This window comes from Ceratotherium simum, chromosome 15 (assembly GCF_057802395.1).
Source record: "Ceratotherium simum simum isolate JZ-2026a chromosome 15, ASM5780239v1, whole genome shotgun sequence".
Lineage (NCBI taxonomy): Eukaryota > Metazoa > Chordata > Mammalia > Perissodactyla > Rhinocerotidae > Ceratotherium > Ceratotherium simum.
In genome coordinates, this window is record NC_141914.1 from 20,222,689 (window position 1) to 20,294,777 (window position 72,089).

At 36.9% G+C, this 72,089-nt stretch overlaps 1 long non-coding RNA gene across 1 annotated transcript; it reads left to right on the forward strand.

Moving 5' to 3' along the window:
- The first annotated feature begins 37,159 nt into the window (after nucleotides 1-37,159).
- LOC147915129 (uncharacterized) lies at nucleotides 37,160-48,497 on the forward strand. Its single transcript, XR_015554383.1, has 3 exons — nucleotides 37,160-37,336; nucleotides 42,253-42,396; nucleotides 48,378-48,497. It is a non-coding gene; the product is annotated as an uncharacterized LOC147915129 (long non-coding RNA).
- The last annotated feature ends 23,592 nt before the right edge of the window (nucleotides 48,498-72,089 follow it).

The following is a 72,089-nucleotide window of genomic DNA, read 5'->3' on the forward strand; positions in this document are numbered from 1 at the left end:
GGCTTTTAGGATTCTCTCTTTATCTTTAATTCTGGACATTTTGATTATGATGTGTCTTGGTGTGGGCTTCTTTGGGTTTATCTTGTTTGGGGCTCTCTGTGCTTCCTGTACCTGGATGTCTGTTTCCTTCCTTAGTTTGGGAAGTTTTCATCTATTATTTCTTGAAATAGATTCTCTGCCCCCTTGTCTCACTCTTCTCCTTCCGGGACACCTGTAACACGGATGTGAGTGCGCTTGATGTTGTCCCAGATGTCCCTTAGACTGTCCTCACTCTTTTTAATTCTTTTCTCTTTTACCTGTTCACCTTGGGTAATTTCTTCTAGTCTTTCATCCAGCTCACAGATCCATTCTTCTGTATCATCTACTCTGCTTTTGAGTCCCTCTAATGAATTTTTCATTTCCAGTATTGTATTCTTCATTTCTGATTGGTTCTTTTTTATATCTTCCATTTCTTTGTTGCATTCTCACTGAGTTCATCTATTCTTCTCCCCAGATCAGTGAGCATCCTTAACACTCTTAGTTTGAACTCTCTGTCGGGTAAGTTGCTCATTTCTGTTTCACTTAGTTCCTTTTCTGGGGTTTTGTCCTGTTCCCTTACTTGGAATGTATTCTTTTGCCTCCTCATTTTGCCTCTTTCCCTGTGCTGTGTCTACGTATTAGGTAGGTCAGCTACGTCTCCTGCTCTTGGATAGGTGACCTTATGTAAGTGATGCCTTAGGAGGCTTCCAGTGTGCTTCTCTCAGTTCTCAATGTTCCAGGGGTGACCCCTATGTGGGCTATGTGTGTCCTTCTGTTGTGGCCTGTTTGCTCTCCCTGTAGGCACGCAGGGTGGCCGAATTATGCTCCAGGCCATCTGTTGTAATGCTCAGCTGTTTGTAGTTGTTGTGGGCCCTTCAGTCTCTTTATCAGGTCTGGGGAGCCCCAGCACAGTTGGCTGCAAGTTATAATACCACATTTGTGTTGCAGTATCTCTTTTAAGTGTGTAGTCCCCCAGCGTGGCAGGTTGTTAGGCTCAGGGCCTTACAATTGCTGTAAGCCTCTAGCCTATTAGGTCTCTTGTCAGCTCTCTGAGGATTGCAGCTGGGTGGGGCTGGCCTCAGGCACAGGAGCACCCAATTGTTTCAGGCTTTGGAAGGTGGGGCAAACCCCCTATGTGGGTCTTTGAGAAGCACAAGTCTTCTGCAGCTGACAAGCCCTGCCGCCCACAGGTCCACACACACAGTCAACACAGTCCTGACCTGTGTGCGTGCCCCGACCTCCACAAGCAGACCCAGTCTCTCCACGGCGGGACCCCCACACACTCCGCCACCGCCCCACACTCCTTACCCGCTCCTTGTGCACGCCCTGCTCCCCTAAATTCGGCTCAGTTGCCAGGCTGCAGAGAATCCTGTCACCAATCTATGCAGGCCCACACGTTGCCTGAGGGCTTGTTGTTGGGTGGGGCCAGTCTCTAGGGTGGGCTGCCTGCCCTGGCTGAGCTGGATTAAATCCGTGCTCTAACGGGTGGGGCAGACCCTGGGCTAGCAGGCCTCAGGGAGAACTCCAATGGCGTCTGTCTCAGCATTCCCACACCAGGCCACAACAATGGCCGCCGCCAATGTCCCAGTCCCTGGAGAGGTCTCACCCCTCACCGAGATGCACTCAGGGCCTATCAGGTGAGTCTCTTTTCACCACAGCACCGTGCACCTTTCTTTCTGGTGATTTTAGGTTGCTTTCTGAAACAGGTGAGTTTGCGCGTGGGCCCTTTAAGAGCCAGTTTTAGTTTCTTTGTGAACCGGGTTTTCTGGGGGTGCTCCCCAATGCTTTAGTAGCAGGCAAAGTCAGATATTATGCCGCTGGTCTCGATTGTGCTGGGTCCACAAAATGCCCACAGCGGGGGCGCTCCCCAGCTCAGGACCCCGTGCCTCCAGGGAGGCTGCGGACCTGTGAGCTGCTCCCCGCGGCCGTGAAGCTGGCGGCTTGTGAAGGCGGCGTTTTTCCTCTCCAGAAGGGAGTCTCTGCCTCTTCCACCTCAGTTAGGATTGTCCGTTGTTGCAGGAGTTCCTCTCATCCAGTTTTCAGTTCTGTCTCAGGGGTAATTTTTCCACGAGTAGTTGTAAATTGGCTGTGTCCACGGGAGGAGGTGAGTTCCGAGTCTGCTTACGCCGCCATCTTGACTCGAGATCTGATATATTCTCTTTATCAAGTTAAGAATCTTTTCTTCTATTCCACATTTACTATGAGATTGTTTTTTTCTTTGTTTTGAAAACAGGAATGAGTATTGAATTTTATATAATATTTTCTGATATAGTCAAAACGATGGCAGATTTTTCTCCTTAATCCATTCATGTAGTGAATTTCATTAATAGTTTTTCTAAAGGTGAACCATCTTTATGTTTCTGTGTATTCTATTTTTATGATGCCTCCTATCTGCCCTTTCATGCTACACTTGCTGCCCCTGCGTTAGCCTGTATCTTCATTATCTTTCACCTGTGCTGCTGCAATAGCCTCCTAAATGGTTTTTCTGTCATAAATGTTTGGCTTCTGCAACACATTCTTCACAGTTAAACCAGAATTATCTTCTTCATTGGATACTCTCACTCTGATCTTCAAAACACTTTAGGTGCCTCTGTGTAATCAAGGGAGGAAGAATCAAATTAGGTCTTTTACTATGTTTCAACCTATAATTACATGAATACTTTTAAAATTATCATAACCACAGAAGTTTACTATAAATTGGTCATCATAAGCTATCAGAGAGTCCACAAAACATCCCACACATGTTCATGTCTCTGAATCCTTCAGCTGATTCATTTCCCAAAGTGTGTTCTTGGGGGAATACTAGTCCCAGGAGATACTTTGGGAAATGATAGTTTCAAAATCAAATAAATTATGAAAATGCTTTCTCTATGCTTGTCTTAAAGATTCATATTACTTATCATAATAAATACTGTGTGAAATCTTACAATAAATATGATAAGAACTCTCTTTTAGGGGCCGGCCTTGTGGCGTAGGCAGTTAAGTGTGCCCGCTCTGCTGCGGCAGCCCGGGGTTCGCCAGTTCGGATCCCGGGCGCGCACTGACACGCCGCTTGGCAAGCCATGCTGTGGCGGCGTCCCATATAAAGTGGAGGAAGACGGGCATGGATGTTAGCCCAGGGCCAGTCTTCCTCAGCAAAAAGAGGAGCATCGGCAGATGTTAGCTCAGGGCGGATCTTCCTCACAGAAAAAAAAAAAAAAAAAAAAGAACTCTCTTTTAGCTCAGCACTCTCTAGATATATTTACATGCAAATTCCTTTCATAGTGATTAATAATATTCAATAAAACTAAAGTTCTATTGAAAACAATTTGTAGAAAAAAAAGGGTAGAAATATTTCCTCAGCATAGAATGTGCCTCCTCTCTTTCCCACCAGTCAAAACCTACCCATCTTTCAAGGCCTCCTCTGTCAGTCTCTCTAGATAACACCCATCGCTAAGTTGGAACTCATTCTCTAAATCCCCATGGCACATTTTTGTACCTTTAAACTGTGTTGTATCTTTCCCCAAATAAATTTCAGTTCTTTAAGGGCAGGGTTTTCACTGCATTCTGGAAAAATACTCAGCATATAATAGGTGCTTAATAAACATATATTTTTTTCAACCAGTTTAAGTCCTTTTCCATTCTATTGATTTGGGCATTTTATATTTGTATTTAAAATTGATCAGATACTGTTAGAGGCACAAAATACATTTGAGACATAACCCTAACTATGAAGGATGTGTTATTTTGGAGGGAGCACATTCTATCTGAAGAGACTAGAAAAATATATATTAATAAAAATTCAAAAATATAAACTGTAACTTAAGTTGCATAGTCTTTAATCCTTTAGGAGATCAGAGAAGGGAGACTTCAAACTGGAATAAGCAGAACAGGTTGTATGAAAGGGTGGGACTTGAGAGCACGGACCAGAGGGCATGGGCCCAAGGCAAACACATTCTCAGTGCCATGAAAGAAAGCCAGACACACTGTCGCTCCCTGCCATCCGATCCTGCTCAGTCCTCATTAGCATCCACACAGCTTCATCCAAGAACTGTAGCCAATGCACACTCTTCCCTTGGCTCCACCTTCCTCACTGGCTATTCAACAAGTTAACAGAAATATGGTTTAACAAGGAAACTAAGCACGCTGGAGAACAAGTGGAGATATAAGGACCTGACTTGATTATAGAAACCAAGGCAAGGAGAACTCAATTACATGGCTGGATATAAAATAAATGCATCCTAAGCCTTTGGTGAAGATAGTACACAAAGAAAACCTAAAAACAAGGGAATACCTTTCTTAAACCTTGATGTTTTTAAAATGAGACTGGAGATGACTTGAAGAAAACAAGAGTTATTTATAATAATATACAGATGCCCCATACACTGCTTAGCCATGTTCAAATCCAGAGAGCAATATATTGAGGTAGGAGGGGGGAGAAGGGTTCAGAAGTGGGCATGACAAATTAATACCTAGGGTAGTGTTGCCCATAGGATTTAAATAAAGGGCCAAAGCAAAATCTACCAAGAAAAATGCCATATATGTTGGTACATAGCAATACGATGAAAACTGAAAGAACGTTAGGAGTTATCGCAAAGGGTCCAGCAAGTCCTGGTATGTATAACATCTTCCAGATATTTTGGTCTCTTCCTTTCACCCCTTAGCCATTGCTGCAATTCTTCTGATCCCTCAGTCCTCCTTCCCACATCCCTCCCTTCATCATCTTCTGCAGCCCTGGTCTCCGCTACTCAAGAAGCAATGCCGGAAGGATAGGGCAGAATGTGGGTCCTCTCATCACCAAACACTGTCCTTATCGCTCATTCATTCTTACACTCATTCATTTGTTCATCATTCCAACCAGTATTTGATGATATTTTACTATGTATCAGGCACTGTGACGTGAAAGAAACAACATCTAAATTGAACCATCTAGGACAGTGAGGAAAGTGTGTTCCAGAAGGAGGAAATTGCATGTACAAATGCCAGCCCGTGAGACAAAGCACAATATGTTTGGAAAAGTAAAAGTCTGTTCGTTTGATGGGAGTAAAGAGTTCAAAAGTGCTGATGGTCAGATCAGAAAGCAGTGGCCAAATGATGCTGGGCTTTGCAAACCGTGATCAAGAGTGTAGACGTGATCTTAAAAGCAGTAGGATATATTTCAAGAGTTTATACGCTAGCTTCCTTCATCTTCTTTGCCATTTCTTTTGCATATAGGAAAAAGCATATGTTTATTTGCTTTAGAATGTTGAGATAGGAACTAGTATCCCATAGGAGTAGAGATTTAATTTAGAAAGATTTTGCAGCCACCAAAACTCTTTCCATTTTTTGCTATTGTAGTTAAAATGAAGATATTTCAAGGAAGATAGAAACAAATGCAGTGTTTACTTTTTAGCATCTCTTGTATATCTCAAGCAGTTTTGTTAATTTAGAAGCATAAAAATGTATTAGGCCTAATTGGTTTGTTCATAAAATGTTCATGTTTTATATATTAAATTTTAAAGTGTAGTTTACTCAGACAATTACAAATTTACTAGGAGAATTCCTTAAAATGTGGTAAATTAAACTACAAGCTGCTTAACTGTAAGAAATATATTCTCATTCCTGCCAGTTTATAAGAACTAGGCAAAATGTTGAGAACAGAAGAAACATCAATATTATAATATGACAAAGAAAGTTATTATATTTTCTTGAATTAGTGCCTTCCAGTACACTGTCAAGCACATACAGAAAGCTCTCATTTGCAGAACAACTTTGGAATAAAAGAAAGAAAAATATTCACTGAATATTTTCACCATCTGAGACTTTGTCTAATTATTATCAATCTCTGAGCCACCTCTCTCAACAGTTTTTGCTTCATCTGATGCTCTATTTTGAAAACTGAAGAAATTCCTGTTGTAGAAAAACAAATGATCTTAGAGCCAGATATCCGAGTTCTAGAACAGTGCGACCTGGGGCAAGTCATTTCATTTCTCTGGGACTACAAGAAGATTTCTGAGGTTCTTTCCAGCATGACGAGATAATGTGGAGTGGGAACACAAAGGGGCTTGACCCAACATGTGCCTGTGTGGGAAGGGCGGGAGTGGGGAGCAGAAATTCCTAGATGAGGTGGATTAGAGAGAAAATACCTCCCATGAAGCTGGAATAAACACTTGTGAGAAATGAAGTTAGAGCAGTAGGAGAATGAGTAAAAGAAAGGTGGTAATCACAGGAGAGAACAAACGTTCTTTTCTGCTCAGGAAACCCGTAGGCATTCTGTTTCTTATCTTTCTGTCTCAGAGTTGGGAGAGCTCTGAACACAGGGGAGAGTTTCCATGGGTTCCGAATTTCAGTGTTAGAACAGTGTGATGTGAGAATGAGAATGCCTAAGTCAAAAAAATGAAGAAATCAGGGCCTGGCCGTGCGGCACAGCGGTTAAGTGTGCGCGCTCTGCTTTGGCAGCCCGGGGTTCACGGGTTCGTATCCCGGACACACCGACGCCCCGCTTGTCAAGCCATGCTGTGGGGGCGTCCCATATATAATAGAAGAAGATGGGCACGGATGTTAGGCCAAGGCCAATCTTCCTTGGCAAAAAAGAAGAGGATTGGCGTCGGATGTTAGCTCAGGGCTGATCTTCCTCACAAAAAAAAAAAAAAAGAAGAAGAAGAAATCAGTGGTTTAAAAGTGGGCTTTGACATCTTCATATATCAAGATGTAAATCAACATTGATATAATTTTTATGTATTTTAAAGATTCGTTAATATTATTCTTCAAAGTGTTTGAAGAATACACAGTTTAATACACAGTTTAAAACACTGCCACCTATTTTGGTGTGATGGCAGCAATTTCAAAGATAACATAAATCAAATAAACCTGGCCAATCACAGGGGTCTTGATCTGATCTCTCTGTGATAGCTACGAGCAGCACCAGGATCACACACCATTACAAACTCCTCTTTATCCTTGTTTAATGAGTGCATCTCTATGAGAGAACGGTTTCCTTCACTGAGGACAGAAGATGAGAGGGTAGAGCAGAGACTCCAATGGAGTTAAGTCTTGCCAATGTGACACAAAAAGAATTCCTGCATAGTAAAAAACTTATCTTGCCCAAAAACAGGTCTGGCCTTTGTCCTCTGCTTCTGAGGTAATCTCTAAAATGTCATGCCTGGAATTTGCCTGGAGACCTGGGCCAGGATGGATAGTATAGTAATGTGATTTAGGGTGGAGGCTTTGGGTTACATCCAGAAGGGCTGGTCGATCTATCAATCGTGCCTATGTAATAGATCCTCAACAAAACTCTGAACACCAAGATCCAGGTGAACTTCCATGGTTGGCGATACTGCACATGTATACATCAACGCCAGGAGAACTTCTCCCAGACTCCACCCTATGTGCTTCTTCCCTTGGCTAATTTTAATCTGTATCCTTCTTCTGCAGTAAACTGTAACCACAGGTATAACACCTTTCAGTGAATTCTGTGAGTCCTTCTAGTGAATTATTGAACGTGAAGGTAGTTTTCAGCATCCCCAGAACTTGTAGTTGGTGTTAGAAGTGAGAGTGGTCTTGTGCGGACTGTGTTCTGTCTGTCTTCTCAGTTGACAAAACTCTTCACAATGACCATAGCAAAACCCAGGCTTTCTTTTTTGTTGTTGTTCTTCCTTTCTTTTAGCATCTTTATTAACATATAATTCACATGCCATAAAATTCACCCATTTACAGTATACAATTCAATGTATATGCAGAATTGTGCAACCGTCACTACAATATAAGTTTAGAACATTTTCATCCCCCTCCAAAAAAAATCATTCATATTAGCCATCACTCCCCAACCCCCACCTCAGACCCAGGCAACCACCAATCTAGTTTCTGTGTCTATAGATTTGCCTACTCTGGTTATTCCATATAAATGGAATTATACAATATATTGTCTTTTGGGACTGGCTTCTTTCACTTAGTATAATGTTTTCAAGGTTCATCTATGTTGTACCATGATCACTACTTCATTCCTTTCTATTACTGAATAATATTCCATTGCACAATTATACCACATTCTGTTTATCCATTCATCAGTTGACAGACATTTGGGTTGTTTCCAGTTCACGGCTATTATAAATACTGCTGCTAGGAAGATTTGTGCATATGTTTCTGTGTGGGCATATGTTTTCATTCCTCTTGGTTATATACCTAAGACTGGAATTGCTGAGACATATGGTAACTTTATGTTTAACACCTTGAGGATTTTCCAAAATGGCTGCACAATTTTACATTCCTAACAGCAACATATAAGGTTCTAATTTCTCTATATTCTCACCGACAATTGTTATTGGCTGACTTTTTGAGACTAGCTAGCCTAGTGGGAGTGAAGTGCTATCTCATTGTGACTTAGATTTGCATTTCCCTGGGGGTTAATGATTTTGCTACATATATTTTCATGTGTTTAGGCCAATTGTCTATTTTTTTTTGAGAAATATCTATTCAAATCCTCTGTTCATTTTTAAATTGAGTCGTTTGTCTTTTTATTATTCAGTTCTAATAGTTCTTTATATATTCTGAATATAAGTCCTTTATCAGATAAATGATTTGCAAATGTTTTCTCCTGTTCTATGAGTTATCTTTTCACTTTCTTGATGGCATCATTTGCATCACAAAAGTTTTTAATTTTGATGTATTTCAATTTAGCTATTTTCTCCTTTGTCACTTGCATATTTGATATCATATCAATGTCATGATGGTTTTCTCCTATTTTTCTTCTAAGTGTTTTATAGTTTTAGTTCTTGTATTTAAGTGTATGAGTCATTTTGAGTTAATTTCTGCGTATGGTTTATGATAGGGATCCAAATTCATTTTTATTTGTGCATATCCAGTTGTCCCAGAATCATTTTTTTAAAAAACGATTGGTTTCCCATTTTATTCTTTCCACCTTGTCAAAAATTAAATGGCTATAAATATATGGATTTCTAGACTCTAAATTTGATTCCATTGATCTATATCTCTATTGGTAGCAAATATCACATTGTCTTGAATGCTGTAGCTTTGTAGTGAGTTTTGAATTTGAGAAGTTATGCAACTTTGTTCTTTTTCAAAATCGTTTTAGCTATTCTGTTTCCCTTGCATTTCCAAATGAATTTTAGGATCAGCTTGTCAATTTTGGCAAAAGAGCCAGCAAGAACTTTGTTAGGGATTGCATCAAATCTATAGATCAGTTTGGGTAGTATTGCCATCTTAACACTAAATCTTCAGATCCATGAACAATGGATGCATGTCCCTTCATTTACTTAGACCTCTTTAATTTCATTCAGCAATGCTTTGTGGTTTTCAGTGGACAAGTCTTGCACCAGTTTGTTACATTTATTCCTAAATATTATATTCTTTTTGGTGTCCTTGAAAATAAATTGTTTTCTTAATTTCATTTTCAAATTTTTCATTACTAGTGTACAGAAATACAATCAATTTTTGTGTATCCATCTTGTACCCTGCAACTTTGCTGAATTTATTAGTTCTGGCATTTTTTAGCATATTTCTTAGGATTTTCTATATACATATAGGACTATGTTACCATCAAGTAGAGACAGTTTACTTCTTCCTTTTCACTCTTGATCCCTTTTATTTCTTTCTCTGGCCTAATTGCTCTGGCTAGAACCAAGTGCAGTATTCAATAGAGATGGCAAGAGTGGATATCCTTGTTTTGTTCCTGATCTTAAGGAGGAGGCATTCAGTCTTTATCCATTAGGCGTGATCTTAGCTGTGTGTTTTTTATAGATGTCTTACATCAGGTTGAGGAAGCTTTTTTCTGTTCCTATTTTGGTAAGTGTTTTTATCATGAAAAAGTATTGTTTTTAGTCAAATGCTTTTTCTATGTCTATTGGTATGATCGTGTATTTTTTTGTCCTTTATTCTGTTAATATAGTATACTAGTCAGAATTTTTAGAGGTTAAATAGCTTTGTATTATTGAGATAAATCCCACTTGGTCATGGTGTGTAATCCTTTTTACATGTACCTGGATTTGGTTTACTTTTATTTTTGAGGATTTTTGTGTCAATATTCATGAGAATATTTAATTTTAATTTTCTTGTCTTGTAATGTCTTTGCCTAGTTTTGGTATCTGGGTAATACTGGCCTCATGGAATGAACTGTGAAATATCACCTCTTTTCTATTTATTAAAGAGTTTGTGAAGAATTGGCATTCTTTAAATATTTGGTAAAATTCACTAGTGAAGGTATCTAGGTCTGGGCTTTTCTTGGTGGGAAGTTAAATACCAGTTCATTCTCTTTACTTGCTATAAGTCTTTTGGATTTTATATTTCTTTTTGAAATTTTTAAAATTTCTTATTGCTTTGTGTCTTTATAAGAATTTGTCCATTTTATCTAAGTTATATAATTTGTTGGCATACAGTTGGTCATAGTATTCTCTTATAATTCTTTCAATTTTTATAAGGCTGGTAGTTATATCCCATTTAATTATTGAATTTAGTAATTTAAGTTTTTTCACTTTTTTACTTGGTCAGTCTGGCTAAAGTTTTGTCAGTTTTCTTGATCTTTTCAATAAACTGACTTTTGGTTTTTTTGGTTTTCTCTATTGGTTTTTTAATCTTTCTACTATTTATTTCTGCTATAATCTTTATTATTTCCTTTTATCTGCTTGCTTTTGGTTTAATTTACTCGTCTTTTTCTAGTTTCTTAAGGTGGAAAGTTAGGAAATTGATGTGAGCTAATTCTTTTTTTCATGTAAGAGTTTATAGCTATAAATTTCCCTCTGAGTGCTTGGTTACCTGCATTCTATAAGTTTGGGTATGTCATGTCTTTCTTTTAGCCATTGATTACTTAGGGGTGTGTTGTTTAATTTCCACATATTTATAAATTTACAAAATTTCCTTTCGTTATTGGTTTCTTATTTAATTCCATATTGATCAAAGAACGTACTCCGAATGATTTTGATTCTTTAAAATTTATTGTTCCTTTTTTTATGGCCTAACATATGGTTTATCCTGTAAATGTTTCATGTGTACTTGAAAAGAACGTTTATTCTGCTAAGTGGAGTGTTAAGATGTCCATTAGGTCTACTTGGTTTATATATTTGTTCAAGTCTTTTATTTTCTTGTTAATCTTCTGCCCAGTTGTTCTATCCATTATTGAAAGTAGAGTATTGAAGTCTTCCAATTTAATTGTTGAATTGCCTATTTCTCCCTTCAATTCTGTCAGTTTTTGCTTCATATATTTTGGGGCTCTATTGTTAGATGCATTTATATTTATAATTGCTGTATCTTCTTCGTGGATTGACCCTTGCATCATTTGTAAATGCCCTTCTTTTTCTCTAGTAATAATTTTTGTGGTAAAAGCTGTTTTTCTGATATTATAGACACTCCAGCTTTCTTATGGTTACTCTTTCCACTATTTTTTCCATCCTTTTACTTTTTAAACTACCTGCATATTTGAATCTAAAATGTGTCTCCTCTCAACAGGATACAGTTGGAGCTTGTTTTTTTTTTTAATCTCATATGCTCTGTCTTTTACTTGTATTGCTTAGTCTATTCATATTTGTTATTATTATTGATATAATTGGATTTACATCGGCCATTTTCCTTTTTGTTTTCTATATGACTCATTTATTTTTATTCCTCTGTTATTCCTTATGGCCTTCTTTCTTCTTCTTTGTCGAGATTGTCTGGTATAATGTTTTAATTTCATGAATAATATTTAATCATATTTTTGGAATTTTTAGTGGTTGCCCTAGAGCCTACAATATACATCTTAAATTACCAAAATATAGTACATATTTATGTTAACTCAATTACCATGAAATATAGAAATTTTACTCCTACATAGCTATATTCACTTCTTTGTTACTTGTGCTACTATTGTGATACATCACCTCTATATATGTTACAAACCCAACAACACATTCTTAAAGCTAGCTTATATAATCATATGTCTTTTCCAGAAGCTTAGAGAAGAAAGGAAAGCAAGCATGTGTTTATAGAGTTTGTTATATTAACTTATTTGCCATTTCTGATTCTCTTCATTTATGATATATATGGAAATAAAGAGATTTCTGTTTATTTATGAGATTCTTATGGATTTGAGTTACCATCTCATATCATTTTCTTACTCCACTACAGTTTCGTTTCATCTTCATTCTTTGTGCTATTATTGTCAAATATATTATATCTCTATGTTCTAAGCCCAGCAATACAATTACATACAGTTTTATGCAACTGCTTTTTAAATCAATTAAGAGAAAAATAATTATTCTGTCATATTGTCTTTTGTAATTATCTACATAATTACCCTTATTAACACTCTTAATTTACTCATGTGGATTCAAATTACTGTCTGATCTTGCTTGCTTTCAGTTTGAAGAACATACTTAAGTACTATAAGGCAGATCTGATAACAAATTCTCTCATCCTTTATTTACCTGGGAATGTCTTTATTTCATCTTCATGTTTGAAAGATAATTTTGCTGAATATAAGATACTTGGTCAATAGTTTTTTACTTTCAGCACTTTGAATATGTCATTCCACTGCCTTCTGGTCCTATTGCTTCTGGTAACAAGTCTGCTGTTAATTTATTGGGGTTCCCTTGTACATGATGAGCCATGTTTCTCTTAGTGTTTCCAAGATTTTCTCTTTATCTTTGACTTCAAAAATTCTGATTATGTTGTACCTGGATGTAGATCTGTTTGCTAAAGTACTTTGTGTCAGTGAGGCTTCCACCCTTTGTTGATGAATCTGTGTGCAAATTGGGAATTGTTTCAGGTCTGCTCCACATTCTTTTCTGATTGTTCCTGAGTGTTTACAAACTAGTGAATGTGCTCAGACTTCTCAATACTCAGGATTGACTCTAATCCTGGGAGGCACTTTTTGGCTGTCTCTTTCCCTGGTTCTCTCTGTTAAACTTCTAACTGCTCTGCCATTCTGCTTGTTTCTACTAGTAGCATGGGGCTATGTGCATCGTCTTAATTGATCTCCACTAAGATTTCCACTGTTTGCAATCATTCCCACAAGCCATGGAATTCTCCGTGCTCTGATCCAAATAAGTCAGTCTCCACAGACAAAGCTATGGGGATCTTCATCCTTATAAGCTGCCTCTCTCCCAGGCAGAACCTCTTTGCCACTACATAGAAATGAGGGACAGGAACAGTGATCCCCTCGTCCCAGAGTGACATCTCTGCTCTACAAATAGGCACTGGGGGAAGGTGGTAGCCACTGGTCTTCTCAGATTGCCCTTCCTGGTATGGAAACTGCCCTATAAGTAAACTGGGGTAGGGGCAATCAGGTCCCCAGTATTCTCAGCCTGCTGTGCTTGGAGTAAAGTTTCCCTTCCTACACAAAGGTGCTGGGTGACTTAAGGGAGCCTCAGTCTTCTTACAACACTCAGTAGAAATAGAGCTTCTGCAGCATAGAGCTGGCGAAGATGAGAAACTCTAATGTCTTGCCCTTTCTAAATTGAAACTGTAGCCCTAGACTGTGCTCTGGAGGGAAAGAGAGCCCTGTATTCTTGCCTGAACCCACTCAGAGTAAAGCACCCCAAGTAGAGTTCCCATAAAACAGTTCCTGGAAGAGTTTGAGGAAGAAGGCCATGGCTCAAATGCCACAGTGTCTCACTCTTCTTACCGAGGTGTAGTAGATCTCCTTTAATGAATGTTGCCTCATTTGCTATATGCCCTTATGGCACTTTCAAGAGACTTTAAATAATTTTTTTAATAATTTTCTCCAGTTAAATGACTGTTTGGTTGGGGAAAAGGCTTACTGTACTCATCATGCCATCATTTCAGAATCCTCAGGAGTGGTTTCTCTCAGACTTTATTTCTGGTCCAAACAGCCAATGATGTTCTGAATCTCCAGTATTTGAAAATATGTTTTAAATTTCAGCAAAAATTGCCTATTGTTGTTTGTTTATTTGTTTGTTTTGTAAAACTAGTCAAACTTAGCACAATGATGTTAGAATTTATAGGGTTGCATTTAAATCTAGGATTCAAGACATTTTATAAGCATGGGTTTGCTTGGAGCATTTTCTTGCATTTATCAATAAAATCTTTTTTATGTCCTTGTGAGAAAAGATACATTTTGCTTCTGAAGAATGGTTGGTTTTTTTCAAGAGCAACTGGTAAAGACCAATTTGGTAAAGAATGTTTGACAAAAATGTGCTATTGTGTGACTGCTGAGAAAACTGTCTTTAGAATCTCGAAGTTCTGTATTTGAATTCAGAAAGCACCCTCAAGTAAAATGATCTTCACATTTCTGGTTCCTTTAAGATCTTCAACTACTTTCTTTTTTTATGTCAACTTTTAATATTCATTTATTAGAGATACCAACATGTTAATTTTCTCAGTATACTTGTTCAAGGCTAATAGGGTACATTTCACCTAAATCATGGTTATGTTTTATATATGCTAATGCAGACAAGTTCTTTTATTTTAGATCTTCAACCATTATTGTTTATTGATGAGATTCCATGATTTTTAGTAATATCATAGATGACAGTATGATTCTTCTTCATCAGTTTTTACTATACAACTTCAGTGTTTTTATTGCTTTCATTCCATTCTTCTTAAAAGACCATAATTATAATATGTTGCACTCTCTATTTTATATACTCTAATTTTCTATATTTCTAGAAATATATTGAGACAATTGTAGTAGAAAAAAATTTATTGCTGACGTCAAAGGTAGCTTATGAGACTAGCATGCTTTATTTTCCTGAGTGCAATGGGAATTTTCTGGGTTGGAAAATGGAGAAGGGAGCCTCTGGAGAAAAGTGTAATCCAATAACACAAAAAAAGGAATGTTGCCATGTGAGAAATATGGGAAGAAAACGAGGCCAGAGAAGTAGGGCAGAAGCAAAGCAGGAAAGGTACTTGACTTTAATTTTATATATTCAAGTTAATTAATCTTTTATTTTATAGCCAATGCTTGTTGTTTCTTTTTAATAAAATCTGTCCTATTTGCTTTTTAAAATTATGTTTTATATTTAAGACTCTAATCCAATTGGAGTTGATTACCGAGTATACAATTTTCTCTTTTCATGAATAACCCCTTTTTCTATTTCCAATTAAAAAACACTCTCTTTTCCGCGCTTACATATGCCAAACTCCATACATCTGTGATTCTGTTTTTGACTTTGTATTTTGTTTCATTGGTCAATTTATATATCCTTGCACTGATACCACATGATGCTAACTACAACAGCTTGATAGTATTGGATGTGACAAGTGTCTCTTACCCATATGCCCATATACCCAGAAATGCCCAGGTAATTGTTCTAGAATAATCTTTAAAGTTGCACAAAAAGCTGAATGGAGTCTTAATTAGAATCGTTCTTTATTTTAACCATTATTTTTCATAATTAATATTTCTGCATTTTTATTTTCTTTTTCTTGTTATATGTGGCTAGTATCTTCTCTTTTTTACTGTTGAATTCTATTAGTACAATTTTAAATTTTTGGTGCATCTGTTCCAATATTTCAAATTCTGTTGAACTGCACATTCCAATGTGTTGCTTTTTTATTTTAAAAAATTATTAAATGTCTTGTTATTTCAGTCTGAGACCTCCTCCTTCTCAGAAATGTCAGTAATTCTGACAACGCATATTATTTATCTCCAAAACCCCAGCGAATCTGGGGTGGAAAATGGGTGAGCCCTAAGGTAGGAGCGACATCACCAGAAAATCACAGCCACCTCTCGCCTACAAAACGAGTTCTCAAATAAAAGCTTCACCTTTTCTCTTAAGGAGAAGTGATATCTGAGGAGACACTTCCTAGACTGTCATTTACCAGGCCTTGGATTTGGGAGGGTTGGGAAAGTGGCTGTTCTTTGTCCTCACCAGTTCTTCTCAGTATTTCATAAGGTCAGAGCTTCTGTAACTGCTGAATTTACCCTTGAGAACTTCTGGACCAGAGCCCTGGCTCATTATAGGTTTGGGAGACAGGCATTGCTCATCTCAAGATATTGGAAGGGGAAAATAAATAAAAGAACTCTAATGATGCTCACCTTCTTAGTATATTCTCCCACAGCAGTCTCTTACTGTCTGATTCCTTAGGCCAAAGCCTCCACATGCCCACCCCATTCACACACACCAATTCAAATCAATCCCTATCATCTCAGGTTCCTATATTTCCCATTCCATATTGTTCTTTCTTTATTCTATTTATTCTTCCCCCAATTCTTCATATGTGGATATTACCATTTATTTACCACCTTTTACTACTTTAGGCCCTTCCGAAACTGCACAGTGCTGCTCATTAGAGTCATTGTTCAATCAGTACCGTCTGGAGCCTGCTGTTCTCAATTTGCTTTTCCAGATCTGGCCGGGCTTTCTGCCTTAACACCTACTTACATAAGTGGCAAATGAATAACGTGGCTTTTCTAAATTTCATATTACTTAAATTAGAATAACCTACATTTCTTTCTCTCTCTCTCTTTTTTTTTTTTTTTGTTCATTAAGGGATTTCTCTTTGCCACAAACCCAACTGAAACACATTTCCTAGATCAAATGCTCTGAGAAGTCATCTATGAGCTCTAGTCATGCTAAAAACATGTATGAATTATTATTGTGCACTCAATGCTTATACCTGAAAGATAAAATTTTAGAAAAATGCCATCAAAATATATTTTCCTCACACTTCTGTCCCTGATTCCTTCTCGTACTAATTCTATTAATGATATTCTAACTCTAGGAAAAGAACAAACAAGAAACTAACTAATGGAGAAAAGGTATGACAGAATTTAGAATATTAAAACATTTTGCTATTCCACATTTTCATTTGCTGATAACTTTGCAAAAAATGGGCTAAGATGAACAGTATGAATTAAATCACTCAACCTCCTTTCCAGCCTCATTCTAGAATGTCTTATTATACTGCAAAGGGTGGGATGCTAAACATTCCATTTTACAGACATCCTTGCAGATAGGATTATGGATGCAAACAAGGTCCCATAAATCAAATGCAATTTCAAGATCTGAAAGCAAAAGACAGGTACAGCCCATTGCATGAGTTTCCCAGGGCTGCCATACATACAAAGTACCAAAAACTGAGTGGTTTAAAATAACAAAAATGTATAGTCTCACAGTTCTACAAATCTCATAGTCCAAAATTAATGTGTCAGCAAGGCCATGCTCCTTTGATGTCTGTAGGAGAGAATTCTTCCTCGACTCTTTCTAGCTCCTGGTGATGACTGTCAATTCTTAGTATCCCTTAGTTTATAACTAGAAGCATATCTCCACTCTCTGCCTCCATCCTCACATGGCATTCTCCCCATGTCTTTACCATTGCCTTCCTTCTGTGGAGGCCTGTCTCTGTGTCCAAATATTCTCTTTTGATGAGGACATGAGTCACGTTGGGTTAGGACCCACCTTAATGACCTCATCTTAACTACATCTGCAAAGACCCTATTCCCAAATGAGGTCATATTTTGATATACTAGGGGTTAGGACTTCAACCTATCTTTTTGGAGATACAATTAAACCCATTTTCTTGACAGTTTTAGCTGGTTTTAACCAGCAAGTAAGGTTCTGGAGACATGAGATTTTCCTATATCACATCCCTATATCCAGCCAGTTGGTTAGTATTGAGAGGAAGTCACAGCATGATTTCCTAATCCTGGGATCATAATTATAGGTGAGTGCTCTTGAAATCAAAACTCCCAGTTGCAGTCTCAAAAGGAATAGCTCCTATAGAGAGTAAATTATATAGCATTCTAGAAATCATTTCTGTAGGCCTAGCCTAGATCTTGCTCCTATTTACTTGATTTTTACCTAATTTTCTGCATTAAATAGTTTTATTGATAAGAAACCTGAGGGTTTTCTCTTACCTACATTGAGTACTGACTGATACACCCACCAAATTTTTCACGATCTTCAGATTCATTTTAGGCATGAATTATAACATCAAGAGTGCTTGTGTGTGGCTCCTTTTAATTTTATGTAACATGATGAGTGGGTGGTAACCTATATGGTTGATACTGTTCATACTGAAGCAACAGCAGCAGCTGGATTTTTCAAAAAGTCAAGAACAATAAAAACTGTCACTTGTATCACTGAGGTCCTGCCTGAAACAATTAACAATTTTAAGTGACTACAAGACACATCGTATATACAAGAATACATTTGGTCATCTTAGTAGCAGTTGGAAATGCATATTTCATGTGACAGCATTTGCAAAACCCTTTATCACCTCAAAATAACTGGTGGAATGTACAGACTTCCAAGTGTTAAAAGTTACTCTCACAATTTTTTTGTATGCAAAAGTACAATTTGGCTTATATATAAAAATAAAGTTGTAGTCAGTATTGCTTTAGTGGTTGTATCTTCTCAAAATTAATCATCAAAATTCCTGGTTCTGCAGTCTTCACCTAACCTTTGAGATTATGAAGGCAATTTCGCCACAAAACTAGAAATTAACAGGAATTCAATTGTTACAGTATTTTAATAGTATTATTATACTTTAGTAATATTATTATGCTAAGAAGTGTTGCAGCACAATTTTTGTGGGCTTATGTTTCCTTATTTGGTTTTCTATAGTCAATATCATTATTTGCATACACGGGGAAAAGATCATTTAGTTAAATAACCCTGAAGAGTAGTAAAAGTCTTTGCTCAACTAGTTTTGTTTCTACCTGCTTTCTCTGCTTATAAAACTCCACAGATCTATTATTACATATGTCAATGTGAAAAAATATGAACATGTAATTTAGACAAATATAAACCCATCTTTCAGACTCTGAATTTCTCAAGTTCATACTACTAAAATGAGCTAAGTTCTAACTCCCATCTGATTCCAGACTATTGTATTTGCTCTTATTTTTCTTTCTTTTTTGTCATATGAGAAAACAGAAAAATAAACTTAAATTTTACAATTGGAATAAATGATGCTACTATCAGGGTCCAATCTTATTTCCGGTCCATTGGGGCCTAATCAAAAGACAGATATGAATTGACCCATCTCCTGATTAGGAAACATTCAGTGAAAATACACAAGGATAGAACTTTTATTCCTTCTCTTGTGAAATTGGAAGCCTATCCTCCCCACTGATTCCCACCCTAGAGCAGAAATCCCTTTTGCATTCAAGATTTGTATTAATTGTTTTCAAATGTTATAGAAAAAAAATATATATACTAAAAATCCAAAATTCTTATAATTATGTTGTATTTTTACTATATTGCTAGAAAGAAATTTAACACAATTATAATTCTGATCAAAAGTCTTATTTTCTAAATAAAAATAAAATGTATAAATATATTTTACACAAATAAAATAATGACAGCTAGCCAAGTGAAATACACAACACCTGGCATATATAAAAGATAAAATAGGATACAGGTAGTTTTCAGGAAATATGAACAACACACAACTGAAAATAGCAAGAAAATGGAAAAATATCATCAGTGTTAGAAAACATATTTAAAAGTTATTTCAAAACAAGATGGCAAAATATAATCAGACTAAATATTGAGGACTATGGATTCCATCGTTCTGCAGGAATTACTGCAATTTCTCATTTCACACAAAGAAACACTCATTCTTTAGTCTCTGGATTTCTTTTGTCTCACTCTATAAAAAAAGCATGGTACTAAAGAATGTGTGTGGCCTATTCCCAACACCAATTGTAAAATATCAATATCTAGTCACACAATAAATTATAATTACCATGTGGTAAGACTCTTAACCACAAATAGCTTGCAAACTTATAGGGACAGCAGATCTATATGCATAGATGCAAAATAGAAGTGCACTTAACATATGTTCACAGAACACATTGAGAAAGTCTTCTTTATGAATAACGGGGATACGGTCCCTTGAGATTCCATATGAATCTTAGATTGAGTTTTTCTACTTCTGAAAAAAACATCATTGAGATTTTGATAGAGATTGCATTGAATTGCATTGAATCTGTAGACCACTTTGAGTAGTATTGACATCTTAACGATATTAAGTCTTCCAGTTCATAAACACAAAAACATAAACGTTTCCATTTATTTATCTTCGTTAAACTATTTCAGCAATGGTTTGTAATTTTCATTTTATAAGTCTTTCACTCCCTTGGTTACATTAATTCCTAATTATTTTATTCCCTTGGTTACATTAATTCCTAATTATTTTATTCTTTTTGATGCTATTGCAAATGAAATAGTTTCCTTAATTTCCTTTTCAGATTATTCATTGTTAGTGCATAGGAACGCAACTAATTTTTGTGTGTCAACTTTCCATCTTGTTACTTTGCTGAATTCATTTATTAGTTCTAACATTTTTTGTGTGAAATCTTTAGGGTTTTCTATATATAAGGTCATATCATCTGTGAACAGAGATAATTTCACTTCTTCCTTTCCGATTTGGATGTTTTATTTCTTTTTCTTGCCTATTGGTTCTCACCAGAACTTCCAGTACCATGTTGAATAAAAGTGGCAAAAGTGGGCAGACATATAATCAATTGAATAGAATAGAGAACCCAGAAATAAACCTTCAAATATATGGTCAAATGATTTTCAACAAAGATGCCAAGATGATTCAATGGGGAAAGGATAGTCTTTTCAACAAATGGTACTGGAAAAATTGGATATTCACCTCTAAAGGAATGAGGTTGGACTCTTACCTAACAACATATACAAAAATTAACTCAACATGGGTCAAAAACCTAGATGTAAGGACTAAAACTATAAGACCCTTAGAAGAAAACATAAGGCAAAAGCTTCATGTCACTGGATTTGGCAATGATTTCTTGGGTACGATTCCAAAGGCACAGTCAACAACAGAAAAAACAGACATTTTGGACTTCATGAAAATTAAAAACTTCCATGCATGAAAAGACACAATCAACAGAATGAAAAGCCGACCTACAGAATGGGAGAAAATATTTTCAAATCATATATCTGATAACAGGTTAATATCCAGAATCTATAGATAGCTCCTAAAACTCAACAACAAAAAAATCAGATTCAAAAATAAAGGCAACAGATGTGAATAGATATTTCTCCAAAGACAATAGTCAATAAGCACAGGAAAAGATGCTCAACATCTCTAATCATTAGGTAAATGCAAATTAAAGCTACAATGAGACACCACCTCAAACCCCATAGGATGACTACTATCATAAAAAATAGAAAATAACAAGTGTCGGCTGGATGTAGAGTGATTGGCACCCTTGTGCACTGTTAGTGAGAATGTAAAATGGTACCACTGCTGTGGAAAATAGTATGGCAGTTCCCCCAAAAATTAAAAATAGAACTACCATGTAATCCAGGGATTCCACTTCTGAATACATATCCAAAAGAATTGAAGCAGGGTCTCAAAATGATATTTGTATACCCATGTTCCTAGCAGCGTTATTCATAGTAGTTAAAACATTGAAGCAACACAAGGTTTCTGCTGGCAGATAGATAAATGGATAATCCAAATGTGGTATACATATAAAAGAACACTATTCAGCCTTAAAAAGGAAGAAAATTCTGACACATGCTACAACTTGGATGAATCTTGAAAATAGTATGTTAAGTGAAATGAGCCAGTCACAAAAAGACAAATACTGTATGATTCCATTTGTATGATATGCTTAAAGTAGTCAAAATCACAGAGATAGAAAGTAGAATGGTAGTTGTCAAGGGCTGAGGGGAAGGAGGAAAAGGGTGTTATCATTTAATAGGTATAGAGCTTCAGTTCTACAAGATGAAAAGAATTCTGGAGACGGATGATGGTGATGGTTGCACAATATCATAAATGTGTTTAACAACACTGTGTACTTAAAAAAGGTTAAGATGGTAAATTTTATGTTATTTGTATTTTATCACAATAAAAAAAAGAAATCAATCACAGAATTATTTATGGAAAATACCAAAATATTTGCTAATTAAGCACTGGGCATCTAAATAATCCATAAGTCTGAAAGAAGTTTCAAGGGAAATTAAAAACTATTTTCAAGTAAATGATTAATATTAAATTGAAAATATATAGAATTCAGCTAAATCAGTGTTTACAGGGAAATGTATAGCATCAAATATTTATGATAAAAAATTAAAAATCAAATCATAATGAATAATCATAGCTCCCACCTTGAGAAACCAGAGACAGAAAAGGAAACTAAAGACAAAGAGAGCAAAAGGAAGAAAAAGATAAAGATGAGAGCACAAATCAATAAAATTAGAAAAATAAAAATAATGCAGAATAGCAATGAAACCAAAAGCTGGTTCTTCTCAAATAAATGAAATTGATAAACCTCCAGTCAGATTGATCTTAAAAAAAAGAGAGAAAAATAACACAAATTGTCATATCAGGAATGAAAGTAGAGACATTACTGAAGATTGAATTAAAAGTATAGAAAGGAAATATATAAAAACTCATTGTATTTCTGTATGCTAGCAATGAACATTTAGAATTTAAAATTTTTAAATGCCACTTAAAATACTACCAAAAGTGAAATACTTAGGTTTAAATCTATCAAATCCATCTTCAGGTCCTGTATGATGAAAACTACAAAACTATGGGGGAAAAAATCAAAGGAAACTTAAATAAATGGAGAGATATTGTGTTCCTAGATTGGAAAACTCAATATTGATGTCAATTCCTTCCAATGAGATAAAACAGGTATCAATGGAAAGATATCAACTAGCTGATTTTAAAATGTATATGGAATTGCAAAGGAAATAGAATAGTCAAAATATTTTGGATCAAAAACAACAAAGTTGGATGTTTCACAGTATCTGACATCAAGACTTACTGGAAAGCTACAGTAATCAAGAAAAAGTGGTTTGGCAAAAGAATGAGCACAAAGACCAAAGGAACTTAATACAGAGCCCAGAAAGAGAGCCACATAAATAGAGCGAACCGATTTTCACAAAGGTGCAAAAGCAATTCACTGAAGAAAGAGTAATCTCCTCAACAAATGGTTCTGGAACAATCACACATCCATAGTCACAAAAATCTACCTTAAACATACCCCAAATGTTTTACACAAAGTAACTCAAAATAGATCATAGACCTAAATGTAAAAAGTACAGCCAGAAGAAAACATAGGAGAAAATCTACATGAAGTTGAATTTCGCAAAGAATTTTTAGATATGACACCAAGCACAACCCATAAAAGAAAATACTGATAAATTACAATTATAATTGTTTGTGTGCTTCATGAAAAACACTGTGAAGAGAATAAACAGGCAAGCCATAGACTGGCAGAAAATATTTGAAAACTGCATATCTGATAAAGGACTTATGTTAATAATATATAAAGAACTCTCAAAACTCCACAATAAGAAAACAAATAACTCAATAAAGTGGGCAAAAGTTCTGAAACGATATTTAACTATAGAAGATATACAGATGGTAAATAAGCAAATAAAAAGATGCTCAACAACATTAGCCATTCGAGAAATGCAAATTGAAACCCCGATGAGATATGACTACATACCTATTACAATGACCATATTTCAAAACCAAACAAAACAAGTGCCAGTCAGGATGCAGAACAAACAGAACTATAATTTATTGCTGGTGGGAATGAAAAATGATACAGCCACTTCAGAAGATAGTTTGGCTTTTTTCTTTCTTTCCTTTTTTTTTACAAATTAAACATACACTTGCCATACAACCCAGCACACTTGCCATGTAACCCAGCAATCCTACTCCTAGGCATTTACCCAAATGAAATGAAAACTTATGTTCACATGAAAACCTGTACATGAACATTTGTAGCATCTTTATTCATAATCACAAAAACCTAGAAACAACCCTGATGTCCTTCAGTAAGCGAATGACAAGCAAACAATTCTGCACAATGGAACAATACACAACAATAAAAAGGAACTATTGATTCATGAACCAACATGTATGTACCTTAAATGGATTTTGCTAAGTGAAAGTAGCCAGACCTAAAAGTTTACATATTATATGATCTACATATTATATGATCCTATTTATATAAAATGTTGGAAAAGGCAAAACTGCTGAGATTTAGATAAGTGTTGTCAGGGGCTGCATGAGGAAGGAGTTGACTAAAAAGGGGCAGCAAAAGGAAACTTTTGGGGTGATGGAACTGTTCTTTTTGGTATTCTATGCATTTTCAGAAACCAAAGAACTGAATAACACAAAGAGTGAATTTTACTGCGTGCAAATTTTATACCATCAGCCAGGCTGTGAGAAGAACCACAGATGGAATGCAGACTGTGACAAACACATCTAACTGTGATTCAAATGGATGACATAACCCCACTGAAGTGACTGGGAAGAAATGAGTTGACCTAAGTGACTTTGAAAATCACTGTTTGACTGGATATTATAATACTAAAGACAAAACCACTGTGGTGACTTGTTTTTCACAGTGGTAGGAGTTAGTAATTCTGAAACTACTTGTTGTGTGTACTAGGTTAAACAATAAGTAAATATATTATAGACATTGACAACCAGGTTTCTCGCTGTTGGAAGAAGAAGTTACAAATAAGTAAAGGTGGATTGCTAGAATGAGCTCTGGATTGCTAGATTGGAATTAGAGGTATTAGTGTGAACTCACAGAGGTTTTGGGGGGTTTTATTTTTTTAATATCTACCCCAATAGACTGACACATAAATAAATATATATGTGGTATGTGTATACGGCTTGGTAGAAATACAGATATTTCTTAGCTCTGTCTGCCGACAGCAATAACAGCTCAGTAGCAATATGCACACCTAGCACCTAGATCTTGGTTTATAAATACCATTTTCCAATAAAAGGAACCAGGGTCCTTAGAGAAGTGGTTAATTCCAGAGCTGGGGCAGAGAAAATCCAAGATGAGCCTGGAGTGTCTAGTGGTCTAGCAAGTAAGGAAGTGCTCAGAAAAGGGGGCAGAGGATGACAACATCTGAAAAAGACACAGGAGCCAACCTGTAAGAGCACTTGAGGGCCAAAATTGGAAAAATTTGAGCAAAAAAATAATAATAGTATTGGATTGTGATCGAAGAATTAATATCCATGAGTCCATATTGACATAAATAAGTAAATGATGTGATAAACAGGAGGAGCGGGAACAACTCTTTCTTAAAGACACACTCCAACTAACAAATGCAGAAGTAATTACGGAAATAGAACATTAGGATGAGAACAACAAGATCTACTGATGAAAGTTTAGCTGGACATTCAGTACATTTATGATCTGGTTCCAGGGCTTTTGCTATGATTACCCAAGGCTTCCCTGCATGTACACTGCACTCCAGGCACCCCGGACTGTGCCCCGTATCTCTTGCATTTGTCCCTTACTTGTACTGTTCATTTTGCATGGAAACTCTTCTGCTGATCAACAAACCAATTGCTTCAAGTCCACACCAATTGCCATCTCTTCTCTGAAGTCTACGGTTTTCTCTAAATCAATGCCATCTCTCCCTCCTTTGAACTCTCTAGGCAGTTTCTTTCAACCTCTTTCATGTTCTAACTTGTGTTTTTACTGTTTGTATCTTGCTCATCCCACCCAATAGTATATATTTCTTTAGAGAAAGGAAGGGACTCTTACCTACTCATCTTTACATCCCCAGAGGGATCAATATCATTTGTACCATGTAAGGTGCTCCTTCAATAGATAATTGTAGAATAATTTAATGAAATATCCCAAGTTCGAAAAAAATTACAAAGTAACGAACATTCCTGTCACAGATTCCCTCACTCCAAAACAGTCTTAGATTTTCTTGATCACAAATTTGGCCAAGGGAAGATCACATTATCATTTCAGTGAGAACAGTTCTATCTCCAGCAAATTCTGGTGGGAGTCATTAATTCTGTTGCTAGGGGAATTGCTAGCCAAATTTTAGAACAGAAGGGCTCAGTAGGGGAAGTTTGCTGATGACTTCCAATAGCCACAGCAGGAGTTATTTTCTTTTTCCTTTGTCCCTGGGGAGAGAAGTACTGTGAAGGAGAGAAAAAGAAAAATGGCCTTAATGTAGGATCCAAACTAAGAGGATTTTCCCCTACCTCCACCCAAGCCAGGGGAGGTAGGTGCACCCTCTTTGATGCAGAAGAGGAGGCTAGGGCCGATCTGACAGGAAGGAGCTTCAGAGAGAGGTCAAGGTGCTGGCTGAGGGGGTCCTTTTGACTGAGTCCTTTTCTGTCTGGTTTTTGTGCCAAGAGAACTGGTGATAGGAGGGTAAGTAGACGGAGCAGGGCCCTTGTAAACAGAGTAGATAATGGGCACACACTGCTATGGGACAGGGTTACTGGGCAGAGACCAGTGTGCTTCCTCTGGAGATTAAAAAGAGAATCCAGAAAAGAGCCCATGCTGCCCCCTTCTGAGCAAGAACCACTGTCATCTCTCTCCTCTGAGACAGAGGTCACCAGAGGTCATTTCACTGGAAGCAGAATCCAGGGCTCAGTCCTGCATGGGGCCAAGCAGCAGCAGACTTCCGTTCTTTTCTCCTTCCTTCTTCTGTACCAGGGACCATATTACTAACAGTCATTTTTTAAACCTCTTTTATCTGGAATGTCACAAATGTACAGAAAAGTGCATAAAGCATAAAAGTGTAATTTAATGAACTGTAAAATAGCACATGTTTAACTTTTGCCCAAGTCAAGAAATTGAATATCAACAGGACTGCAGAAGCCCTCTGCATGCTCCTTCTCAAACAAAATCCCTTCCCTCCTCCCCAGCAGTACCAAAATGATGAATTTTATGAAATTCAATTTCTACATATTTATTAAATAGTTTTAGCAACAAATTGTACACTCCTAAACAATATAATTTAATTTTACCTGTTTTTGATGTTTCTATAAATAGAGTGATAAAATATTTATTGTAATATATTTGGCTTCTTCAATTCAATATTTTGCTTTATGATTCACTCTTGTTGTATGTATCTATAATTTATGATGTTCATTGTAATATAGTATTTCATTGTATGTCTATATTATGGTTTATTCACTCTATTCTTAATGGACATTTGGACATTCCTTTGGTTAGTGTTGTAAAGAGGAGTACATAGGGCTACATAGTCATCACCAACTATCCTAGAACATTGTTATGTATTTCTGAACCAAGACATTGAGGGCTTAAGTACCAGAGTTCTGTGTGCCCATACGCACTCACCTTAAGAGCTTTTGTTGTCCCACATGTGTGAGATAGAGCACTACATGTGAGAAAGAGCACACACTCCTGGGAGTCCTGTCAGGGTGATGTCCAATGTTATGCTCCAAAAACAGGTGGTCCTGGCCCACGTGCATAGATGAGGATTGAAACATAGGTTACATCTATTTTTTTTAAAGACCTAAACACCAAAGAGGCATGGATTGTACTTCAGAGCCATTGCTAACTTTTAACACATTTTATATTAAACATTGTTATTTTAAGCTTTGCTTCTGTTTCCAAAATCTGTTTTAGCAAATTTCTTCTTTTACAAGTTACCTTTTAATGAAAGAGTTGATATAGGAGCGTCTGATGGTAAGTTAGATGTATGCAGACTTTCCGGAGCTTTTGTTGTGGTCTCTCCTCCAAGGCCTTATTAAAGAAACTTAGTAAGTGTACAGGCAGTGTGTCGCATGAAGGATGTAAGATCTAGTTGAAAAGTAATGCAAAAGACAAAGATTTCAGCTTGGAAAGGGTCTCAAGCCCCGGGGATTAATGCTGTGATTAGGTCATTACAATTTAATAGAAAGGAATGGCCTGTTTGTCCCTTCACCTAGACCTAAGGGCTTCAAATATCTGCGAGTTTTCTAGCTCAAATTACTTCCCAATAACAACCGATGTTTATGCTTTGGATCCCTGTATCAGTCAGAGGTCTTTCTGTGGCAAGTAAGAAACTCTACCTCAAAATGTTTGAGTCAAACAATGAAATTTAATCATATACACTACAAGGGAATTCAGGAGTGTCCTCCAACTGATCCAGAAGTGGCCTCACTCTGATTCCGAGTCTCAAATGGGGTTCTAATTTCACTTCTATTTTCATCTCCATGTCTGTATCTCTCCCTTGTTTTCTGTCTTTTTGCTTCTCTCTCTGATTATCTTGATTGTCTCCTATTGCACACAGATTTTCTCCATATGATAGAAAAGTAACTGGAAGACACCATAGACTATCCATATGTCTAACAGAAAAATCTCACGGAGGCTACTGACTGGCCCAGCTTGGGTCACATTTCCCATCCCAGCAGTCAGAAGAATATTAGACACAGGAATATTACCCTTCTCTGCAGCGGAGGGGAGGAACCACCAAAGAAAATGGAAGAAGAGTCTGCAGTGAAGAGTTTAACCTTGACCAAAGAAAAGTCTGGCTTTTGCCCTCAGCTTCTGGGAGATCATCTCTAAACCCTTGGAACCTCATGCCTGATAAGAGTGTCTATGTTTGCCCAGGGGTCTTGGATCAATAAGATAGTAACAATGTGATTTAAGGCAGGGCATCTGAGCCACACCAACCATGTGACTTGGGGTGGGTGCTTTGGATCATGCGGCTTGACCTCCTGATGGGATGGACATAGGTCAGCCATGTGGGCAGTCAAACATTCCTACATGATAGGTCCCTAATAAAGATACTAGACACCAAGGCTCATGTGACCTTCCCTAGTTGGTGAGATTCCATGCGTATTTTCACACCTTGATGCCAGTAAAGTAACTCTCTCCTGGCTGCACAGAGAGAAGGTGATTGAAAGCTCCACATTTGACACTTTTCCTGGACTCTGTCTTATGCATCTCTTCCCTTGGCTGATTTTGATCTGTATCTTTTCCCTGTAATAAACTGTAACTGTGAGTATAACAGCTTTCAATGAGTTCTGTAAGTCTTTCTAGTGAATTATTAAAACGGAGTGTGGTCTGAGGAACCCCTCAAACTTGCAATTGGTGACAGAAGTGAGGGAGGTCTTATTGACTGTGTTCTCTCTAACTTCACAGCTGACAAATCTCTTTTAGTAAGAGATATAGTGAAAATGTTCTGGGTAGTCAATTAGAAAAACTATAATTAATATATGTAAACAGTTCACCAATGAAGTTTTATAAAGATTTCTCCCTAAATCCTTGATCTCAGAAATACCCTTAATTCACATTATCGGGAGATGGGAGTACTCATATTTCCTAGATACACAAGTCATGCAAAATGTTTGGGAGAGAGCTACACCTTTCTGAGCAGAGACTTTAGCCTTAGATAAAATTGGGAATAGAGAACATACTAACACGGCTAGTTAAAATACCTAGGGAATACGAGCATATAAGATATTGATAAAGTGTTTACTAGTAAAGATTGAGGAAGGAAGAGGAATTGAAAACACATGTTCATATTTTCTAATTTATCATTCACTTCTGACTTTACTTCATGTAACTAACTCATTGTATTAGAAAAATTCAAAAACCATCATTCCACTGAAATATCGTAATAAAAAGTATGGAAATTCTTCCATTTGTAAGAACTCATGTGGGAACGTGGAATCTGGAAATTAATAAATCTCCTAAAGAAACCAGCTGGTAAAGCCTTAATATTTAAAAAAAAAAAAAAAAAAAAAAAAAAACAGCTTTAACACTATAAGATAAGAAAGCTGAACGCAAGTCACAAGTAGTAATAAGGACCCTTGGACTCGGAATAGCTTCGGACAAAACTGCAAGACACACAGGAAAGAAAAACCATAGTTAAGAACAATGGAAAAGGAAAGTTTACAGAACCAATGACTATTCTCTTGAATTTTCTTATTAAGGGTTATCATTTTAGTGAAGAAACACTAAAATTTGATAATACCTCTCTGCCATAAAGTATTTACATTTGCTTGAATTATCTGTGTAGTAAAATATACGCAGTTTCCATTTCATAGAGTGGTCCTTTGTAAAGTTATAAGTTAACCAATTTTCCTGGAGTTGCTATAAAAATACCTTGTATTTATTCAGCTCCAAGATGCATGTATTTTTTACATTTCAACATTATAATCTTAATCTGCTTCCTGATTTTAAAAACACTATTTTTTTCCCTTAAAATCTGTTATCAACCCAGTGGTTTCTACTAAAGTCAATGGCAAGAAAATATTTATAGTGAATTAGTGGTGGACACCACTTGTTATGGACAAGAGTCAGGTATCCAGTAAGCAGAAACCTATGCAAGTGCTACACCTGATACAACGCTGTCTACACAAAATATGTTATTATCTAGCAGTACTACTCAGTTCAGAAAAACAAACAGAATGAGCAATATTATTTTTTAAAATCTTGGGTACCGGTGTTTGAAACATGAAATTAAAAACTCCATGAGTTCAGCAACTACCACCTTGTTTGTCTCACTTGATATGTTCCCCTTGGTGGTGTCACTGATAACCATACCTTCACCTCGCACTAGGTAGTAATGATTGACAAATCATGACTCTCCAGCCCAGAACTCTCCTGAGATTCAGAGCCATATATCTAATATTCAATCAGATATTTTATTCATTCACTTATAAAAGCTTATTAAGAACCCGCTATGTCTTACAGGCAAATCAAACTTAACACATCCAAAACTAACTCAATTTGTTTTTTTAAAAATGGCCAGCCCTCTTTATTCTCCACATTGATTAACATCACCATAGTGTTGGATAAAAGAAAGAAAGTTATCACCACTCCTTCATGATGCTCAACCAATCAACCAAGTACTTTTAAGCTGTCAGTTAGGATATCGCATATCCAGCATATACTCTCTTTTATTCCCTCCATCTACATTAAAGTCCTGCTGTGGTCTGAATGTTTGTGTCCCACAAAATTAATATGTTGAACCTTATTCCCCAATGCGATGGTATTTGGAGGTGAGGGCTTTGGGAGGTGATTAGGTCATGAGGATGCAGCCCTCATGAGTGAGATTAATGTCTTTATAAAACAGACCCCAGAGAGATCCCTCGCCCCTCCCACCAGATGAGAACACAGTGAAAAAACACAGTATATGAACCAGGAAGTGGGCCTTCACCAGACACCAAACATGTGAGCACCTTGATCCTAGACTTTCTAGCCTCCAGAACCAGGAGAAATAAATGTCTGTTATTTATAACCCACCCAGTTTATGGTATTTTCGTTATAACAACCCAAATGGGCTAAGACAGGTCCCCTGCATCTCTCATATGGACGATGGAAGTCACATCCTGACTGCTCTCCCTAATCCTTTACTTATGATAATTTACTTCAAAAATCCATGGATTTCTTGCCTCAGTAATTGTCACTACTATACTGTGTATCAGTCAGACCCACTTACATGTTAACTCATTAAATCTGCCCAAATGTACTCATGATATTGATAGTATTATTCCCAATTTCCCGATGAGAAAACTGAACCTTATGGGATTTACATGACTAATATATGGAAAATTCAGAATCAGAAATCAAATCTTTTTCATCAAAAACCAAGGTTTATTTTAGTATGCCACACAGCCTTCTAGCTATGTCACTGTCATACAGATAAAGAGCGAGGGAGGATGGGACAGATGTTTCCTGTGGTAGCAGGGCGAAGACTTTCAAAAGGGCAATTTGAGACATGGCACATGTACACTTAAGAACACAATTACTCAAGGGTATAATTCAATGAATCCCGTGGAATAAGGTGGCAGAAAAGATACATTGGTGGCACATTTCATTGTACAAGTCATATCATATGAAACTGCATATTGTTGAGATTGACGGGAGAAGAGAATGGCAGTGGGCATATCTAACTATATTAATAGAATGCTTTTTAAATCAGATGCTGGTGTAGTTGGGCAAGGCTTTAATATACAAAGGAGAAGAAAAATATGCTCATGGATCGTTTAAATGTTAAATATGATAGAATGTTCCTCCATTTTTGAGAGAGCCAGCAGGTAGCCTGTCAGAGCACATCAAGAATGTGACAGCTGTGAGTCAGACAAGGAACTGGCAGGAATAAGTGTGGTCTGAAAGAATACAGCTCTCAGATAAAGAGCGGCCTTTTCAGAGATGAAAAACAAGCATAATGTTGAAGACAAGTAAAACCATCTAAACAGAGAGTCCGATGAGCATAAAAAATTTAACGTATTTCCAACAGACATGATGTCAGACAATTGAACACAGAAAATAAGAATAAGTAAATAAATATGTGATTTAATCATTAGAAGGTTGTGTCTTTGACTCAGAATATATTACTAAATTATGTGTTATTAACCTATCTAAACATTAATAACAAAACTATTTAGAAATAAACATTAGTCAGAATCCTCACAGAGAAAACACTATAGAATCACTTCTTCAAAGTTAACAAATTTGAAGAAGTGATTCTACAGCCACTCCCCTGATGGCAGGGTCACGCAATGATAAACAACTCTTAGGAAGGAAATTAAAAGTATCACCAGGTGTTGCTTCCAACACCCTCAAATTCTTGCCATTCTTAGAGGAATCATTTTTTTATAACCCATTATTCTCTGTAATAAGAGAACTGAAAAAAAGCTTAAAATAGCAAATAATCCAGTTTAATTTTAATATTTGTTCCAAAAATCCATTACATGATTTTCATCATACTGTTTACTCTTCTAATTAATTTTTAACCCCATATTACTTAAGATAAAAATGCATAAAATGTTATTTGTTTTGTGTTTCTTTAACTTTAGAAAAGTTCAGCTGAATACATTTTGTCTTCAAATGCATCATTTTCATGTTTTAATGTCCTCTGAATCTCATCACTAGAGCTGGGAAACTGTAATTTGCCTTGTTGCCTACAACTTTGTTCATCCTCTAAGTCAAAGGGCCCCCATCCTGCTCCTGCCCCGAGAAGGCACGACCCGCATTCCTCCCCATGCTGGTCTGATTAGCAGCTTCTCCCTGCTCTTTCTTCACTTGCTGTACTCCCCATCTTTGCATCTTCTGAGTCCCTCTGCAGAAATCCCACAGGCCAGGTATTTCCATAGACTGGTACTTCTAGAGAAATCAGGTTTCTAAAGAAACCTAACTTCAGAACTGAGTGGTTTGGGCATGCCTACCCTAGTACTATGTAAGTGAATATCGAGACATGAGTGAATACAAATTATGTAGCTGGTCCTGGGGGAGATGGACAGACAAACCAGTCTTTAGCAGCAGGGAAGGAGGCTTTGCCATCTTGGACATATTTTTGGATATGAAAAGTCTTAGAGGAAGTTATTGGGGCTCTAACTGGTCAAAGGATAAGTAGGAAAAGTGTTGATGGGTACAACTGATTATGCTAAAAGGCAGGTACTTTCTGGAGTATAAATGGGGGAATTAGATCATGTCTTACTTTTGTTAAGTATTAACAGTTCTCTGTAGTATGCATTCCTCCTCAACCTCTAATGACCCTTTTTATGTGAACTTGCTCTGAGTAAGCTCAGGAAGATCCAGCTGTGAAATCTAAGAGAGAAGTGGGATGGTAGCCTAGTGGTAGGGCTGATGTCTGCTGGTGGACAAAATGACCAGAGAACTAACTGTTGCTCAAGTGAGAAGTCAGGACAGAGTGGCCAGAAGGCCACAGTGCACCAACTCAAGTGAGGGGAGCAGTGACATCATAGGGCTCTGGGACTCAGGACAATAGTCAGAGAACAGCCTTGCACCTGATCCTACCCACACTAAGCCTATTGTGGGAGATGGCCATGAACTAGTCTACCATGGCTGTACCCTATGATTTGTGGACTACCTCAAAATATTTTTGGATAACACAAGAAAGAGATAAATAAGTATATGAAAATAAAGAGAAAGAAAGAAAGGGAGGAAAGGAGGATGGAAGGGAAGAAGAAAGGAATGTAGAAAACATTGAGCAACACACAGGTGAAAGAAAGACATAAAGACAAAGAAAAGGAAGGAAAGAAAGAAGGTTGGAGGGAGGAAACATATTGAACATTTATTATTATATTTATTATACTTTACATAAATCAACTACATTTTACATATATCTACTCTAGAGATAGGAACACTATTATCATCCTTTTATGTATGGAGAACCTGAGGCTTAAGGAGATTGAGGAGACTCTCTAAGTTCACACACTTGGTAAGTGGTGAGGCAGAGGTTCAATCCACAAAAAGCAATTCCAGTATAAACAAACTATAGTATAATAAAATGGGAAGTATGTTCTCTAATAGATGTTCTGAATGCACAGAGGAGGCAGGAGGGTTAACAGCATAATTTCAATCTACCCCCTGGGACTTTACAGTTATGGTTTAGGCACATTTGGTTGTCTTTGTTTAAATTTATTTGCTAATCAATTTTGTTACTTTACTTTTATTCAGAAAGAGCTTTCACTACATGCTAATTTCTAATAAGGACTGAAAATGTTTAACAAGATATCCTCTGCTGTATATAAGGTGTTACATTGGGTTTAGATAGATTTTCTATAGAACTTTGCTGCATTTGTGTGATGATTGTTGATAAACACACCTCCGAACTGATTGACACTTGTCGTTCAGCAGCTACCTAGTCTATATCTTTACATCTAAATCATGCAATTCAAATAGATGACATCATAAGCAGAGCTTTGTTGTTTATATTTTTATTTAATTTAAATAGGTATTATATGTGCATGGGAAAAAATACAAAAGGAACAATATGTATACCATGAGATAGATATAAGCGTCACTCCTACCACTGTCTCAGCCATTCAGTTAGCTTTCCTAGGGGCAACTGTGGCTTCCAATTTTTAGGATACCCTGCTGAAGATATTCGATGCCTAGGCAAGCATGAGATATAAACATAGAAACACACACACACTCAGAAATGATGATTTACCTAATCCAAATCTTTTTTTTCACCTACCTATAGATATGAGTTTGATAGGAAAAGATAGGGATAGGGATAGAGATGGAGATGGAGGTGGAGATGGAGATGGAGATGGAGATGGAGATGGAGGTGGAGATGGAGATGGAGGTGGAGATAGAAATGAGAGAAAGAGAGAGAAATAAAAAATTATTTCATGTTAAGACGTTCAGAGCTGCCTCATTCTTTTTGGTGCTGACATAGTATTCTTTTTAATGGATTACCAGTAATTTCTTAATCACTTCCCTGTTGATAGATATTTAAGTTGTTCTCATCCTGTGCTGCTACAGACCATGTTGTAATGCATATCTATGTAGGGTGTCATTTGAGACATATGAAAGTATATTTGTGGAATAAATTCATAGAAATAGAATTGCTGAATCAAAGGGTGTTTACATTTTAGTTTTTAATAAATATTTGTCAAATTGGCTTCATAGAGGTTGAACAAATTTACATTCCTTCAACAATACGTGAGAGTCACTACTTTACCAATTTTTTTCATGTGTGGTTTTGCCAAGAAAATAAATCAAAAGAAATGATAACCCATTATTCAACTTTCATTTCTTTTTTATGAATAGCCTTACCTATCTTTTCACAAGTTTAAGGACCAAGACAGTTATTTCCTTTGTATCATTTTTTTCTATGTCCTTTAACCATATTTCCATTGTGCTGTTGATTGGGGCTGCAGTGAGCAGGCGTGTAAGATTCACTTCTATATGAATGTCTTCCCTGGAATTACACAGTGCATAATCTTTGCAGCCTGTATGGAGCCTCATTGTTGGTCATTCTCTATGCATTTGAAGGTATTCTTTATATATTACAAAAATTCACATTTTGTATATGATATGTATGGGAAATATTTCAGGTGACTATCTTTTGACTTCATGTTAAGTTTTTGTTGTTGTTGAGTTTGCTTCTTAAATTTTTATGAAATCTAGTTTATCACTCTTTGATTTTAGTGGTGCCAGGATTTTGTGTCATATTTAGGAAAGCTTTCTCTACTCCAGTTGTACAAACATAACTCTTTTATATTGTTTCTATAACTTTAATAATTTCATTTTTTATATTTTAGTGTTTGACATAAGTGGAATTTCTTTAGGTGGAAGAAGTAAGAAAATGACATTTTTCTGCAAGGTTACTCAGTTGTCCCAAAACCATTTATTAAATAACTTATGTTGTCTCCACTGTTAGATGCAACGCATCTTTAACATATACAAATTTCCGTAACATTTGGATCTATTTCTCGAATCCCTTTTCTATTCCATTGATCCGTCTATTCATACATTAGTACCATCCTATCTTAATTATAATAGCTTCAAAATTGGTTCCCTGTGACTCTTCTTTTTCAGGTTTTTCTTGGATATATTTATTTCTTAATTTTTCCACATGAGTTTCACAGTCACCTTGGTTAAATCTTAAAATAAAGTCTGTGAAGATTTGGGGGGGATGGTATTTTATTTATATGTTAGTTTATGAGAAAAATGACATCATTCTGAGACTGAATATTCCTATGCAAAAAGAAGGTAAGCCTTCTCATATGTTTGAATTATCTTCTGTAACTGTCGGTAATGTTTATATATTTTTTTCTTCTCGAACATTTCTTGTTAAATTTATTTCTATAATTACATTGTTTTTGTTGTTGCTATCATAAATAGGATCTTTTTAACCATCATTATTTTTCTTACTGGCTTTGTTTATCTATAGGAAGGCAACAGATTTTGGTATATTAATTTTATATTGTGACACCTTATTGAAATCTTTTTATTTATAGTCTTTTTTTTGGTTAATTACCTTGGATTTTCAAATAGACAATTACAACATCTGCAGATAATTATATTCTTATGTTTTTTATCTGTTATATTCTGCTTCTTTTTTCTTATCTGTTTGCATTCCTATTACCTGAGAAAAAAGTTTAATAATCTGGGCGTTAATGGGCAACCTTGCCTTATTCCTGATGTTAGTAGAAATGTTTCTAATAGTCCACCAATAATCATGATGCTGATTTTTGGTTTGAGATAACTATATATTTATATTAAATTTATTTTTGTCAAGAATGGATTTTATCAAATATTTTTCCGTTCTAAGATGACATGAGTGTTCTCTTAAAATCTATTAACATGGAGATCAATAAATAGATTTCCTAATATTGATCCATCCTAATCTATCTAGAATAAGGCTCCATTTGGTCAAGGAGTATTATTATTTTAATATACCATTTGCTTATACTTGCTAATCAGGCAACTGTAGACTATCTCCCTAGTTAACATTTTCCTAGCAGAATGCCACTTGGTTTTTAATACTCAACCTTCATAAAACATATGTATCTCTCAGTATAATGTTTTTCAGCTGTTGTTTTTATAGGAAACTATATTTACAGCCCCAAAACTCAATGCATCATATCTAACAAAATGATGTGCAGATAATCCTCAAGTTACATTCCACATAAAATTGGCACAACATGTTGAATGTCAACAAGGAAGATATGCATGACAGCAATATAAGAAACATTTCTTTTAAAAATAGCCTAATGTCAGTTTTCCACTTTCCCCTTAACTTCTTCCCCCCTTTCTTTCTTTTGCTTCTCTTCCCTCCCTGAACAACTCACTCCAAAATGCATGAGGTGGAACCAAGCCAGAAGGCATCTGCACAGCGGTGGGAAGGGGAAAATGCAGTGGCCCAGAGTGAAGTGTCACAGCCTGAGGAAAGTGAAGAGGACATCCACAAAGGGGGTAAAAGAGGTGACCAGCATGGGGTTTCAGAGTCTGAATGTGCTGAGCAGGGTGCACATGAAAGGTCTGGCAGGTGGCTTAGCATGGGGAGTTCAATCACAGGCAGGCTAAGAAGGGTTTCCTCATAGCAAGATGGCCCCGTGTAGAGTAGGGAAGGATAAAAAAGACAGCCACTTTATGTAGGAGAGGCAGCAGCAGCAATGAGATATTGGTTACATATGCAGGAAAATTATAAAATAAGTAATATGTTAAGAATAAGGAGAGTCTGGTTTCTCACTGTCAGAGAAGAGAATTATAAATATCTGAAGGGAGAAAGCTAAAGTAAATCCTGGGGTAGTGGATTGGAATTGGAATTACCAGCGAAAGTCTATAGTTTTCAATATAGAAAGACAGATAGCTACAGAAATAAATACAGATGTAAATATGCATATGTGTATACATATATCATCTTGGTCTGTTCACTGAGACAGCCTAGAGGCAGTGACACCTCAAAAGTAATTAACACACAAAGCCATCACGTCTTGGTTTCTAAATAACATTATTTACTAAAATAAAGCAAGGATCCTTGGAGAAATGGCTGATTCCAAGGTTGGCATAGAGATAGAACAAATAAGCCAGGAATATCTTGTGCCAGAAAGTAAGAAAGTACTTAAATTATGATGATAACATGTCAAAGCCAGCTTGAAGGAGCTCTCAATGGTCAAAACAGATAATTTGAACATCAAAAAAAAATTTATATTAACAAATTGTAACCCATTACACAAAATAGGAATCCATCAATCCATACTAATATAAATAATGAATATGTTGAAAGTTTGATGATCAGGATATTTATCTAGTTCCAAAGTACAACCCTCCTCCAAATATTTATTAATTACAAGTGAAAAAGTAATTTACAATGAAAAAAAATCTTGCACAAATCAACTTTATCAAGTAATCACAGATGATACTATCAGTTATGTGATAAACTGAAATCATGGGTCACCTGATAGGAGGTCGAGAGAAGAACAAAATGTCACTTTTGTAATATTTTTGCCCAAAATACACAGCCTGAATTTAATCATGAATTAACATCAGAAGAACCCAAACTGAGGGTTATTCTACAAGATAACCTGTCTGTGATCTTCAAAACTGTCAATGTTACAAAACTCAATGAAAGACTGAAAAATCTTTCAAGATTGAAGTAGACTAAAGAGATATAACAACTAAATATAACATGATTTTTTACCAGAAACTTTATTATAAAGGACATTAATCGGAATAATCATTAAAATCTGAGTTGGAGGGGCTGGCTGGTGGTGTAGTGGTTAAGTTTGTGTGCTCCGTTTTGGCAGCCCAGGGTTTGCAGGTTCGGATTTGGAGACGCTGACCAATGCACTGCTCATCGAGCCATTCTGTGGCGACGTCCCATATATAAAATAGAGGAAGATGGGCACAGATGTTAACTCTGGGCCAATCTCTTTCACCAAAAAAAAAAAAAAAATCTGAGTTGGGTCTCAGGATTCATATATCAATGTCCTTGCTCGTAAAAATATACACTAAAGTATTTGAGGATAACAGGGCTTCATATCAGCAAATAGTTATGGTAAGTAAAAAAGAAGAATTGTTTTTACTATACTTGAGACTTTATGTAAGACTAAGATTGTTTTAAAATAAATAACATAAAATGTTTTTTTTTTAAGGCCTAAACATCTGACTTCTGGGAAAATGAAGTAGATATGCTTTCCCTATTCCATTTGCTAAGTATAATTATAAACCCTGAACACTATATAAAACAAAAGTAAGATTCTTAAAGATGGAGATAAGAGGCAGACACTGTGGTGAGCGCTAGACATATATTTGCTTATAGAATTAAAACTACATGATAGTTATAGGAGAATGAATATAGCATATAATGGTTTCGTGCTCTGATAATGTAGGTAAAATACAACAATCAAAACTGGGGAGATAAAGGGGAGAAAATACGGAAGCAGAATAGACTTGTTGATTGCTTTATGCCGTCTATCTAGGATAAAAGAATATTACTTCAGATCAGATGTTGGTAGAGAAAGACTGGGTGGGAAGAAGTGGCTTCTAGCTAATTCCAGTATTGCTAATAGTAGAGAGCTAATAGAAAATAAGTAAATGGAAAAAAAAGGGAACTTAGAATATCATATAAACGTGTTAGTATAAAAGTAAATATTAGTATAAAAATACAACCTTCCTGAACACTAAAAAGTATACTTAAGAAAGATTAAAAAACAAATAAAGGAAGAATAGATCATAACTTTTTTTTAACGGTTATACAGGAGAAGGGACAGAATAGAGTGAAGGGAACAGGGAAAGAAGCTTGACTTCTTTGAATATATCTTTTTGAGATTTGAATTTGGAACTAGGTCAATATTTCCCCAAATAATATTAACAATATTAAAATTATAAATCACTCCCTTCAATTAAAAATGAAATAAATGAACCGAAATATGTATTCAGTTGGATAAACTATTCTAAGATTCTTTAAAACACACTAATTCAACTTTACATGACTAGTAGAATATATCCTAAGGAAAAAGAAGGTGCAAATAGGGTCTTAAACTGTTTTCGCTAATCCATATTATTTGTAGTAATGTAGTAGATTTTGCATCTGTGTATTAGGGGATAAAGCAAATGAGTAGTCATGGGGCATTCCATAATTTCCAGCAGCATCATTGAGAAGTATAACTCCTGCCATGGGATAAAGGTGATATAGATGAAAGAAAGGAGTCAAGTAAAAACTCTGTCATCCTTACTTTGTAACTCATGGAAGTATCAAAATAAACTCATGATATATTTTATCTTTAAACAATATGTCCTAACTCTGTTCACTGAAAAGACTTAGAAACAATGTCCAAACCAGAGGGAATACGCACTTCTATTGTCCAAACTGAATTCTCCATACACCATTTCACACTTAAAGGAACCAGGACTTAGAGAATTGGCCGATTTGTTTCTCTATGAGTCTGGAACATGTTGACATACCAGTGAAAACTCTTTTTTTTTTTTTTTTTTGTGAGGAGGACCAGCCCTGAGCTAACATCCAATGCCAATCCTCCTCTTTTTTTTTTTTGCTGAGGAAGACTGGCCCTGGGCTAACATCCATGCCCATCTTCCTCTACTTTATATATGGGACGCCACCACAGCATGGCTTGACAAGGGGTGCGTCGGTGCGCGCCCGGGATCTGAACTGGCGAACCCCGGGCCGCCGCAGCAGAGCGTGCGCACTTAACCGCTTGCGCCACCTGGCCGGCCCCTGAAAACTCTTAAAGACTTTAAGATGGGGTCAGAATAACTCAGAAGCCAATTTGAAAAGGCTCCCACTATCAAAAATGGGAAAATTTGAGCATCAATTTGAATAAAAACTGCAGTGAATTGAAACATACCAAATACATTTCAAACTATTAGTTCAAACAAAAGTAAAAAAAAAATTAAACCAAATTGGTCACTTTGCTAATGATTCAATTCATTATTTGAAAACTGGAGAATAAAAGGAAAGAACCAGATATTCATGCTAACTTTCCCATACAATTATACCACAGGGTAACCAAATCAAAATAAAAGGAAGTGTCTTTTTTTTTTTTTTTTTTTGTGAGGGAGATCAGCCCTGAGCTAACATCCATGCTAATCCTCCTCTTTTTGTTGAGGAAGACTGGCTCTGAGCTAACATCTATTGCCAATCCTCCTCCTTTTTTTCTTCCCCAAAGCCCCAGTAGATAGTTGTATGTCATAGTTGCACATCCTTCTAGTTGCTATATGTGGGACACAGCCTCATCATGGCCGGAGAAGCGGTGCGTCGGTGCGCGCCTGGGATCTGAACCCGGGCCGCCAGTAGCAGAGTGCACACATCCAACCACTAAGCCACTGGGCTGGCCCAAGGAAGTGTCTTTTTATAGAAATACTCTGGGTAGTAAATGAAGAAGGAATGATAGAAGTAAAATATCACCATACCTAAGTGGATCAACAATCTATCTAGACAGTGAGGGGCTGCTAACAACCACATATTACGTGTTTCCTCCAGAGGAAGAGAACATCATTAATAAAACAGTCATGTTGATAACATTGTCACTCAATCTGATCAAGTCCCTAAGTCAACCTACCAATTTACAGAAAATAAGAAATTCTAAATTCCACCAAGGAGAAGCAATCAGCAAAATCTAGAGTTTGGGAAACTCTCCGGAACAAATGACCCAGGTTCTTCAACAAAGAAATTGCAAAATTAAAAAAAATAAATAAAAGTGTTATATACAGAAGAGACAGTAGAGTAGAAATTGGGGGGTGGAGGAGGCGAGGAAGAAGCCTAGAGTGAAGGAAGCCTAGAGATTAAGAGATTTAAAAGACATCACTCATCCATAACATTTGAATCTTATTTGGATTCTGAAAAGTATATATATTATTAAAACTAATTAGAACATTTATTAGAGAATTGGAAATTTGAATGCTGATACATAACTGATGACGTTAGGAATTACTGGGATTTTTTTTCTAGTTGTGATAATTTTATGGTTACTTTTTAAAGGAGCTCTATGGTTTAAAGATATATACTGATATATTGACAAATTAAATAATAGGATGTCCAAGATTAACTTCAAAATAATATTGAGGGAATAAGGGAGTGAAAATGAAACTAGATTGGCTATAATTGATAAATTATTAAATCTGGGTGATGGTACTTGGGGGTTCTCTATACTACTCTACCTACTGTTATACATATGTGCTTGAAATTTTCCATGATAAAAGTTTCAAAAAAAAATCACATAGGAGAATACCCCATCCCTCTGGCCATAGTGATTGGTTTGGGAATGAGCTCAGACTCAGAGAAAAATAATCAGAGAATTCTGGTAACTGAGGGTGCTGCTTTTATCTGCTATATACGGACTCATGGAGCTTTGTGTATACAATCCTAGATTTGCTCAAGACCACCCTGGAGAGACAACCTGCACCAGAGTTAGGGCAACCCAGAAGAAAGCAGACCCATGACGGAGAAAAAGACCTGGTCCTGATAATGTCATGTACCACCCTCTGGAACCATCCAGCTGTGATTAAACAAGGTCCTCTGTACTTCAAAAATAATTTTTTAAAAGAATTTTATTATTAAATGTCAATAGAATTTGGAAAAATGTCTCTTAGCACTGCTGGAGAAATCTTGGAGAAATATGAACTGAAAGATGGCACAGCTACACAGAGTCCCAAACTATTTGAACAATTACACACAGAAGATGGATAAATGATAGTTACAGGCCTGAAGGAGGATTTGTTCTCCAACACTCTTGCTCTGTCCTAACCAGCATTTTATCACAATCTTGGATTAAAATACAAATGGCATACTGATCCATTTTCACATGCACAAATCTAGGAGTCATTGATAAATTACAGAGCTTTAAATGAAGATTTAGAGAGATCATAATATCTAGAAAAAAATGAGTTGCAATTGATGACTTTGTTTTATATGGAAAAATGAATAGCTTTGCATAAAAACTAAAAAAGTCAATTTTATAAGCACAGAAAAGAGTCTAACAGCAAATCATGGGTAAAGGCCTGGGATTTCAATTGGATGCAAATTCAACTGATCTAATTGTCAATAATTGTGGTAAAAATTATATATACATATATAAGCAATTTAACAGGAACACAATTTCCAGACCAGCTGAATAATAGTTCAACTGCATTTTGCCTTTTGTCCTTGCCAGAGTAAACATAGATCTTGTATTATGTTCTTATTAACATATTTAAGGAATAGATTTTTTAAAGTAGAAGGCTCCATGAGAGGGAAAGGACAATTATAAAGAAAGCTTGTAATGGTTACTGACCTGAGACTGTTTAGTCTGAGGAAAATCAGACTGCATGGTAACTCCCTTATTTAATGAAAGCGGTGAAGACGTGTGGGAAACGTATTCAATTTGTTCTATGTAGATTCAGAACTGGGACTCAAGGATGGAAAATACAGAGATGTAGGTTTAGATTTAAGAAGAGAAATGATTCTCTAACAATCAGAGCTGTCTGAAAACAGAAGCTTCTTTGTGAAAGCAGTAAACTCCCTAATCACTGCGAATGTTCCCAAGAAACACCCCTGTAGGTGATTGGTACCTCCCCGCTACAGGGAGATGGGAGGTTCAGCTAAATGAGCTTTACAGACCTTTTACAATTTGATATCATATTATTAAGTTACTTATACTAATATTCAAATAAATCATATTTATTACAGATATTTTATAAAGCTTGTCTATAAGAGGAGGATGTTCTTGTACATTTGTTATTGTCCATTTCTCAAAAATTATCAAAATACCTGAAGAATGGCAACAAAAACCCTCAGCTTCTTATATGCATTGGTTCCTACTTGACTCTTAATTTTCCCCCATCGTATCTTTCAATCTAAACAACTCAGCTAATTCACCAAGCATGCCACTACCACGCACTTAATAACATTAACGTGCTGGCCAAAGTCTCCATTAAACTCTTAGATTTTGTGAATCAGCAGCTCTCTAAATGATTTAAGTTGCTTCCTCCTTTCTCTACTGATTGCCAAGCAAAACTTCATAACAGATATATGAATATATTCTGCTGAGCATAATCTAAAAACACATAACCTTTTCACAGCAAAAACCAAGTTAGAGCTTACCTGGATTCAGGGCATCTTACATGCTTCAAACTCATATGTGTGATTTATCGCATGAAAGGGAATCTAAGGACATATTTATCCTTGATCAATTTAGTCTAAATATTGACTTATAAATGACCAGAGTATATTTTGCCAAACTCGGGTGTTTAAGATGCAGTCCCAAATATCTCTAGGTTCCATCACTCTAGATGAATGATTCATAAATCTGTAAATCAACTTATTCATAAAATATGTATTGAGTGACTATATGTCACACCCTGTGCTAAGCCTTGGGAATAAAAGATGAAGAAAATAGTCCTGATCTCTGTCCTCATGGAGCTTACAATCTAGTGGAGTAGACAGACATCAATCATGTTATACCATAATCAAACATAAAATCTGAGCTGTAATTACTGCTACCAATGAGAGCTACAGGGTGCTGTGAAATCATATTAATAACGGGATTAGACTGGTCAAGGTCAGGGATAGCTCCCTAAAGAAGTGACAATAGATCCTTTCTAAAGAATGAGTAAAAGTTCTTCTAGACAAAAAAGACAGGGAAAGCATTTTATGCTTGCAACATCGGAAAAGCTTTCTGGTGGGATGAAATATCACAAGAATAAAAGACTAGAAGAGATCTAGGATCGAGAAGGGCATGATAAAAAGAGCCTGGAGTGAGATAAGCCTGGAAAAATAGGTAGGGCCAGGGGCGGGGCCGGCCTGGTGGCATAGTGGTAAGTTTCGCTTCGGCAGTCCGGTGTTTGCAGGTTCAAATCCCAGGCGCAGACTTATGCACCACTCATCAAGCATGCTGCGGAGGCATCCCGTATATAAAAGAGTAGAGGAAGATTGGCACAGATATTAGCTCAGCAACAATATTCCTCAAGCAGAAAGAGGAAGACTAGCAACAGATGTTAGCTCAGGGCCAATCTTCCTCATCACAAAAAGAAAGAAAAAAAAAGGTAGGGCCAGACAACACACCCCCTTCAAAGGGTGGTAAATATGATTGGGATTGGATTAACATTTCAAATTGTCATGGATCATTTAGCAAGAGGGAGAGGAATAATGACGCAGAGTAGAAGCCAGTAAACTAGCTTTGAGGCTATTCTGCTAATCCATTTGAGAGAAAGGTAGTTTGGATTGGTTTCACCATGGAAGTAACGAAATTGGTTTTATATGGGCGATATTTAGAAGGTAAAAGTGATAGGACTTGAATAGATCTAAATCTGACTTTGGCCTATAAATTTTATTTCAATAAATTGAGTTGTCTACTGCTTCTTTATCCAGAGAATTCCCTAAGTTTGTAAGCTGTGTCAGTCAGAGTTCTCCAGAGAAACAGAATCAATAGGATACATAGATTTATTTTAAGGAATTGGCTCACACAATTGTGGAGGCTGGCAAATCCAAAATTTGTAGGACAAGGCAGAAGCCTGAAAATTCAGGTAGAATTTCTATGTTAGTCTTGAGACAACATTTCTTCTTCTCTGGGAAACCTCAGATTTTGCTTTAAGGCCTTCAAGTGATTGGATAAGGCCCAGCCACATCACTGAGGGTGCTTTACTTCAAGTCATCTGATTGTAAATGTTAATCTCATCCACAAAATACCTTCACAGCAACATCTACACTAGGGTTTGACCAAACAACTGAGCACCACAGTCTAGCCAAGTTGACAGACAAAATTAACCACTGCATGAGCCATGTATAAATTTATCTCTTTTGGTACCTCAGAAGATCCCTCTAAGTACAGCATTTTGAAATCTAGTGAACAAATCCATATAAGCTTTTCGTGAATTTATTAGCTCTAATAAATTAACTTTAATAAAACATCAGTTCATTTTAACCCTAGGTTTTCCAGGATTAAAAAAATATGTATTGTTTTCATCTTTCCTCATGTCACAGGCCCTCTGTTATATTTAATCTCCTTCTTCAAGCAATTGTAAGCTACCTGGATTTTCTAGCATAACACAGATATTAAGAATAAGGGAAAATGTGTTATGTTAACTTTGAATCAAAGACTGAGATTAGTCTAACATGACCAAGAAACCACCCTGCATGACACTACCAATCTGCACAACTTCTCAGCACATCTGTTAGGAATTTTAGTATTAGAACGTCCTCAGTGTATTAGCAAATCTGGAGGCTTTATTGAAAACTCCTAAGAAATTTATTAAAAGTTTTCATGAGGACCAATCATGCCACATACCTGCAGGAACTCACTTTAACAATCCTAGAACCAAAGAAATGACCAGATTTCTCTTATATTTTGCTATGTTGACTTCCACATATCTTCTCCTATATGAATTACCCAGACATAAGCAAGACCACCCTCATCAGAATAACTTCTGTGTGTATGTGCATTTGGTGTAAATCTTTGGCAAAAATTTTAAGTCAAAATAAAGCACATTGGTTTGCTTTAAGTGTTCATTTACACATCATGGTCCCCAGCACACCACTTCTCCTCCCCATCAATGCATATGCAGACCCACATATTATACAATTAATATCTTTTCCCTAATATTTCTGTAGTAAAGGCAATATATAAATCTGTAGGATGAACATAGTGCATCTCCCTGAAATAACTTTACTACAAGATTTGGAAGAAAAATGTCAAATAACTAGTCAGAATTTTAAAATATATATATTTTTTCTCTTCTTGGGACTCTTGCTATCCTGGTATCTACTTCTACTCTCTCTCTCTAACTTTTGTTGTGTGTGTGTGAGGAAGATTGGCCCTGAGCTAATATCTGCCAATCCTCCTCTTTTTGCTGAGGAAGACTGGCCCTGGGCTAACATCCATGCCCATCTTCCTCCACTCTACATGGGACGCCGCCACAGCATGGCTTGCCAAGCAGTGCGTCGGTGCGGGCCCAGGATCCGAAGCGGTGAATCCGGGGCCGCCGCAGCGGAGCATGCACTTAACTGCTTGCGCCACCCAGCCAGCCCCTCTCTCTAACTTTTTAATTAATTTTTCTATGTTTTCATTCTTGCCTGCCACCCACTAAGGGATTTTCTCAGTCTGAACTTCTAGCTCACTCACTCATTTTCAGCTGTATCCATCCTGCTGTTTATCTCAGCTATTGTGTTCTTGATTTCCACCACTATTTCTTTCAGGCCTAATATTTCTGCTTGATTCTTTGTATGAACTTTCCTGTTTCATATCCTCCTATAGCTCGTTAAGCATTTTGTTCTGCTTATCGTAAAGTCTTAATTCATCAGTTCCAGTAACACCACTCCATATTGTATAGTCTGTTGTGTTTCTTTTTCGTAGTTCGACTTCTCAAATGTCTAGTTATTTTGGTCAGTGGGCTCATGTCCCCCTGAAGATGTCAGCTACCATATCAGATAATGTGTAAGAGAGAAAGGCCAATATCCAGGCCCTGGATGTGTCCTTGGTGAGTTGCAACAGGAGTAAAGGGAAGAGCCCTGGGGAAGATTCCATCATTGGCGTCATTTACTGCTCCCATTTGCAGTCACTTTACTAATTAGGGATCTATTTTTTTAACCATTAGAAAAAAAGCAGCACTGGGAGGGGGCAGCTCTTTAGTAATTATCCAGTAGCCCTGAGAGTTTGAAAGAGAATGGGATGGAGGAGTAAATGCCTGAGAGCAGCCAGTCAGCCATGCCATTAGTCTTCAGCTACTCACCCCAGCAGACCTTGTTCACGGCTTGATATTACCTTCCAACACCAGGTGGCCTGAGCTGTTGCTGAGATGGTGGCGTCAGCAATGATTACCCAACTCAATGTGGAGGGAAAGCAAGGGCAGAATTTAAAAATCACCCCCATCCATCTTCCACTGCTGCGTCTGGCTGATCCCTACTCCAAGCCACTAAAACCCCCATCCCTTCTCCATACATGCCAGCGCAAGGTTTCTTATTATTTTTGTGTTCATTTCTCAGATTTGAGCTGCCCTCTAACCACTGCATGGTTGATTTTAGAGAAGAAACTAATAGCTCGTGCTACATCATTTTTCAAGGAACCAGAATCCAAAACAGAATTTATCTCCTAAAGCAAACATTATTATGGAGTAGAATGCAAGGTTCACATGAACAAATCCGATAAAATACCAAAATTAAAACACATTTTATTCTTGCATCGTATTTCCTCAAATTATGCCCAGGGTGTACCTTCTTCAACTCACAGGCTATACCTGTTCAATCTACTCTGCCGTTATAAGACCTCTTTGGGAAAATCTCAGAAGCGCTGGCTTCATTGATCAGCGAAATAATCTTTTGTTACAAATCCCACCAGTCTGCCCAGCAAAGAATGAGACTCACTGCTTTGTAACTCGGTGGTCTCCAGAGAACGCTTCTCACTCATGACTGGGAGTTTCCACTGCAATCACACAGCAGAGCGGCCCATTTACGGTAGCTTGCGTATTTATACCAATGACCCCACAATTTCACTCCTGAGTTCCTTTAAAACTCTCTCCACAGGTCATTAGCAGCAGAGGGCCTACGGGATTCCAGATATGCTGGAACCACAAAACAGGGGAGGAGAAAACAAAACCCTCAGCAAGCACCAGGACCTGGGCAAACCAAGTCATGAGCCAGATACGCAGTAGGTAAGTGCATACACTTACAAAGAGCAGAGTAAGAGAGATTCTAAGGTCCAGAAGGCCAGTGGCTGTGCACATGGGAAGATAGTCTGCAACTAGGAGCTTGGAAGGCAGGGAGGAAATAGGAACAGAACACACAGAAGAGGGGAAAGCAGGGCCTTGATTGGGATCCTGAAGCGGTTGATCAGCTGCCCTCATGTTCCTCTCCCCTGGGTGTGAACCAGTCCATACTGAAGCTGACCAGGGGAAGACACCTGCGCATAGCTGCTGTGCTGGACAATGAGGTGGAAGGTAGGTGGAGCAAAGACATTTTCTTGACAAGAAACTGGGACGGATGGTATCAGTCTAGTTTTTCAATTTCATCTAGTTTTTCAATTACATGTAGAACGTACCTAGCATTTACTGGCATTTGATCTAGTATCTCTGATCTGTCTGTTAAGAGATAATTCAGGAGTAGAGAGTATCTTCTTTAGAAAACTACAAGCAAAAAATTCACTTATTCCCCTGCTCTCTCCCTTTTGTTCCCAAGTGCACCCTTCACACCACCATTGCCAAGTGTTTTTCTCTCTGGTTTTCTGCCTTTGATGTGCTTGAAGAAATTATTATTGGCATTAGAGACTCTTGCAGGTTTACTTTGAACTATTTTTCTGGTTTGCCTAATGTTTACTATGCCCTTGACTGGCCACAATTCTGAGCTACCCTGGTCTCATCTCTTCCCCTTTCTGTAAAGATAACTTTTCTTATTGCTGTGCTCTTTTTTGAAAATTGGACTTTTAGGGCCAGCCCCGTGGCTTAGTGGTTAAGTACGCTCGCTCCACTACTGGCGGCCCGGGTTTGGATCCCCGGAGCGCACCGACGCACCGCTTGTCCGGCCATGCTGAGGTGGCGTCCCACGTACAGCAACTAGAAGGATGTGCAGCTATGACATATAACTATCTACTGGTGCTTTGGGGAAAAAAAGGAGGAGGATTGGCAATAGATGTTAGCTCAGAGCCAGTCTTCCTCAGCAAAAAGAGGAGGATTAGCATGGATGTTAGCTCAGGGCTGATCTTACTCACCAAAAAAAAAAAAGAAAAGAAAATTGGACTTTTAGGCTTACTGTGATTTCTTTGGTTTCAATTCCTTTTCTCCTTTCGTGGTGCCCTTAACATCTTATTTTGTCCATTTTCAATCTCTGAAATTCAATATTGTGATGAATGTCTCTTCATTTGTTTAGTTTCCTTTCCCTATATAATTGCTGTGTTAAATTTTGGTGCTTCTTGATGCTTCTTCTTATTTATATTAACAGATAAATAAGGCACAAATTTTTGTTCCCTACAAAGAATCAAGCCAATATAGAGATTTTCTTTGTGAATTTTAAGATGGCCTATTCTAGGAAGAGGACAGAACTCATCCACACGCTTTGCCTTAACTTAGGATTTCGTCCTGGCTTGGCCTCTATTGGGTGCATACTTCAAATCTCCCAACATTATTACTCTATCTAATTTGATTGTCCAATCTCAGGTAACATTTTCAGTTTCTGTCTTAAATATTATAGTGTATTTTTTTTATATTTTTGTCACTTTGTTGCATGAGCTTTGCTGGTCAAGCCTTACATACAACATTGCCTCCTTCTCTTATCCTACTAATCATCCCACTTTTGCCAGATTTTTATGCTGGAAGCCCCACGTTCATCCAAGAGCAAACTAGTTGAGCAGTCACAATGTGTCAGCACTCTGCCAGGCCCAGGGAAACCCGGCAGTCACCACGAAAGTGATAATTTCAGCTCTCATAAAGCTGAGAAGCCTTCAAGGCTTTCCATTACTGCCAAGCAAACATTTATAATTTTCGTAGACGCATTTTTAGATCATAAAGTAGTTTTATTATTTTAAAATTTTCTCTGTCATTAGATGTTGTCAGTTGATTACTTTATCATCTTCATTTTCTTCAAATATGACATTATCTAATGAATTTGAGTAGATGGGGAGGGAGGTGGAAGAGAGGCTTGGTCAATTCTTACAAGAAATTCTTTTGTACTATACAATAGTTTTCACTTAGGTTTTAGTTTACAAAAAAATGTCCTGTGATTTCTGTTCAAAATCTTGATGATAATCCCTGAGGCAGCCTCTCCCCACAAAAATATCTGTGAAAACCATAAAATGTGGAAAGACTCAACACATCAAAAAAACTAAAACTGAGAGTTATAAAGTTATCTGGATCTAAAGAAACTTTTGCTAACCATCCAGGCATTATCTCTATTTCAACAGAGCTGCCACACCTACTGAAACAAAAGCACAAGTACCCTTTGTTCCTCCCTCATTTTCATACCTCTGACTCAGAATTCCTCTCCTCTGCAGGTGATGCCTTTTAATTGGTTATAATTCTCCTTATCCTACCCTATAATGTGGAATTCCTACTTTTTTTATGACACTCTGAGAAGACAAATATATGAAAATCTAAATAATCTTAATAAGAGCTCACACTTATAGAAGATTATTCTGTTCAAGATATGGTTCTGAGCACCTCACGTATGTTATTTCATTTAATCCTCACAATTATCCTATGAAGGGTATTATTACCATTCTACAGATGAAAAACCTAAGGAACAGAGGTTCTGTAATTGTCATAAGATTATTTACTAAAGAAGAGGCAAGGCCAGGATATAAATAAGCATTCCAGTTCTCTGTACCTTCGTGTAAATTAGGACAATCTAGAAATTATGTGTCTGGAGGCTCTGGGCCTAGGAGGTGTATTGACCCTGCCATTGAGCATAATTCCTGCTCATATTGTTGATGAAAGGCAATGTGCTGATGCTATTGTGTATGATGATGTCTCAGAGTTAAATTTTCAATAAAAAGGGGTGAATGCGTATGAAGAGGTGCTTAGAAGGTGGAGAGAATACAGTTGAGCTTTATTTTCCAATTTATGTAAATCCTCCTCTCTTTTCTTTTTCCAAATCAGTTTGATATCACCTTCTGGGACCATCCTTCTTATAAGAATCATGGGTGTTTATTTCTACTGCTATTTTAACTTTTATTCAATCTGGGGATGGTTATTTACCCTCTTTAAATCTCAGGTTTCCATTTATTTCTCTTTTAAGTGCTCAAATAATCATAGTTTGAATTATTATTTTATTAAGTATCATATTTTTTATTGATAGTTTTTTTACATGTCTTTGACCAAAAGCTCTTAGAGAACATCAGCAGTGGCTTATGCTTTTATTGTGCCCTCACTGACTAGCATTGTAATTGTTACATCACAGGTGCCCTACACACGTTAAAAGAAAATTAAACTTAATGACCAAACCACAAATTTGCTAAAAACTATCTCATACACATAGAGTTAGCACTAGGGTGGATTGCCCAAAAGATGATTCCTCTGATGACACAATCCTTTCTCTTCCACAAAATCGGAGCCCAAGGGGCCACTACATGATAGCACCATGCCCTTGATGAGAGACAGTGAAGAAAAATGTGTCCAAAGTTAGCTTCACAAAGTCATCACGTATATTAGGCATATAGTGATTTAAATTGTTTAATATTGAATATAGAAAAGTTCCTCAGTTTCCATGTGCAATATCGAAAATTCTGGGCTAATTTCTGAGTGTTCTGCGACCACAAATTATATCAAAAGAAGGAAGAACATGGATGCTCAGCACCACTGGGAAACAAGGATCTGTAGTATTCATGGTACCTGAGAGGAAGGACTAGACAAGTTAATTAGTCTTTTCTCTTACTCAAGCTCTTCTACCATTCAAATCCTCCCCCATGTTCTGAAGCAGTGTCTGTCTTTCTCTCCCAAGGAAAAGCAGTAGCACAACCCACAAACTTTCACAGCATTTATATGTAGTTATCTTTTGTTTTAAAGCAAGAGAAATAGAAGTGTTTTCCTGGAGCCTGAACAATATTAGTTACAAGAGCAGATGTTCAGGGTAATAGATTGTACTGTGGTAGAACTGTGTGTTTGTCAAAGGTCATATCACCCATATTGTTTTAAATAAATTTGTGTTTTATGTGTTTGTCATATGTAGGACCCTTCAGAGAAGATACTTAACAGCATTAGTGTTTAGAGAAATGCAAATGAAAATCACAGGAGATACTGCATACAGTAGGGTGGCTAAAAAAAATACAGACAGCAACAAGTGTTGGTTAGGATGTAGGGAAATTAAACACTTTACATTGCTGGTAGGAATGTAAAATGGTGCAGCTGCTTTGAAAAATAGTTTGGAAGTTCTTCAAAAAGTTCAACATAGGGTTACCATATGACCCATCAATTCTACTCTTAGGTATATACCAAAGAGAAATGAAAACATACATCCACAAGAAAACTTGAGCAAAAATGTTCGTAAGATCATAATTTATAATAATCAAAAAGTGGAATCAACCCAAATGTCCATTAAATGAACAATGGGTAAACAAAATGTGGTATATCTATACAATGGAATATTATTTGGTGATAAAAAGGAATGAAGTGCTGATTCATGGTACAACACAGATAAACCTTGAAAACATTATGCTAAGTGAAAGAAGCCAATCACAAAGACCACATATGATATGATTACATTTAATGAAATGTCCAGAATAGGCAAATCTATAGACACAGACAGTAGATTAGTGGTTTCCACAGAATAAAATGAAGGGGGATTGGGAAGTGACTGCTAATGGATATAGGGTCTCTTTTTGGTGTGATGAAAATATTCTAAAATTAGTTAGTGGTGATGGTTGCATAACTCTGTGAATATACTTAAACCACCAAATTGTACATTTTAAAAGGGTAAATTTTATAGTATGTGAAGAATATCTTAATAAAACTATTATGTAAAAAACTGCATTATTAAATAAAAGCATAATTAGAAGAGGACTCATATAGGAAGAAAAAAAGAATATTTTTAAAAGGTAAGAAATAAGGCTGAATTTGCAACTGAATCCTGCTGGTTCTTATTTTTCATTCATAATTTAAGACATACAAGAAAAAAATCCAGTGTGAATATTTAATAAATAAGTTTTTAGAAAAACGAAAGGAGACTGCAATTTTGGTGTGTTATTTCAGGTTTTCCATCTGTTTCAAATACATAGCCTGCATCGCTTTAATTTTTCATGGAAGTTTGCTATTAACAGCATCTTCTTTCTGAAATTAAAATCATGTTGGAAAATACAGAATTAGATTCCTACACTGATCATAATGGATTGGCCTGTCATCAAAACATACTTGGAGTTAGAGTTCAGTAAAAATCTCTCAGTCAACTTCCTGTCTCATAACCTAACAAGCAAATGGTTGTGGTGTTTTTGTGATTAAAAAAAGGAAAAGCCGTGTCTCTTGTAGATTAGTTTCAAAGAACTCTGCTCTTTTCCTTCCCAACACTGGCCAGCCACTGGCTATAGGTTTGAAACATCTAAAACTATGAGACTGAAGGAAGTCAAGAGGATGAAGATGGAGAAAAATAATTATTTACTTGCCATTTTTTCTAATCATCTTCATCATTGTCAACTTGACTGTCCTTAGAGTTCTCAGCTCTGTGTTAGTACAACCCAGAAGAAAGCTACAACAATGTTAAATTATTTTACACATGTAAACAAAACAGAATAAACTAAATATTTTTCCCTCAAATGAAATGCATTCTATATATGTTGCAGTCTGAGGAAGGAGGAAAAGTCAAGCCATAATGCCCCCCAAAATCACTGGTTTAAATGTTCTGCAAACCTTCGCAGGTAAGGAAATAGGAGGCAAATAGTGATAATTACAACAGAGCGTCTGACTTTGAACTTAGTCACTGTCTCACTCACAGAAGTGAGTTCTTGCTGGAACACCTCCAGAGAGAAGTCAGGACAAGAGGAAAATGATGATGAAATAAATAACAGACATGTAACAGCAATCAAATCAACTGGCACTTTGCTCCGTCTTCTTATGCAAAACTGTTTTTGTTGACTTTTTTGTTTGTAGATTTCACAATTTTTGTCTTTAAGAGTACATACTATTACCTTTTCTGTAAAAAAAAATTTTTTTAAATGGTAGGGGAAAGGTGTTATTTGGTAGGCAAAACAGAAATTAGGGGAAAATATCAGGCCATCCCCTAACTTTCCACACTTGTATAAATGATTAGTGCCTCATTACTTGCCTTGGGGGATTCTATGTCTCTTTCCCAATGGGGAAGATGATATCAGTGCATTATGACTGGACATTTTATTTATATTGATATTGGTTATATTCGCTGGACTAATCAAGATATTCTGTCAAATCCACATTGGTGATAAATTTCATATGGTAAAACAAACATACAAGAATAGAAAAGGAAACTACAAGGGTAGACTTGCCCTACCAGATATTAAAAAATACTGTAAAACCTGTACAATCAAAATGATGTGTTTCTGATGCAAGAATAAACAAACAGACCAGTGGAATAGTATAGAAAGCCCAGAAATAATCCCAAGTACATATGAAAATTTCGGATATCATAAATGCAGCATCCCAAACCACTGGGATAAAGATAGACTACTTAATAAATTGTTCTGGAACAAATGGTTAGCTATTTGGAAGAAGATAAAATTACATTTATTCTTCACACCGTACACTAAAATAAACTCCAATTGGATCAGGGACCTACAAGAAATAAATTAAACCATACACAAACTAAAAGAACTCATAGTTGAATTCCACTTAACCCCTGCATAGGTAAAGACTTCCTAATTAGGATTCAAAATCCAGAGGCAATCATTTTGACTATATAAAAATTTTTAAAAGCATTTAAATGACAAAATATCATAAGCAAACTCAAAGACAACTGAAAAACTGGGAGAAAATCTTTGCAGTAGATATCATAAATGGATAATATCCCCAATATATAAAAAAAAACCTCTAAAAAATTGAGGGACAAAGAACCAAAAATCTGATGGAAAACACAGGAAAACCATTTCCAAATAAAAGGTACAAAGTGCCCCTTAAGCATATGAAAGATACTCAAACTCATGTGGGATGAGGGGGAATGACACCTCTTTGAGTACACCTTCTGCTAGATTTGAGCCCACTGACTCATCACTAATTTTTAGTTTTTTGATGCTCCTGAGAAGAAAAATTTTGCATTTTGTCCAATTTTTTTTTTTGTAGTTTACCTCATTGGATGAGCCAATCTTTAGTACTTATCATTATCAGTGTTTCAAAGGAGGCAGAGAAAGGACCTGTTTAGCTGACTCCTATGGAGATTTCCATACAGTTCTGTTTTCATCTCACCTGCTCCCCCACTTTCAAAGGTATTTGTTGCCGCATTCCTACGGCTTTCTGGGAGTCTGTGGTATAACTCGTGTGGTTTCTGTGCTTTTTGTTTTCTATGCCCATCAATTTTCTAGCTTCTAAAATGTATTTCTGTCTTCTCTTCTGTACTTATTGTTCATGTGAGTTTACACTTTTCTTATTCCTCAACTATCACTTGATTGGAGTTGTAAAGAGAGTGGTAATAAACCTGAATCTCTTATTTCTTTTTTTCCAACTTTATAGAAGAATAATTGACAGATATAATTGTATATATTTAAAGGGTGCAATGGGATGATTTGATTTGCATATACATTGTGGAATGATGACCGAGGTTTATTTCTTTTTGATGGCCTCAGAGGCAGTGAGAGTACTTCAGCAGATGACCAACAGAAAGGATTCTGAGCTAAGGGGATTCCATGGGTTTCTTGATTTTTACAATGGAATGTTCCTGTTGTGAAGCAAGTGTTGAGCATATCAGAACGTGAGCTTTCCAACTTCCCATGTAAATTCTGCGCCTAAATTGCCTCCAAATGAAAATCAATATAATAATAGTATCTACCTGTTACGGTTCTTCTAATGGTTAAATGACTTAATACCTGTGAAAGCACTTAGGACAGTGCCAGCCACAAAATAATCATTCAAAAGTATTAGTTCTTATTACCATTACCACAAAGCCCAGAGAACAGTGGAGAATGCATTTCAGTTAGGTTTGGTAGGATATATATTATGTGGTTCACAATCAGGTCTGTGTGTAGTGAGCTTACTGTTAGCCATCCTGGTGTAGGAACAGATTCCAGAATACTTGCACCTCTCACCATATGAACTCACCCTGTGCGGTGGCACAAATGGTGCAGTATCAGAGGTCCTGTTATGGTATGAACATGCCCTACAGCGCTCAGTACTGGAAGTACAAGCACAATGGGGAGAAAAGGGTTTGAAATGTGTGCAGCCGGGATGCAGCCCGTGGAAATTTCTTCCAGTCATCAGTGGTGTAAAATTATAAGCCGTGCATTCAATTCTCATGGAGTCTATTCAAAACAAAACTTACCACCTGTCACAAACACACTCAATAATGCAGCATATGCAATTATCAACATATCACACATTTTTACAGCAGAATTGTGTAGAAAATTGAACTTAGAATTATTTTGTTTATAGGGCACACACCCATAACAGTAGAGCCAGGACAGCAGAACGTGAAGCTGTCTGTTGTATGCTTTCCAAGGTATTGGCCTGTCTCTTAGCATATCTGATGCACCTTGTCCTGATGTCATCTGGCACGTCCAGACAAATCAGTGAGCACAATTGTCACTAAAGCCACAAAATAGCCTGAAGAAACAAGTGTTCCAGTGACAACCCCCCCAACACATGTTGATCAGTAAGTCAGTGCATGCAATTTATGAGTAATTTGATAACACAATTATGTAGCTCATTACAATGTAGTCACAATTTTTAAGGGCATTTGATTTGCTTTTCTGTATTCCTTGATTTCAGATTAATTTTACATTTTTATACTTATTGATCGTACCAAAAGTCAAAGGATTATAGAGGTATGTGAGGCAGTCAGGCAGGTAATTAATAGTGATGTTGTGCAATTTTGCGGGTGTGAGATGTCTGTGGTATTTGTCAGCTTTTTCAAATTTGCAAATTTTGTGATTTTTTTCTTTTTCTAGGTATATATCCACTTTCACACATATTTGTCTATTCATAATGGTGTATTTTTTTTAAAGAGGAAGGGCCTCATAAATAGTACATAATGGAACCTACAGTATAGGGTCATTGTAAGGTTGACAGGATTTTGTATATTTACAGCCCTTAGTGCAATGCCTATCACACAAGATGTTCCCATCAACTCCTAGCTCTCAATGTTATTTAAAAGTAACCAGCAGAGTGCCTGACACATAGCAAGTTCTAAGAGCTGTCTTCTTCCTTTCTTTACCACTTTGAAAAACTCACTTAACTGCCGTGGAACTCAGTGGCTTCATCGAATTATAGTAACTGACCTTGACTCAGAATCAGGACTATGCAGTATTTTCATATTTTTCAACTCTAAGATGCCCATTAATGTGGATCTAGTCCAGAACTTATAGGCTGGAAAAGGCAGGTATCACCCTGTATATCAGAATACTAGAATTTTCTAGTTTAGCCTGCAAGCTTTACAGGAACTTAGAGGGAACACACACACAGGCAGCCATAGATACACACACTTGAATAGAGTGATCCAAAAAAAATAAAACCAGTCTTTTAGTATTTAGTTTTTAGACTTTATTTTTTGTGTGTGTGAGGGAGATCAGCCCTGAGCTAACATCCGTGCTAATCCTCCTCTTTTTGCTGTGGAAGACCGGCTCTGAGCTAACATCTATTGCCAATCCTCCTCCCTTTTTTTTTCCCCAAGGCCCCAGTAGATAGTTGTATGTCATAGGTGCACATCCTTCTAGTTGCTGTATGTGGGACGCAGCCTCAGCATGGCTGGACAAGCAGTGCATCGGTGCACGCCCGGGATCCGAACCCGGGCCGCCAGTAGCGGAGCACGCGCACTTAACTGCTAAGCCACGGGGCCGGCCTAGTTTTTAGACTTTAAATAATAGTCTCATCTATTATTTATTCACCATCTTGCTTTTTTTATTTTTTAAAGTGTTTCCTTTTCTCTATCCATACTAGTTGTAATATTCCCTTTTTTATTCTTTTAAAATACTGGTATTATTTTTTACCTCTTTATTTTCTTCTATATTGTTACAATGTTAAATTTTTTTAAAAAATTCTGAATTGTACTTTAATTTCCCCAACATATACCCTTTTAGTTCTTCTCCATATTGGGATATTTGGGATATCTTCTGTAGTCTTTTTATCTTTCAGTTCATCTCCCTCATATCTACCTTTCATTCTCCCCTCTCTCCTGTATATAATGCCCCCACCCCATGCCATGCCTGCCCCATTTTCTAACATCATCACTGCACTATTTAATAGAAACGCCCTATAGCAAAAGCTAATTGCTTTGGGAATTGCTATTCCCTAAAGCCAATGGGAAACTTTGGAATCTCCTATTAGTCTCAAGACTGAAATCCTATCTCAATCAGAGATAATTATTAAACTAAGCAAAAGGATTTCAATAGTCTTCTCAAATTGATCCCAAAGATGCCACCTGCATTCTGCTGCCTCATTCAGCTTTAGCCACTTTCAATTAACTGAACAGCATAAAGCACTCCCAAGGGACTAGGAACAAACAAAATCCAAATTACAAACAAGCAGAGATAGCTGAAGCAATTAAGCCCTTGGTGGCTTAACTCCAGGGTGCCCAGAAGTCTTGTTCAAGGCCAAGGACCCAGTTGGAGTAGGTTCTATATTAAATCAGTTCAATCCCATGAAGCAGCTAATATCTGATAAATTCAGGCAATGTAGACAGTTACATTATATAATTGACAAGAGAAAGAAGAAACAAACTTGTGGCCTGAATAATCTGATTTAGCATTCTCTACAGCCCCCTCCCACGAGCTAATGTCCAGATATCCATTTGCAAACTTGACCTCATTTACTTCTTAGCATAACACAACACTCTACTGTAAAACTGCGTTATATCATTCCTTGAGACCCCAACAGATAATCTAGGCCAAGCGACTCTTTAAATGCCTTGCGTCACCAGCAGAACTAAGCAGTTCCCATTCATGTAATTTGGCAAACTTTCACAAGAGCTAATGGAAAAGAGGAAGTAAAAAGGAGAGCAGAAGTCAGAAAAACTAAACAGAAAAGGAAGCAAGGAAATGTATGCATGTGAGTAGTTGAAGTAATGAAGGGACTCTAAAAACACAGTCCCCAGAGTGAATCCCCGTAGCTGTGCATATCTGATGATGCGGGTCGGGGAAGCATTTCAAAGGTGCTTATGTTTTGACTCAGCACTGGATTACAGAAGCCTCTGCCAAGCTTCTTCAAGGAAGAAGGCAGATGCTAAGTCCCAGTTCCTCCTTCACTGCTTCCTCTCCCTCTTCCCCCTCCCCTCCCAGTGTTATCATTAGTGGAGCAGCACTGAGGGAGAGTTCTGGGACTGAAGAGTCTTATCTGTAATAGCAGCTTATCTATGACTAGCAGTAAACCTTGAAGTTGAAACTAAAGGAATTCTAGCTCTCCTGCCATTTCTCTTTTTTCAATGCTATTCCAATTCCTTAGGAGCCTCTTTCCCCCAGTTTTCGCACTCCAATCAATCAAGCAAGCAATAAGCACATATTCAGGCCCCGCTGTGCTCCAGGAACCCTGCAAGGCCTGGGAGCACAAAGATAGACAAGATACTCTCCCTGATACCAAAGAGCTTACATCATTGTTGAGGACACAAGGCATAAACATTAAGGACCAGAAAAAGGTTAGACACCAACTGGTACATGTTGATTTACAGTGCAGATGAGTAGGCTCTGAGTACAAAGGAGGAAGAGCTCATTAAGGGCCTAGTGGTTAGGCCCTTGTGGTGGATATAGAAAATAGACATGCTTGACTAGATGGGGTGGGAAAGGAAAAGCAACCAGAAAAGGCTCATGGCAGGAGCAAAAACACCTAAGAAAATAAGGCTGACTTTTGGAGGGAGTAAACCAGCCTGGTGGGAGGAAAGTCACAAGGTAATGATGGAAAGAAAATACAGCTCAGACTCTGGAAGCCTTCAGATGTCAACCTAAAGAGTTTGGACCTTATTCTGCTAGATGTGGGAAAGCAACCAAGTGCTTAAGGAAGCTCATGCCAGCTCAGGTGTTTGTTCAGCAATGCACACAAGTATGCCTGTGAAAGTATTTATTAATGTTTCATTTATTCCCTACCTTACCTCTGCAAAAGACTTGAGCCTTAGAACAGAAATCTATACCATCTGAAAAAACAAAGAGGTAAGAATATCAAAGGTGATTTTGAGGAAAAAACTAAATCTATGAGATAACAATTCATACTTTCAAGTCAAAATAATTTCAAATATGAGAATAAGCAGATAAATTGGTGGTTAAGAACAGAGAGAACAGAAGTAGTTCTTAGTGTATGTAGTAATTAAATATATAATAAATAATAATCAATAAATATATTTTGAGTATATGTTATACATGTATAAATATATTTGTATTGATATATTTATGATATATTTATAAATAAATATGAAAAATATAGAAGATAATCACAACCACCATCACAAAGCTCAATATCCCTGGGTTTATTACCCCCACTCACTCTGTAGGAATTTGAAATATGGAATTATCAACAAGTGTCTTATATGCTCTGTATGGATCAGTCCTCTAAGCTATAAATATTATTGGACTCCCCTTTATTGCAGGCATGCTGATGGAAAGCGTGGTGAAGGCAGTACCACAGCTAATGGTGATGCATGCCAAAGGTACCGTGGCTGCCGCCACCCAGTTCTGTGTGCCTTCAGGCAGCCAGTTTAAAGTGATGAGGGCATGGAGAGCCCTGGACCGTGTCACTACTAAAGGCATTAGTGCTGCCTACAATCACGGCAGATGGCCCTGGCACATCTGTTTCTGGAACACTGTGCCATCAATGAGCTACAGAGACCATAATGGAAAAGCCCTTGGTTTCCAATCTTCCATTTATTGCAAAAGGTAATCACCATGAGCCAACCAAAAGATAATCTGAGTGACAGATTTGTTATATGCAGAATTGCCCCTCCTTTTAACAGTTGGGTCATGGTCCTTGAGCCCTTGGGGTCTCTTCTCTGTCTCCCTTTAGAAATTAGTGATTAAGGAGACTTGCTTTCCCACGGGTTAGTGCCTTGGCACCTCTTCCCACTGGACTTCGTGGAAGCCCAGACACAGCTCAGACTTAAGCTAAGACCTTGCTATAAAAGGAAAGCTGGACCAAAGTAGAAGTTTATACTTTTCAAAGTTCTGAAACTAGAAAAGGGTGACTTTACAAGTTTGAAGAACATAGTCATGAAGCAAATAATTATAGATGATGGCACAGGAATGTAAACTTTCTGTCACATCCCTTCCTCATTCCTAATGTTAAAAACAAGACAACAGGCCCATAATGGAGTCTCTTAAGCTATTCCTCATGTCACCAAATCTCGAGACTTAACTTAGTTACAGTTTTAGCTCTCCCAGAAATGGAATCTTAATCCAGCCAATCAGGAATCGCCTGATCAGCACTAATTAGGTCATCTGCCTGATAGACTCTTGCCATCCCCTAAAGGAAAGTCACTTTGCAATAACCAGTTTTCTTTTTGCCTAGTATAACTTCCTTTTCCCCACTCCATTTTGCCTATAAAATTCTTTCATTTTGTACAGCTCCTTGGAGCTCCTTTCTGTTTACTAGACTGGATGCTGCTTGACTCTAATCGATTTTTGCTCAAATAAACACTTAAAAATTTTAATATGCCCCAGTTTATCTTTTAACAGTTCTGGTGTCAGAAGAGGAAATTGAAGGAGATGGACTGGGTCTGACTTAGAAATCTGACTGGATCTGGGTCAGACTGGGTCCAACTTAGAAACTGACTGGGTTCAGGGTCAGACTGGGTGTGAATGAAGCTGAACTGGGTCCAGTGTGTGACATCGGGTGAATAAAATTTTGTTTTAAGGCTGAACAAGCAGGCTAACCTTACCAAAGATAATCTTGAATTACAGAGGCCACAGTGGAGAACTTTTAACCTAGATAAGCTTATCCATTTATGAGTTGTGCCCTAGAGAAAAAGGGGTCCCAGCCAAGCACTCACCATAAAGGGTCAAGGGAAAATTATTTTCCTTCTCCACAGTTTCTGGTGACTAGGATGAGACCTGCTGGGACATTCTACTTATTCCACAGCCCGCAGACGGGATCCTGGGAAAACTGGCAGAAACCGGCAAAGAGTGGGAATTCTTACCAAAGATAGCTCTTCTATATCTCTATCTGTGCTGCCTGATTGAAAAAGGAAGGTAAAATAACACATTGTTCCTTCGTTCCAAATTCAGATTGGCAGGCAAAAAACATTTGTAAGAATTAGATCTTTGAATTGTGACTTGTGAGTTAGCTTTTGGGTATCCACTGGTTGTTGATCTTCTCTCTCCCAGGGACAGCTACTGCCTTCTTCTTTGTCTCGTTCTGTGTCCTGAGAACTTGGCTTTGTAACCATCAGGTTGGGGGCCCCAAAAATACGGCCTGGCGGAAATGTGGGTCACACCCCATTTACAACTAGATATGGCTGGACAGAAATGTGATTTGCACTCCATTTGCAGCTAGAGTCCTACCAACTCTTGCCAGCTCTCAGGGGAATTGTCTAAGTCTTTCTTTCTTTGGGTTACCTTTGAGAGTGGCTCTGGATCTTGAGAGGGTAGTATCTTTTACACCCTCTTTGGGGATGCCTCTTGGGTCCAAGGGGTTGTTCTATACTGCCAGGAATATTTACTGTTTTTCCCAGCTGAAACCTAAGAAGGTATTTGAAAAGGATTTTGTTTAAGTGGCTCTATGGTTAGAAGTTGGCCAAATTGGAAACTGATTCAGAGCCTGATAGGAACTTTGGTTTTTAGGCCTTTTCTCCTAAGCTAAAATGAAACTATGTACCCAGAGGGAAAGAAAAGCATTCTGAAGCTTTTGTGGAAAGATATACTAAAGCATTCTGAAGACACACAGCTCTAAATCTAGGATATATGAATCTTTTGATTTCCATCTTAGTTGAAGATCTTCTCCCAGATGTAAAGAAGCAAATTGAAGATAATGTAGCTGGCTGGGTGGGTCAGCCTCCCTGTCACTCAGGTCACAATCTAACTCTTTAAGGAATTAAAAACAACCGTATTTGTCTTACAAATATAATCTTTACAAGAACACAAATGCTGTTCTAGAAACAATCCAAAGATCATCTATCCTTTTTACCAATCCCAAAACCTCCCCTATTCATCTCAAACGGCTTATAGATATTGTAAAAGATCTGGACTTAGAGAACAAAATTCCTTCTTGGTGGAAGTTGCATTCTTTCTCTGTGCCTTTTGAGAAGTAAGTATTCTATCTGGCCTTCTCTAGGAACCAAAGTAATTCTTAACAGAAGAAGAAAAAAAAAGGAAAGACTATTTTGAAAACTAGGCCTATGAAAAATCTTAAAAGTCTCTTCTACAAATAGTAAAAAGCTCTAGCTACCTGAACAGGTAAATTTAACTTATTCTGTCTGCCAGAAATGCAATTTGGATCCAATTGTTGCTTTATAAACTAGTGAGTTTTGCATTATAGTACCTGTCTCATGGCTAAAATTTTAAAATGAAAGCTATAAGATCTCTGTGTTTGTCTGTATGTCTATGTACGCATGTTATAACTGTGTGATTTTTTCTACCTCTGAATGATATTGCCAAAATTAATTTGTAAAGAGCTCTGTATGATTGGCTTAAAGACAAATGAGTGTTTATATAAATCAAGTATACTCTCAGAAATATAGAAACTAACCCAAATGCTTTTCAAGTCCATTTGGTCTAGAATAACCTTTGCTAAATAAAAGCTACTTTAAGTTTGTTGGTTTAATTAAAACAGGCATGTCTTTAGAGTTATCAGCATTAAATACAATACCTTTAGTCTACCTAGGTTTACTAAAAGTCAAATAGGTTCATGTTGTCTCTGTTACAGAATTTGTCAGCAAAAAAGATAACTTAAGATGATGTAGCTATTTGATGTTTCATGAAATTTTCATGAGGAATCTAAACATAATTGTTAAGAACAAGTAAATTAAATAGGTGTAAGATAAGAGTTTACAAATGAGCTTTTCAACAATAATTATGCCTCATAATATGTCTACTTAAAAATAGTTTCCAAAATCTTTTTGGAACTTGAAACCTTAAAATCATACAGAAATAAGTTAAATGATGGATATTCATTAAATATCTAGATCATTTCTGAATAAGAGAAAACACCAAAACATTAATCACTGAACATCAGTTTATCCACTTTTGGCTTCCTTTTACAGAAGAACAAAAGATATTTGAGTCTATTAGTAAACATGTTTTGTGCTACGTTGAAAAATTTACTATGGGGAAGAATATGCTTCTAGAAATTATGAAATATATTTATAAATTTTGTAATCCACAGAATGCTAGTGTAACAGATAGTCCACAATTGCCTACTTTTTAGTTTTCACTAGGAATTAGGATTCTAAGGGCAAAGAATTGTAATTAATATGTGTAATTAAAGCTATTAGAAACAATAAGTGTGTAAGAAAAAAATTGTGTATGAAAAGTCAGTGAGGAATGTAAAGTGATGGATTGTTCCAGAATGAGAAAGAGGAAAAAACGTAGGACAAAACATGAATGGATATAAAAAAGTTGTAGATGGTTTATATAAAAAGAAACTCAGAAAAGGGATTTTATGTGTGATTAGACTGGCTAAGATTGGAAGGGATGTATTTAAATTTTTAAAGAATAAATTTTAATATCAAAAATATACTAGTACAAAATTAAAGTTTGGTTTTCTTTCTGTTAAAAGGACAAAGTTTTCTTGGATTATTGGTCTGCTCTTGACAAGAGATTTTAAAGTTTTGGGTTTTTTTGTTTTTTACCTTTTGAAGTACTCCAGAGCACTCTGTCCTTAACAAGGCCTGCCCTTAGGAGAAACTAGTTAAACAAAGCCTAACCTGCAGGGGAAGGGAAATACCCAACCCTGGCCCCCTCTAGCCATTCTGTCCCACCTAATGGGGGAGAAAAAAATTGAGACACACTTGTGAAGTTCACAGGCCAGAGGCATAGGCTCACTAAAAGTCTGAGACCTAATCCTAGGACTATAGAATGCTTCCCCTCCCCGACACCTCACCATCACGTTATTAAAGACCCATTTACAGTAGTTCTTTTTACCCAATACATTATGAACAGCTATCAAGCAAAAATGCTAGAGCATACCGAAAGGCAAAAAACACAATTTGAAGAGACAGAGCAAGATCAGAATACAGACATACCTTGCTTTATTGAACTTCACTTTACTGTGCTTCACCGATACTGCATTTTTTACAAATTAAAGTTTTGTGGCAATCCTGTGTTGAGCAAGTCTATCAGCAACATTTTTCCAACAGCATTTGCTCACTTCGAGTCTCTGTGTCACATTTTGGTAACTCTTGCAATATTTCAAACTTTCTCATTATTATTATATTTGTTATGGTGATCTGTGATCAGTGATCATTGATGTTACTATTGTAATTGTTTGGGGGTGCCATGAACTGTGCCCATATAAAACAGTGAACTTAGTTGATAAATGTTCTGTGTGTTCTTGTTGCTCCACTTACCAACAATCCCCCCATCTCTCTCCCTCTCCGCAGGCCTACCTATTCCCTAAGACATGACAATATTGAAATTAGGCCAATTAGTAAACCTACAATGACCTCTAAGTTTTAAAGTGAAAGGAAGAGTTGTATGTCTCTCACTTCAAATCAAAAGCTAGAAATGATTCAGCTTAGTGAGGAAGGTATGTCAAAACAGTCTGAAAGCCAGGCCTCTAGTGCCAAACAATTAGTGAAGTTGTGAATGCAAAGGAAAAATTCTTGAGAAAAATTAAAAGTACTACTTCAGTGAAGACACGAATGATAAGAAAACAAAACAGCCTTATTGCTGATATGAAGAAAATTTTAGTGGTCTAGATAGAAGATCAAACCAGCCACAACATACCCTTAAGCCAAGCCTAATCCAGAGCAAGGCCCTAACTCTCTTCAATTCTGTGAAGGCCAAGAGCGGTGAGGAAATTGCAGAAGAAGAATTTGAAGCTAGCAGAGGTTGGTTCATGAGGTTTAAGGAAAGAAGCCCTCTCCATAACATAAAAGTGCAAGGTGAAGTAGTGAGTGTTGATATAGAAGCTGCAGCAAGTCGTCTAGAAGATCTAGCTAAGATAATTAATGATTGTGGCTACACTAAACAACAGATTTTCAATGTAGATGAAACAGCTTTATATTAGAAAAAGATGCCATCTAGGACTTTCATAGCCAGAGAGGAGAAGTCAATGCCTGGCTTCAAAGCTTCAAAGGACAGGCTGACTCCCTTGTTAGGGGCCAGTACAGCTGGTGACTTTAAGTCGAAGCCAATACTCCTTTATCATTCTGAAAATCCTAGGGCACATAAGAATTATGCTAAATCTACTCTGCCTGTGCTCTATAAATGGAACAACAAAATCTGGATGACAGCACATCTGTTTACAACATGGCTTACTGAATCTTTTAAGCCCACTGTTGGGACCTACTGCTCAGAAAAAAAGATTCCTTTCAAAATATTACTGCTCGTTGACAATGCACCTGGTCACCCAGGTGCTCTGATGGAGATGGACAATGAAACTAATGTTGTTTTCCTGCCTGCTAACACCACATCCATTCTGCAGCCCACTGATCAAGGAGTAATTTTGACTTTCAAGTCTTATTATTGAAGAAATACGTTTCATAAGGCTATAGCTGCCATAGATAGTGATTCCTCTGATGGATCTGGGCAAAGTAAATTGAAAACCTTCTGAAAAGGATTCACCATTCTAAATACCATTAAGAATGTTTGTGATTCATGGGAAAAGCTCAAAATATCAACATTAACAGGAGCTTGGAAGAAGCTGATTTCAACCCTCATGGATGATTTTGAGGGGTTCAAGACCTCAGTGGAGGAATTAACTGCAGATGTGGTGGATATAGCAAGAGAAATAGAATTACAAGTGGAGCCTGAAGATGTGACTGAATTGCTGCAGTCTCATGATAAAACTTTAACAGATGAGGAGTTGCTTCTTGGATGAGCAAAGAAAGTGATATCTTGAAATGGAATGTACTCCTGGCAAAGACGATCTGAAGATGGTTGAAATGACAATAAAGGATTTAGAATATTACATTAACTTAGTTGATAAAGCAGCGGTAGGGTTTGAGAGGATTGACCCCAATTTTTAAAGAAGTTCTACTGTGGGTAAAATGCTATCAAACAGCACCACATGCTACAGAGAAATTGTTCATGAAAGGAAGAGTCAATCAATGCGGCAAACTTCATTGTTGTCTTATTTTAAGAAATTGCCAGAGCCACCCCAACCTTCAGCAACCACCACCCTGATCAGACAGCAGCCATCAACATCAAGACAAGACCCTCCACCAGCAAAATGATTATGACTTGCTGAAGCCTCAGACGATGGTTAGCATTTTTTAGCAATAAAATATTTTTTAATTAAGGTATGTACATTGTTTTTTTAGACATAATGCTATTTCACACTTAATAGGCTACAGTATAGTATAAACATAATTTTTTTTTGCACTGGGAAACCAAAAAATTCGTGTCTCACTTTATTGCAATATTCACTTTCTTGCAGTTGTCTGGAACCAAACTCGCAATATCTCCTAAGTATGCCTGTATACAAAGAACTCTTAAAACTCAATAGTAAGAAAACAAACAACACAATTAAAAAATGGGCCAAAGACTTTGATAGACAGACACCTCACCAAAGAAGATATACAGATGGCAAATAAGCATATGAAAAGATGCTCCACATCATATGTCATCAGATGAATGCAAACAAAAACAATAATGAAATACCACTACACGCTTATTAGAATGGCCAAAATCTGGAACACTGACAACACTAAATGCTAGCGAGGATGTGGAGCAACAGGAACTCTCATATACTGCTGGTGGGAATGCAAAATGTTACAGCCACTTTGGAAGACAATTTGGAGATTTCTTACAAAACTAAACATGCTCTTACTGTAAGATTTAGAGATCAGATTTCTAGTATTTACCCAAAGGAGTTATGTCCACACAAAAACCTGCACTCTGATATTTACAGCAGCTTTACTCATAATTGCAAAAATTTGGAAGCAACCAAGATGTTTTTCAGTAAGTGAATGGGTAAATAAACTGTAGTACATCTAGACACATCTAGGAATATTATTTAACACTAAAAGGAAATGATCTATCAAATTATCATAAGACATGGAGGAACCTTAAATGCATATTACTAAGTGAAATAAGTTAATGTGAAAAGACTATATACTGCATGTTTCCAACTATATGACATTCTGGAAAAGTCAAAACTATGGAGACAGTAACAAGATCAGTGTTGCCAGGGGTAGGGAGGGAGACAGAGATGAATAGGCAGAGCACAGAGGATTTTTAAGGCAGTGAAAACACCCTGTACAATATTATAATGATGGATATGTAGCATTATACATTTGTCCAAACCCATAGAGTGTACAACATCAAGAATGAACCCTAAGGTAAACTATGGACTTTAGGTGATTATGATATGTCAATGTAGGTTCATCCTTGGTAAAAAATGTCCACTCTGGTGAGTAATGTTAATAATGGAAGAGGCTGTGCATGTGTGGGAGCAGGGGGTATATGGGAAATCTCTGTACCTTCCTTTCAATTTTGTTGTAAATCTAAAACTGCTCCAAAAAAAAGTCTTAAAAAAACTATATTAAGAAAATTATATCAGTAATTAGAATGTTCTATATGTTACAGGAGTGGAAGAAGTCCACAAAACCCTGGTAAAAACTCACATTTATACTTTCTCAAACTTACCTCCCAAGAGGCACATGAGGGACTAGTAGAATTATCCCATAGTAATAATTTCCTCCAAATAGCTATGCAGATTCTAGTTATTCTCATAGGGATAAAGCATGGATAAACAGCAAAGCCATCTCAAGGTATCATATCAAGTAGCAGATCAAGGTACTTCATCTATTGTCTGTTTCAAACTGACGGTTGAACTTCACTGTTGATTAGTATCTACAATAACATATCTCAATAGCAACCAAAATCAAACAAACATTATATTCTCTCTACATATATATTCATTATATTCTAAGACTCTCTGTTGCTCAATAGCAATCATATCAAAACTTAGATCATGATTTTTGGATGACATTGTTTAATGAATAGTCCTGGTGCATGGGAAGAGGGATGGGTGGTGTGGCTCAAGAATGATTGTCTCTGGAAAACAAAACTTAAAAAGTAAGGCTGCTTATAGAATAAAGATGTCTTGACTTCAACTCTATATCATTAGGCCTTTCATCTCACTACTCTAAATTTGGACAAAACAGGCAAAAGAAGAATTATACTGAAGTTCATAATAAAATAGAGGGGGTCAATCTCTGCTCTCATAAGAGGATGATGACAAGAAAAATGAAGTTAGTTCATTAATGAATGATAGATATCCTTGACCCCGTGTTAAGATGCAACGGAAGTTCCACCTAGAATTTCCATCTAAGTTGTTTTTTTTTTTTTTTTTTTTTTTTTTTTTTTTAATTTTTTGTTTATTGCAGTAACATTGGTTTATAACATTGTAAAAATTTCAGGTGTACATCATTGTACTTCTATTTCTGCATAGATTACATCATGTTCACCACCAAAATACTAATTACAACCCATCACCACACACATGTACCCAATTATCCCTTTCACCCTCCTCCCTCCCCCCTTCCCCTCTGGTAACCACCAATCCAATCTCTGTCCCTATGTGTTTGTTTATTGTTGTTATTATCTACTACTTAATGAAGGAAATCATACGGTATTTGACCTTCTCCCTCTGACTTATTTCACTTTGCATCATGCCCTCAATGTCCATCCATGTTGTCACAAATGGCTGGATTTCATCGTTTCTTATGGCTGAGTAGTATTCCATTGTGTATATATACCACAGCTTTTTTATCCATTCGTCCCTTGATGGGCACTTAGGTTGCTTCCAAGTCTTGGCTATCGTGAATAAGGCTGCAATGAATTAATTCTATTAGGGAATACTCCCAGATGGATCAATTAGACTAGGTATTTTCTTCTTTCCTCTTTCATTCTTTATGGGCCTCTAAGAGTGGGCCTATAAAGAAATAATCCTGCAAATCTGGATGTCTTGGAGGTGAAATTTTGTTAGTACAATGGCCAGTCCTAGAATTCAGATCTCATAAAACTATTATGTCTGATAATGGGAGCAGAGACTATGAAGATCAGTAGATCGTCAAGTTGAAACTAGACATGTAAAGACTCTACGTGTCCCTTAGCAATAGGAATATAATATAAAGATATAAAAGGTCAGTTTTTCTTAGTAGCTGACTTGAAATCAAAAGAAATAAATTGTCAGAAATAACTCATAAAACATTCCTGACAATGACTAAGATTAGGTGGCTAGCACACTTTTACCTCTACCTAAATTTCTTTGCTTTGTGGCAGTAATAGCCAAGAACTCAAATCCTTGAATATGAGACAATTCGTGTTCTACAAACTGGGTCTCTGATTAATGAATAATGTTAAGCTCAGAAAGCTGGTCATCAGATCAGGGCCTTTGCATTCAGAACCTACATCTTAACACATTTCAGAAGATTTGTTGTCTTTGGGACAGGAAAAGGGAAAATGCAGATTCTTTGTCTCCTGGCGTTTGTGGTAAATTTGAATCTACAGTGCCTGTTTCAGTAACATCATCAGAGATGGACAGCCTTTGTCATTAGGGCTAAAAAAACATATAATTAGTCTATCTCTTATCAAGAAAAATGGTTTTCTAGAACAGTGCAGGAGAAAGACAGTGCTTAACGAGGAACCAGTCTTCTCCAGAAAATGATAGAATTGCAGGCACTTAAAGAAAGCATGATGATGATGATGGTGGTGGTGGTGGTGGTGATCCTAAGGCTTTTTATTCTGATTCTGGTTATTCCTAGGTTATTTCGTTCCCACATCCGTAATCCTCAGATCAGTCTTCTCTTCCTATTTCTTTGTTTTTTTTGGTGAGGAAGACCAGCCCTGAGCTAACATCTGATGCCAATCCTCCTCTTTATTTATTTATTTTTTTTTTTTTTGCTGAGGAAGATTGGCCCTGAGCTAACATCCATGCCCATCTTCCTCTACTTTATATAGGACGCTGCACAGCATGGCCCGACAAGCAGTGTGTCGGTGCATGCCCAGGATCCGAACTGGCGAACCCCAGGCAGCCGCAGCGGAGCGTGTGCACCTAACCGCTTGCTCCACCAGGCCGGCCCCCTGCTCTGCCTATTTCTATATTTAGTGTGACTTAGCCATTCATCTCAGAACATCTCAGCATTGTTTGAGTCCTAAAGAGTCACATCTCAGTTTCATTGATGACTAAGGATCAAAAGTGTTTTTGTCTGAGCTCAATTCCAGATAAAAAATTTCCCCATAATATCCTCCACACCAAATCAAACGGCATTCATAGATTCTACCCTAATAGTGGTGACTCCAATCAATTGGCCTTTCTTTTTGTCCTGCACATAAAACTCTCAAGTTGGCACGTGTGAAATTCTCCTTTAATCAGTTTGTCATGGCTGTGCCTTCAGATCAATAAATAAACATGCTGCCTGGTGGCCCAAAGCAGATCTCTGCCTACGTCAGTCACGCTTTCTTCTCTAATTTCTTCATAGGTTTTTCTGCCTAGTTTGTCTGAAGCAGCTTCCTCTTTGTTTTGCACTTTCCTACAGTTTCTTTCTAGCAATCCTTAAATA